Source organism: Mirounga angustirostris, unplaced genomic scaffold (genome assembly GCF_029215605.1).
Source record: "Mirounga angustirostris isolate CCGP_5_RB_7025 unplaced genomic scaffold, mMirAng1.0.hap1 SCAF_4, whole genome shotgun sequence".
Taxonomy (NCBI): Eukaryota; Metazoa; Chordata; class Mammalia; order Carnivora; family Phocidae; genus Mirounga; species Mirounga angustirostris.
The window spans coordinates 86,875,435-86,934,325 of NW_026991712.1; the positions used below are offsets into that span (position 1 = coordinate 86,875,435).

Consider the following 58,891-nt stretch of genomic DNA (forward strand, 5'->3'; position numbering starts at 1 on the left):
AAGGCCCACCATAAACGACAAAAGCCAAAATCTTAATAAAGAGTGGAGCCATGACGTGTCCTTTCCAATGTTCACTTATTTTTGAAGGGCTTCTTTCCCGATTTCTCGCTGCCCTTAGTTAGTGGCCATGGATGAATGAAGATGGCAATCAATTGTTTGGTATGTAAAATGTGTAAGTGGATTTGCAAACTCATGCTGTATCCCCTTTCAAGCCTCTAAAAAGAAATGAATCCATTATCTGGTCCACGGTTCCGGGGTCCTTACATTCACGCTGTAAACTGGAAATACAACCGTCAGGGCACCAGAGTTTAATTCGAGCGCAAAGCCGGGGACGTCCCAACAGTTTCACCCGAGGTAGAGACGGGGAAACAAGGTTTTCCCGTCAACCTTAAAGCCGGCCCCCAGACAAGCTACCAAAACGGCGCAGGACCCACGCCGACTCTAGCTTCTCCTCGACACATCCCCTAAGTTCTCGGCGCCGAAAGCGTCGGGTCCGTCCCCTACCGGAACTATAGGACACGTGAGACGCGCAATCAACAATCCCCCGCCTCGTAAAATAGTCCCGTCTGGTTTATCTCGGATACACACTTTTCCACCACAAAAAGCCTTCGATGGAAAGAAAATGAGCTTCGGAGGTGCATTGCTCTTCTGTTCGAATGTAAATGTGGGTTTTCTGATCATTTTCTCCTTATAGATCCCTCCGCCAAAATGTGTATTAGCTCAGGCTTCACTTCCGGGTCCGCCATTTTGTTGCCTCCATTTCTCCACGAGGGGGGGTTAAAGGCCCCCAAAATATGCATATATGAAAAAGCCAAAAAGTAACCGTCAGTGATAGGGAGTCTTAACTAGAGAAAGAAACGGAACCAAACTGGGGGGCTCGATGAAAGCGCGGCCGGCAGCGTCCCGGACGAGGAGGTGAGGGGGAAGAAGATGTGTGGACTCTGGGGGGGCGTCGGGGCTGGAAGGGAGACTGCCGTGAGAAGTTGTACCGCAGCCCAGCCCAGCCCCGGACTTCTGGGTGCAGACGGAGCGGCGCCCCTCCACTGGCGGGGGCAGCTCGGGGAGGGGGATGAAGAGGAAGGGGATGCTGCCGGGAGGAAGGGGAGGGGACTGGGAGGTGAAGAAGGGGGTGGGTGTAAGACCTGGGGCTGGGGAGCTGGACCCAGGGAAGCGAGGGCCACGGAGGTGACCGCCAGGGGGCAGTCCGGAACCCGGCCGGGGGCTGCCTCCCTGGGCTGAGGCCTTGGCTCCTTGTCCCATTGCCCCCATTGCCTGTTCTTCCAGAAAGACAACGTTGCTTTTTGGAACTGGAGGATTTGTGATGGAGGAGAAAACGGGGACTCTCAATTCTCTGACCTCAGTAATAGCCTAAAGATTTTGAGTGAGCTCAGTAATCGGAGCAGGAGCAGCAAGGGCTCCGCCCCCAGTTGTTGCACAGTTGTTTGTACAGCTGGCGGCCCGGTGGAGACGTGTGCAATAGAAAAAGAAAAAAAAAGGTTGTCAGACATGGACTCTTCAATTCCATTTCTCCTCGTTAGCTTTCACCTGTTCTCACAGATTTCCTTGAGCCAGCAGGGATTATCCCGTTCTTCTCTCTCTTCCCAGAAGTACTTCTTTCTCTCTTAAACATCTGTAGAAAAGGACATTCTATGGCTTACCTCCAACAATTTAACATTTTTGGCCGTCTGGGACCATATTTTCATCGTGCCATTTGACCCACCCAGTCCCATAGAGATGTTCTTAAGCATCTGTGTTCGTACACGCATTGAAACAGTGAAACAGAACTGCTCCACCCATATTCTTGTATCAACAAATGTAATTACTCTGTGATAATAGAGTACTTTGTTGTCAAGAGCTCAAGCCCTTCATCACTTATTAAAACACACTTATTCAGAGTTCTTGTATGTTTGTTTGGGGAGTGGGTGCTTTGTTACTTTATCCATCTCCAAAATCCTAAGAGACAAGTTAGATCAGATTTTGTTTCTTCACTTCATATATAGAGAAAGTAGAGGTACATCCAGTAAGGAAGAATGTTTTCCCTGTGTTTTTAATAATCAGGGAGCTTGAAAGTGCCTAGACTGTCCTCTTGACTCTCGGCTACATCTCGTCCGGTGGGTATTGTCAGCGTTTAAGTAGGATATGGGAGAATGGCACATAATCCCCCCCAATGCTGTTATATTAAAAATACATTTTACTTCTACTTGGGAGAGATGCTTCAGGTTAACTCAGAAGAGTGGAGGATGGGGAGAAAAGAACCTTGAACACATTTCTAGGAGAACTTTTTATATCAGGTGATAAATGTAACACGCTACTTACATTCTAATCCTAAAGTTTAACTGTATCTTTGTATAGTAAGAAATAAGACTTTCCGGGGCGCCTGGGTGGCTCAGTCGCTGGGCGTCTGCCTTGGGCTCAGGTCATGATCCTGGGGTCCTGGGATCAAGCCCCGCATTGGGCTCCCTGCTCCGCTTCTCCCTCTCCCACTTCCCCTGCTTGTGTTCCCTCTCTCGCTGTGTCTCTCTCTGTCAAATAAATGAATAGGATCTTAAAAAAAAAAAAAAAAGAAAGAAATAAGACTTTTCATGGCCTATTTAAAGAATGGGATGACAAATCTGGGTCAGTTGCCATTTAATGGTTCTGATACATGGGCTCACAAATCTGATTAAAGAAAAGTGGGGGCGCCTGGGTGGCTCAGTGGGTTGAGCGTCAGACCCTTGATTTTTGTCTCAGGTCATGATCTTGGAGTCGTGGGATGAAGCCCAGTGTCAGGCCCTGCACTCAGCGCAGTCTACTCATCCCTCTTCCCCTCCCGCACCCCACACTGGCTCTCGCTCTCTCTCAAATAAATAAATAAAATCTTAAAAAAAAAGAAAAAGAAAAGCAGGGTTCCTGGGTGGCTCAGTTGGTTAAGCATCCAGCTCTTGATTTTGGCTTAAGTAATGATCTCAGGATTGTGAGATTGAGCCAGCCTCAATCTCTGCACTGAACACAAAGCCTGATTAAGATTCTTCTCTCTCCCTCTCTCTCTACCCCTTCCCTCCCCTGCTCGTGCACTCGTGCTCTCTCTAAAATAAATAAATTTTTAAAAATAAAAGAAAAGTGATACAATTAATGTGTGTTTGAAGGCCCACTATGGTGAAAAAAATTGACCTCAGAAATACTGGGCAAGAGTTCAGATGCTGAAGACAACAGTTGCAGTGGGATAAAATTAACTTATTTAAAGGATCTGTTTTCTAGATGTATCAGCTTCCCCAGAATGTGAAGCAAACCAGATTTCTCCTTACGCAGATACCTCAACCTTCAACTGAATATTTTTTTATGGTAGAGAGTAGCTGAAATGCTTTTTGCCAGCATTTCTGAACATCCCTGTGTAGGGAATTCTTTCCCTTTGTGATCAGTTATTATGGAAGTGTTTAAGACTTGGTGATATACCTTTTATATATAGTGTAATTTGAGAAAATGTGAGGGAGTCATTTATGACTAATGAACCATCTAAAAATTTGCTCTTGTTTTTAACTGCTAGCAATAAGAAAATTAAACTGAAAATTAAATTTGATATTCTAAAAGGAAGATAATTATGGAGAAATGCAAAGTGTCAGTTTTCTGTAATGCTTTGCTATCATTTTTTTTCTCTAGCATTTTCTTGAGTTGTGGAAACTGACATTATAGAGGTTCATACTATTAAAGTTCATCCTCTCCTCTTGAACATATTTATTCAGAGGTCTGGACTGGAGCCTGGGTATACTCATTTTGAACAAACTCCCTGGTGGTCTCCTGAACACCCATGTTTGAGGACAATGCTCTGTGATATAGATTGGAAAATTAAATCACATAGTGGCTGAATGATTTGCCTAAGCCAATGATTCTCAGATTTTCTGGTTTCAGAACTCATTTATATTCTTTTTTTTTTTTTAAAGATCTTATTTATTTATTTGACAGAGAGAGAGACACAACAAAAGAGGGAACACAAGCAGGGGCAGAGGGAGAGGGAGAAGCAGGCTTCCCGCAGAGCAGGGAGCCCGATGCGGGGCTCGATCCCAGGACCCCAGGATCATGACCCGGGCCGAAGGCAGACGCCTAACGACTGAGCCACTCAGGCGCCCCAAGAACTCATTTATATTCTTAAAAATTATTGAGGACTCCAGTATGTTATATCTATTGGGATTTACTGTTTTAGAAATTAATTTTTAAATGCTCATTAATTAAAATACAATTGTAAATCCTGTACATGTGAACATAAATAACACATTTTAATTAATTAATTAATTTAAAAAATATTTTTAAAAAGATTTTATTTATTTATTTGACAGAGAGAGGGAGAGAGAAGCACAAGCAGGTGGAGCGGCAGGCAGAGGGAGAAGCAGGCTTCCTGCTGAGCAGAGAGCCAGACGTGGGGCTCGATCCCAGGACCCTGGGATCATGACCTGAGCCAAAGGCAGACACTTAACTGACTAAGCCACCAAGGCATTCCTCAAACACATTTTTATGAAAAATATATCTTCCAAGTTAAATAATGAGAGGAATGGCATTTTTTTTTTTTTTTTTGCAAATCTCTTTAACTTTTGGCTTAATAGAAAACAGCTGCATTCTCATATTTACTATTGCATTTAATCTGTTGCAGTATTTACTTGGAGAAAAGGGGGGTGGTGCCTTAATAGCTTTTTCAGGTAATTGTGGGTGTTTTGTTTTTTATTTGGCAGAGACACAGTGAGAGAGGGAACACAAGCAGGGGGAGTGGGAGAGGGAGAACAGGCTTCCCGCGGAGCAGGGAGCCCGATGTGGGGCTCGATCCCAGGACCCTGGGATCATGACCTGGGCCGAAGGCAGATGCTTAACGACTGAGCCCCCAGGCGCCCTGTGGGTGTTCTTCTTTGATGCTACTACACAAACACTGGACAAAGTGGCAGTTTCTTAAAAGTTAGTTGCAGTGAGGAATCTGAAACCGTATCAATGAAATTATTATACTGTTACCTTAAAATGCACTGATCTTTCACTTTGATTGCTTTTACCCGTACATGATTTTATAACATGCATTGGTCATTTGAAAAATACTGGTTAAGCAAATTATGCAGGCCACCCAAATGTTGATGCATTTTATTATACAATGTTAAAAAATCACATTCATTAGTATTACCACTAATTTCATCAGAAAAGTCTGTAGTAAGCTATCAACCCATAGTTGTGGATTTAAGTTTCCCAAAATTCTAATTTTGCTTGAAAGCTCAAATTATAATTAATAATTGTCAGTAAACACTGTCAGTTGTTTTCCTTGAAGTGACAGGCTCACTTTGTTCATTTTTTAAAAAGTGTCTGCCATATACCTGAGTCTGAATAGCCTTGGTGTTTGTTCATCATTCTTTTGTGTGAGGTAACATTTCTACCCATAGTTCTTTCTAAGGAATGAAATGCTGTTTTATTGATTCCTTAAGTTAGAGAGGTGGTAATGTGTTGCACAGATTTCCAAAGTATTTTTCTGAAAATTGAACATTAAGGAACTATTGTTTAGGGCCTGAAACTTTCCCAAATATCTGATTGTGTTAGATGAGGTAGAAAGGAAGTGCCCTACTGGATAGTCAGCTTGAGAAGTATCTTACAATATTTAAGTACAAGAGGTCTTCTAAAAACATTTTATAGGCAGCTTTCCTTGTGTTTGAGTTATAGCTTCCTGAAAATATTTGTTCCTATGCATAAAGATGTCTTTGGTGGACTTGGGGAAGAGGTTGCTAGAAGCAGCAAGAAAAGGCCAAGATGATGAAGTGAGGACATTGATGGCAAATGGCGCTCCCTTCACCACAGACTGGGTAAGCTCTTTCAGTTATTCCCAACGTGTGCTGTTACCAATTTCTTACTTTTTTTTTTTTCCAAAGATTTTATTTTTAAGTAATCCCTCCACCCATTGTGGGGCTCAAACTCACAACCCCCGAGATCAAGAGTCACATGCTCTACTGACTGAGCCAACCAGGCGCCCCAGCATTGCCTAATTTTAACAATCCAATGAGCCAATGTCCTCTATCCTGGGGTGATTAATTCATAACTTTAGAGGCAAGCAGGTACTTAGCACTTCACAAAAAGGAAGAAAAGGAAACCTATGAGATTAGCATTTCTATTAATAGACCTGAAAAGAGCAATGTGAACTAAATCCACTCAGGCAAAGAGGCTGAACATATATGAAATGCAAAGAATAAACAGCATAGGCTTAAAGTAAAGGACCTAACACAAAGAAAGGAATAGTTCTCTGGCCAAAGTGGCCAAAGATAGATCACTCTTCCAGGATTTACTTTGAGATGATCCAGGCCGCTTATTGCTATTGACACGCCATTGCTAAAACTTTATTGCCTCTTCATCTCATCAGTCTTTTTACTTTGCATTACTTGGCAACAGACTTCTATTCCAGCCAGTTAAATTTGCACACCAAATCTCAGTATCTTTCTAGTTTCTGCCCTTTTCCTAAGAATTATATTGAACCCACCTATCCCTTTCCAATGCAGAATGTTCTTGTTCATCCTTTTTTTTTTTTACCTTCTTCTAAGCTTTGCTTAACATCATGTCATTTAGAGAATCTTTCCTGATAAATCCATCTGACTTAAATCCATTATACTTAGCACTTAATTAATTGGTGGTATATTTACTTTCCTGTTAGAATATTAATTTCTTAATTCTTTACTCCTCTCCTGTTGCACAACCAGATTCTCACTCCAAAGACAGGAACCATAGACTGTACCTCTTGTTCATTTGTGTCTCTCCATAATGATTTAGGACTCTGCACACAGTTGATATTCAATGAGTATTATTTTCCCACAGCTTGGAACATCACCCCTCCACCTTGCAGCCCAGTATGGTCATTATTCCACAGCAGAAGTGCTCCTTCGAGCAGGCGTTAGCAGGGATGCCCGGACCAAAGTGGACAGGACCCCTTTGCACATGGCTGCAGCTGATGGACATGCGCACATCGTGGAACTGCTTGTTAGGGTAATAGTGGCAGATCTGTATTGTAAAAAAGACACCCACCTCCCTGTTTTCTTACTTCAATGGGTAGTAGGAAACTAGGCTGGGAAAGATTAAGTTTAGGACAGTTCATAGCATAGATTTGTGTCTCTTTCAAGAGACATGGCAATGAGGATTTTGTTTTCTAATCTTTTACAGGCTAAGCAGACTTTATTGATTTTTCTTCATTTCCTTTCTGCAGGTGTTTTCTGTACTTAAGCCTATTTTTGTAGGCACTCAGCTCTCTGTTAATAAATGCAACAAAAATCTGTTCTTTTCCCCATCCTTTCCTATCTGTTACAATTTCCCAGTTGTCCTTAGAAGACCCACTCATTGAAGACAATATGACTGTCATCATTCAGGAAAATTTGAAGAATGTTTTTCCCTTTGATATTTCTGTGTGATCTAAATTTGAATATGTATAACCTCCATGGAAATTCTCTTTATATGGCTGATGGGATCTTGCATCTGTGCTACCATTACCAGTGTCTCTTTGAAAAAAATTACTGTTCTGTGACAGAATGGTGCAGATGTGAATGCCAAGGACATGCTGAAGATGACAGCTTTACATTGGGCTACAGAACACCACCATCGAGATGTTGTAGAGCTACTTATCAAATACGGAGCCGATGTCCATGCTTTCAGCAAGTTTGATAAATCTGCCTTTGACATAGCCCTGGAGAAAAAGAATGCTGAAATTCTGGTCATCCTTCAGGTCTGGTTCTTTTTATACCCCCAGAATATATTTTAATTGAAGTTAAGAATTTTTTTTAATAGGAGCTGAATCAAAACTGAATTTTCTCTATTTATCAAGGTACTACTTCTGATCTGTCTCAATCTTGTGATTCAGTGTCATTGGTATCTTTAAAAATATATATAACATTCTAGGGGTGCCGAGTGGCTCAGATGGTTGCGTGTATGCTTTCGGCTCAGGTCATGATCCCAGGGACCTGGGATCAAGTCCCTCATCGGGCTTCCTGCTCAGCGGGAAGCCTGCTTCTCCCTCTCCCACTCCCCCTGCTTGTGTTCCCTCTCTCGCTGTCTCTCTGTCAAATAAATAAATAAAATCTTAAAAAAAAAACAACAACAGCATTCTATAAAGCCCTGAATTATTCATGGTGATTGGAGAACAGTGTTGTGGCCAGTACAAAAACAAGATTTGTTTGGCTTTAGAATATTTTTTTTCTCCATGAAAATTTCCCTCTTTCTTTTTTTTTTCTGTTTCTAAGATTTTATTTACTTATTTGAGAGAGAGAGAGAGAGAGCACAGTGTGGAGGAGCAGAGGGGGAAAGAGAGGGACAGCAAGCAGGGCTTGATCCCATGATCCCACAACCGCAAGATCATGACCTTAGCTGAAGTCAAGTCTGACACTCAATTGACTGAGCCACCCAGGTGCCCTGAAAATTTCCCTTTCTAATTGAGCTTGACGTGGGACAATATTAAAAGCCTCACTGGGGTGGGACGCCTGGGTGGCTCAGTTGGTTAAGCCACTGCCTTCGGCTCAGATCATGATCCTGGAGTCCCGGGATCGAGTCCCACATCGGGCTCCCTGCTCGGCGGGGAGTCTGCTTCTCCCTCTGACCCTCCCCCCTCTCATGTGCTTTCTCTCTCTCATTCAATAAATAAATAAAATCTTAAAAAAATAAAATAAAATAGGGGCGCCTGGGTGGCTCAGTTGGTTAAGCAACTGCCTTCGGCTCAGGTCATGATCCTGGAGTCCCGGGATCGAGTCCCGCATTGGGCTCCCTGCTCGGCAGGGGGTCTGCTTCTCCCTCTGCCCTCTGCCCTCTTCCTTCTCGTGCTCTCTCTCATTCTCTCCCTCTCAAATAAATAAATAAAATCTTTAAAAAAAATAAAAATAAAAAAATAAAATAAAATAAAATAAAATAAATTAAATAAAAGCCTCACTGGGGTGTCTGACTGGCTCAGTTGGTAGAGCATGCAGCTCTTGATCTCGGGGTCATGGGTTCAAGCCCCACATTGGGCTTAGAGATTGCTTAAATTAGTAAACTTTTTTTTAAAAAGTCCCTTTATGTTTTCTGAATGTACATTAACCGATATGAGGCAGTACATACCTCTGACGCATATTGAGTCATAAGGAAGCCATCTCAGAGTTAAAAAGTAGCTGTGACAATTTCACCCATTAATTTCTTAAGCCAGCACTTGTACATCAGGGAATAACAGGATGAGGGATACAAAGATTAATAGGACATGGCCCTGCCCTTAGAGTGTTTACGGTGTGATGAAGGTAAAGACAAGAAATGAAACATTACAATACTACGTTGATAAATTTGATACTTATCATGTGTTATAGGATCGCAGAATGAATGATGCTTAAGGAAAAAATTAAAGTGTATGTAGAGGAGGGGCGCCTGGGTGGCTCAGTCGTTAAGCGTCTGCCTTCGGCTCAGGTCATGATCCCGGGGTCCTGGGATCGAGCCCCGCATCGGGCTCTCTGCTCAGAGGGGAGCCTGCTTCTCCCTCTCCCGCTCTGCCTGCTGTGTTCCCTCTTTCACTGTCTATCTCTGTCAAATAAATAAATAAAATCTTAAAAAAAAAAAAAAGTGTATGTAGAGGAGTGCCAGTGGGGAGCATGCAACTCTTTTTTTTTTTTTTTAAGATTTTATCTATTTTTTTTTTAAAGATTTTATTTATTTATTTGACAGAGAGAGACACAGGGAGAGAGAGAACACAAGGGGTGGGGGGGGAGTTGGAGAGGGAGAAGCAGGCTTCCTGCGGAGCAGGGAGCCCTATGCGGGGCTCGATCCCAGGACCCTTGGATCATGACCCGAGCCGAAGGCAGACGCTTAACGACTGAGCCACCCAGGCGCCCCAAGATTTTATCTGTTTTTTGATAGAGACAGAGACAGCGAGAGAGGGAATACAAGCAGTGGGAGTGGGAGAGGGAGAAGCAGGCCTCCCGTGGAGCAGGGAGCCCAATGCGAGGCTCGATCCCAGGACCCTGGGATCACGACCTGAGCCAAAGGCAGACGTCTAATGACTGAGCCACCCAGACGCCCCAGGAGCATGCAACTCTTGATCATGAGCTCAAGCCCACATTGGGTGTAGAGATTATTTTATTTTATTTATTTATTTTTTAAAATTTTTATTTATTTGACAGAGAGAGAGTGAGCACAAGCAGGGGGAGGGGCAGGCAGAGGGAGAGGGAGAAGCAGGCTCCCTGCTCAGCAGGGCAATGTGGGGCTCGATCCCAGGACCCTGGGATCATGACCTGAGCTGAAGGCAGATGCCCAACCGACTGAACCCACCCAGGCGCCCCTAGAGATTACTTAAGAAAAAAAAAGTATAGTAGAATCTTAACTGAATTTTGAAGAAGTAAGCAGAGAAGTAAGAAAATGATATTCTAAGCTAGAAAAAGAGCAAATCAGTGACATAGAGGTGTGAAAGGATATGGAATGTTCAGGAAAGAGTAAGTTCTATGACTAGAGATTGATCAGGGGAAGTGGAGTTTGGGAGTGACAGGAGCTAAGCCTTAATGATTAAGTCTGGGTTTTGAATGTAGGCATGTTACATGGCGTGCAAAGGAGTTTGGACTGTTTGGTGGGCAACGGGGATCCAATAGAAGCTTTTAAATACAAGATTGAGATGATTCTTTTTTTTAAGTAGACTTCATGCCCAACATGGGGCTTGAACTCATAACCTTGAGATTAAGAGTCCAATGCTCTACCGACTGAGCCAGCCAGGTGCCCCCCCCCCCTTTTTTTTGTTAAGATGATTGATTGGACTGTGGTATGCAGACTGGAGAGAAAAGACACTTAATGCTAAATCACCATATGGTGACTTTGACTAGGCCAGGCAAGAGCCAGTGAAGGCTTGAATTAAGGAAATAAATAGTGGAGGATAGAAGAAGGGGCTGATTCAAGAAGAATTTAACAGTAACCAGAAAATGGATAATCTGTTTCAACTGAAGCTCTTAGTCAAACGGATAATTATATGTAAAAAATAGGTAGCCAGGGCGCCTGAGTGGCTCGATGGTTAAGCGTCTGCCTTCGGCTCAGGTCATGATCCCAGGGTCCTGGGATCGAGTCCCGCATCGGGCTCCCTGCTAGGCGGGGAGCCTTTTTCTCCCTCTGCCTCTGCCTCTCTCTCTCTCTCTGACCCTCATGAATAAATAAATAAAACATTAAAAAAAAATAGGTAGCCATTTCTGCATTTTCAGGGGTTTGTTTATTCCTTTTTTTTGACTGATGGTTCTATATATAGACTGGTTGTCTTCTTTAGCCTTCAACTCCTTATTTAGAGCTCTTTTGTAATTGGACTTCTTAAGTAGATAACATGTTTGTAGAAGACTGCTTCTGAGGGGCACCTGGGTGGGTCAGTCATTAAGCGTCTGCCTTCGGCTCGGGTCATGATCCCAGAGTTCTGGGATCGAGCCCCGCATCGGGCTCCATGCTTCGCAGGAAGCCTGCTTCTCCCTCTCCCCCTGCTTGTGTTCCCTCTCTAGCTGTGTCTCTCTCTGTCAAATAAATAAATAAAAATCTTTTAATAAATAAATAAATAATCTGGCACTCATTTATTTGTTCGTTATATATTCTTTTAGGAATTTCTTCAGTGGCAAAATGGAACAAGTAGTTGGACAAAACTCTGGAGAATATTGTTCTCTGTAGATTTGCTGCAGAGATCTCCTGCTAGCACATTCACCTGTATATAATTGATCATAGAATGTTCATGCTGGAAATTACTTCTTAGGCCACTCCCTCATTTTCCAAATAGGAAAAAACAAGTTCCAGGGGCGCCTGGGTGGCTCAGTCGTTAAGCGTCTGCCTTGGGCTCAGGTCATGATCTCAGGGTCCTGGGATCGAGCCCCTCATCGGGCTCTCTGCTCAGTGGGAAGCCTGCTTCTCCCTCTCCCACTCCCCCTGCTTGTGTTCCCTCTCTCGCTGTGTCTCTCTGTTGAATAAATAAATAAAATCTTTAAAAAAAAAAAAAAAACTTGGGAAAGCAACCTAACATCTTTGTTGCCCTGGTCTGGAAAACAAACAAACAAAACAAAAAAGAAAAGCAGTAGTCTTACTGAGAACTCTGAGCTCCCTGGGACATGGTGTGCCACACCTTGTTCTGTTCCACAGAGCACTGGGGTGGGGTGGCTGTTCAAGAACTGTATAACTAAGGCTAACGAGTTCTGACTTTGAAATATGCTGCCTTGTTTTGTAGGAAGCAATGCAGAATCAGGTGAATGCTAATCCCGAGAGAGCCAACCCTGTGACTGTGGCTGCCCCATTCATCTTCACATCTGGAGAAGTTGTCAACCTTGCTAGCCTTGTTTCTTCAGCCAACACCAAAACAACCTCAGGTAATAATCTGATAACGTGGCATTTATTTTAGACTTAAAATGAACAGGACCCCAGTTTTTCCTGTGAGATGAATTCATACCCTGTCTGATACCCACTCATTTATTAAAATATTCTCCAAATAGAAGATTTATAATAGATTTTAAAGCCAATGCATTTATTCTTCCTGGGGGAAGGGGAGATCATACACAAGGATTACATATGAGTGCTTACGGTATTAAAAGTAAAATATTTTACAGATTAATCTGTATGTGACCGCAAAATGAAAACATAAGGGTGCTTCAATATGGTACCACTAAGGAAAATAGTTAAATGTTCATAGTCTAAAACAGTGACAAACCAGAATAAATGTAAATGGGTGTTGGAGTGCGGATACAAAAGAGGTACATGTGATTATTTGAATAAAGTGTAAGAGCTTTGATTTGTTCTTGGGAACATAAGTAACAACAAAATAGAGAAAAGCACATTTTGAGATCTGTATGTTTTTAACAAAAACATCTATTGCAAAAGGAGCAAATTGAGCTATTTTCAACATTTCTTTACAAGTATTTGTTTTACAATGAGGGAATCTGTGTCCTCATTTAAATAAATTTTCCAACTGACTCAATTTCTTTTTCTGACTTTCACTTAAAAATAAGACACTGTGGGGCGCCTGGGTGGCTCAGTCGTTAAGTGTCTGCCTTCTGCTCAGGTCATGATCCCAGGGTCCTGGGATCGAGCCCCGAATCCAGCTCCCTGCTCCGCAGGGAGCCTGCTTCTCCTTCTCCCACTCCCCCTGCTTGTGTTTCCTCTCTCGCTGTGTCTCTCTCTCAAGTAAATAAATAAAATCTTAAAAAAAAAAAAGACACTGTGTTCCTAGTTAAGTTTGTATAATATCAAAGAAAGATCTTGAGTGAAGTGTTATTATTGAGGGGCAGTGTGGCAAAATAGAGCAGATAAAATATACATAAAATTTTACATTCAGTACTGCATTCAAATACTGATTTATTAATTGACTACATGCTTGACCTTGGGAAAACTCTTACTTCTCTAAGCCTTCTTTACTTATTTACAAAATTGTGACATAACAATACCTACTTTATGAGGTTATGAGACTTTGTATTTCCATTTTCTAATAGGACTTCAGTAATAGCTAGTATTAAATGAAAATATAACTCCTCAATGAAAGTTTATTCTGTTATGCCCTCAAGGGGGCAGTAATGACCTTCATTTTATAGGCCATCAACTATCATTTAAAAATCACTGTGCTTTGCTTTCAGCTTGATAATTCAAAAAGTTTAGGTTAAATATACAATAATAAATACACGTAATCAGAACATTCACAGACTTTTGGATTTGTTGTGGTTCAGGCCACAGTGATTAGAACAAGTACCTTTATAATCCAAAAGTCTTTAGAAGCCAGTAAAGTTATATGTTCACAAACATGTAAAAGGAGCTGGAGTTGGTAATCTAACTATTCAAATTCTTCAGACCCTGATCTGAAATGATAAGCAAAGTTGAAGACATTTAGGATACAGCTTCTTAGCCTTGGTTCCCATGGGCCTATATCATGTTTGTCATGTTGCTTTTGGCAAACCTATTGTTTCTCTCTTCCGTATGTTGCCAACTACAAATTAAGATTGCCAAATCACCACATAATAGGGCTGATCTCTCCAGTGTCGTCTTACCCATGAAACTGTTCTACCTACCTCTCCCTTCAGGGGAGATAACCAGTGCAGATAAAAGAAAGGAGAAAAGTTATAAGACAAATTCAGGTTGTCTTATTTAACTGGGTTAAAGGATTTTCTTCTCCTGAACGGTGGGTGGGTGGCTGCTTTTTTCCCATTACCCAATTTTTTTTTTTTTTTAAGAGAGAGAATGTGTGCAGATGCATGTGCAAGGTGGGGAGAGGAGGGGCAGAGGGAGAGGGAGAGAGAAAATCCCAAGCAGGCTCCATGCCAAGTGTAGAGCCGGATGTGGGGCTTGATCTCAGCACCCTGACAACATGACCTGAGCCAAAATCAAGAGTCGGACGCTTAACTGACTAAGCCACCCCTCTTTTTCCCCCATCATCCAGTAATTTTTTAAAAAATGTTTTTTAAGATTTTACTTATTTATTTGACAGAGAGAGAGCGAAAGAGCCAAAGACCACAAGGAGGGGGAATGGCAGAGGGAGAGGGAGAAGCAGGCTCCCCGCTGAGCAGGGAGCCCAACACGGGGCTGGATCCCAGGCCCCTGGGATCATGACCTGAGCCAAAGGCAGACGCCAAACTATCTGAGCCACTGAGGCGCCCCCATCCAGTAATATTTTTTTAAAGATTTATTTATTTATTTATTTATTTGAGAGAGAGAGAATGAGAGAGAGAGAACACATGAGAGGGGATAGGGTCAGAGGACGAAGCAGACTCCCTGCCGAGCAGGGAGCCCGATGCGGGACTCCAGGATCATGACCTGAGCCGAAGGCAGTCGCTCAACCACTGAGCCACCCAGGTGCCCATCCATCCAGTAATATTTTTAAGAATTAACTGAAAGTATCCTAGGATTATCATTTTGATGGATATTTTTGATAACAAAATTCGTATTATAAAGTTTGCTTTCAGTTTTCCATTTGTGACTAAAGATATCACTGATCATCAGTGCTACCATCAAACTGCAGTGGTTCAGAAAGGCAGACTAAATTAAACATTAATCAGGGCAAAAAAGAGTTATGGAGATGAATTTCCTATTTCTGTAGGATCATAAGATGCGCTCCAAAGTCAAATATAAATAGCTTTGTATTGGTTCATAAAGAGTACAGGCTTTGTGGAATCTAATGAATTGAATTCTAATCTGGGCTCTGACATTTACTACCTGTGTGACCTGGGCAAGTTACTTAGTTTTTCACCAACTCACTGAGATTGCCTAGCCTGCCATAGCACACTCCCCTAAATCCTGGTATGAAGAGTTTAAGCCACATTCTGAATAGCTAGCAAGAGTCATCCCTGATAATGCCATTTTAAAACAACAGCATCCATGCGTATTTTACTTTATTTGGTGTTGGGTCTTATATTGAGGAGAAGGAAGCAATTAATATTGTTTAACAATAAAGTACCTAATTTTCCTAAAATTCACTGGGATAAGTCTAAAGAGGTAATTTGTATCATCTCTTTTCATTTTCAACTGTGTATGTCAGAATATTAAACCCAATTTTTCACAAATGTTCTTTTTTCATTTTGCTGTTACGGGGAAGTTGGGTGAGTCATTATATCTAAATCAAAGGGAGAATACCCTTAGCTTGGTATCATTATGTGCTAAAAAGTATACGATGCTTTCTTAAAAGGCAGTTTTACCTAGCTATTCTACTTTAACTGAGTGACCTACCTGATGTTTGGCCTACTTGAACTTTAATTATAACAGCCCTGTTGTGTATGTTTGTGTGTGTGTATGTGTGTGTGTGTGTGTTTTAACTGTGGTAAAATAATAACAATCTTGTTTTTTGATTGCTAGTGAGTTATTGTCATATATATTCCAACCTACTTGAGTGATCTATATAAAAATATATATAAAAATTGCTTGTTCCTTTTTTGTTTCATTTGTGAGTTCTTATGTCAGTGTTGATATGCTAAGTGATGGGATGATAAGCTAAGTGATGGGAAAAGCATGAATTTAGTAGAAACGGGGAATAGGCTATAGCTGGATCTTGCTCCTCATGAAGTCATTGGATAGACATAGATTTATTTCTAGAGGTCAGGCACTGTGTTCCACTCAGACTGTTTGGTTCCCTGAGTATTTTATGAGAAAATTAGAATAAAACAGAGTTATCATCACTATCTCCACTGTAATCCCCCACTGCCACTATCATCCAGAAGCTGGATTAAGATCATTTGTAGTTGGGGCACCTGGCTGGCTCAGACTGTAGAGCATACAACTTTTGATTTCAGGGTTGTGAGTTCACACCCCACATTGGGTGTAGAGATTACTGAAAAAATAATAATAAACTTAAAAGAAGATAGTTTGTAGCTATTAGGAGTACTATACAAGTAATCTACTTTTTGAAATTTAAATTTATAAACCAGTTAAATTACCTACATTAATCATATCAGAAAAGAATTCTTTGCTCTTTGGATGGATTTATTATAAGAAGTGTTAAAAGGAATTTCCTTAAGTATTTTTAAGTATTTTACAGATAACTGGCTTTTTGATAGACAAAAGGCTGCAAAGAATCTTTAAGCATAGTTAGTGGGAAAACAAAAATTGAGAGTACATTGGGGCACCTACCTGGCTTAGTCAGTAAAGCATGCAACTCTTGATCTTGGGGTTGTAAGTTCAAGCCCCACATAGGGTGTAGAGATTAAAATATAATCTTAAAAATATATCTTAAATATAAAAACCTTAAAAATAAAATCTTTAAAAAAATTAAGGGGCACCTGGGCGGCTCAATCGGTTAAGCATCCGGCTCCTGGTTTTGGCTCAGGTCATGATCTCATGGATTGTGGGATCAAGCCCCACATCAGGCTCGTGCTCAGTGTGGAGTCTGCTTGAGATTCTCTTTCTCCCTCTGTCCCTCACATGCGCACATGCTCTCTCTCTCAAATAAATAAGTAAATCTTTAAAAAAAATTAAGAGGGGCGCCTGGCTGGCTCAGTCAGTGAAGCGTGCAACTCTCGATATTCGGGTTGTGAGTTTGAGCCCCACATTAGGTGTAGGGCTTTCTTAAAAAAATAGAATCTTAAAAAAAAAATTAAGAGTACATTTAAAAAGAAGGTAAGTGTATCACTCAGAGTCCAGTCCGGAGACAAAACTACATGGTGATTTGTATAATTTTATTATAATATATAATATGTATAATTTCTAAGATACCTAAACATACATGTATAATTTATAAAAAAATTATTAGTAATAGTAGATTAAGAGGTGAGGAGAACCCTAAAGAATACAGGAATAACCGGGCGCCTGGGTGGCTCAGATGGTTAAGCCTCTGCCTTCAGCTCAGGTCATGATCCCAGGGTCCTGGGATCGAGTCCCGCATCGGGCTCCCTGCTCAGCGGAGAGCCTGCTTCTCCCTCTGCCTCTGCACCTCCTCCTGCTCATGCTCTCTCTCTCTTTCTGTATCTCTCTGTCTCGAATTAAAAAAAAAAAAAAGAATACAGAAATAACCAATATAGGGAGCAGCCACTACTTCTGTATGACAAAACTTAATTTCATGCTATCAAGAAATATTGATAGGGTCCAGCTTCAGTGTGACAAGGCAAGGCAAAGAAGAGTAGATTTGGAGCTGAGAGGCAATAAATTCACAACTGGCACAAAAGTATCTTTGAAATTATAATGAAAGACATAGGGAAATGCAATTCATTTTATAAAAGTTAAATTTATGCAAAACTGTCAAGTAATACTTTTGGTTCATAAAGTTAGGCATGCCTGTTGCCAGATCTAATGTACTTTCCTCCTGGAACTTAGCTGTAAGAATAGCACACAGATACAAGAAGAAAAGGTTATAAAAAAGCACATCATGACAAAACTAAAGTAGGTAATTATTTTTAGCATGAATCAGTTGTACTACTCTTTGATGTTCAATAAACTAAATGTCTGGTTTTTAACTGTTCTTGCATTAGAGGTCATTCCGAGTCTTCCCACCTGTCTAGCTGATGGGTAGATGCAGTACGGTTACGTAGAGCCTGCGGGGTCTCTTCCCTCAGCACCACCTTGTTTAGGGTAAAGCATGCTTTGTGTGCTTACCGCCTGCTGCCAGGGAGAGCTCTGTACAGCCAGCCTAGGGAGTAGGCGGCACTCTTGGTCTGTTAGCTCCTAATGCTCAGCACTGTCAGTGCCGAAAAAATGAGCAACTGTGGGGAATATAGTGGCTCTATACTAAGCATATTTCCTTAATCCACTTTTTTTTTTTAAAGATTTTATTTATTTATTTGAGAGAGAGAGAATGAGAGAGAACACATGAGAGGGGATAGGGTCAGAGGGCAAAGCAGGCTCCTCGCTGAGCAGGGAGCCCGATGCGGGACTCGATCCCGGGACTCCAGGATCATGACCTGAGCCGAAGGCAGTCGCTTAACCAACTGAGTCACCCAGGCGCCCCACCTTAATCCACTTTAAAGGAAAACCTTTCTAAACCAAGAGTGTTAACACCATGATCATTGGTTTATACCAGTTTGTATTGGAGAGGAAGAGGAAGGACATTAGAATGAAAAGCTGAGGTGTTGATTTAATAAAAGCCATTTTTAGTTCATCTCCATTTATTCTGTCTGCCAGACCTCATTTACCTTTTTTACCAAAATAGGTGACCCCCATGCCTCCTCAGCACCACACTTGTCAAATTCCACCACCTCAGTGCTGGCCACCCTTGCAGCTCTTGCTGAGGCATCAGCCCCCTCGTCCAACTCCCACAGAGCCGCAGGTGGGTAAGGGATATCTGCTGGGTGAATCGCCATTTCTTCTTTTGTTTTTACATTTCCAGCAGATTTAATTTGCATGAAATATTAAAAAATTATGGTTAATTAGAGACATCTAGGAAAGAGGAATGTAGAGTCATTGAGCATCAGAAAGAAAAATCACTAAGCAATATAATCAGATGGCTGAATAATATCAGAGAATGGCTTAGTCATTTCTTCGTATTTTTGCGGTTTCAAATTTGTTTGCCCTGACTCCAGTTGCTTCAGATTGAAATGTTTAGTCTTCTACTAGCAGATTATTTGGGAAATACTCTATGTTATGTTTTGACTGATGTTATCATAGACTGATTCAAAATAGCAGCTTAGATGTGTTGTATTTAAAGCATCAAAATACGTGGGACTGCTATGTCTCTCGTTGTCATATTATGTGTACTTCAGGGTGGCTTGCTTTTACTTTCACTGGAGATGATATTTTGGCATTTCCAATGGAGTTGGGCAGATATATGCTATATAGTGGCCTTCTGATATGCAGAACAAAAAAGGTTCAAGTCACTTAGCCAGAGCTGGTAGCCTGTGGGGAGAAGGCTCAGGGCTTCATATAAGTAGGGGCAGATAGTCATAGGTAGGGCTAAATTGTCATCTAGGAATCTTTCTGGAGCCTTCTGACAGTCTGCTCCATCATAAATGAAAGCAGATTGTTCTGATTTCTTTCTGCCATTGACATTTGGGTGATGAGAACATTCCTCCAATTCTGTTTTTCCGACTGGCAGTAATCATAAAGATCTCTACTCAAACATGTATGAGTGAGCAGCATGGCAGAGGGAAAAGCAATATATTAAACTCGTGCTTGTTACTTTGATTTGCTTTTTGATTTTGGATAAATTACTTAACTTCTCTGGGTCTCAGTCTCTTCACCTCTGGCTGAGGTTGCATGGTTGGATCAGATTATCTTTTGAGGTCTTTTCAGCTATAACATTTAACTCTTCTTTGTTTTTAAGAGATGTGAATGCTCTATTTCCATTAAACCACCTGAATGTGTCTCATGTGGATAGTCCATATCCCACTTAGTACAGAGTTCTACCTGTGACTCTTTAGATAGAGAAATTCTGTAGTGGAATAGTAGGAACTCTTTCCCTAATAATTGTTGGGGATATTGACTAACCAAACTGAAAATCTTTTTTTTTTAAGTTTTATTTATTTAAGTAATATCTACACCCAATGTGGGGCTTGAATCACGACCCCACGATCAAGAGTCACATGCTCTTCTGACTGAGCCAGCCAGGCGCCTCCTCCCCCTTTTTTGATTACCAAACTGAAAATTTTGATTCAACATAATATATATAAAGCTCTTAGAAGGGTACCTGGTTACATTGTAAGTAGTCAGTGTTAGTTGCTGTTAATATTATTGTTTGTCAGATGGGAGAAGCCACTTGCCATTTGTGTCTGCCATTGTGCCATTTGACTTCATCAATGCTTTGTCTACTTGACATGTTATTTTGTTAATTCGCTATTAAATACCTCCATTTTCTTATAGAAATAGATCTATTCTGCAATTATTTTTCTAAGCTCCATAGATTTAGTCTTTCAAGATGCTTCTTGAAAAAAGAATTCCAAGATCAACTATGCTGGGGAAGCTCAGCATATCTTATGCCCTATTGGAGAATCACAGTGCTCATTAGTCTGTTGGGGTTTCTGATACTTCTTACAAAACAAACAAACAAACAATTTAAACATATATAAACTGGCATTTTGAAAGTGTAGTTGTGCATAGAACCCACTCTTAGTGAAAGCTGTTAACATCTCAGTGAAGACATTTTAGAAAATACTGTTCTATTGCATTCACTATTTTCTTTTCTCTTCCGACTTAGCATTGTTCACTAGAGCTTGCTTTAGAAATTTAAACTAACTTCTTTTTTCAAGTTTTCCTGTCCCTGATATAATCAATTTCAAGGAGGCTGAAATTGTTATACTCCTATTTTTTAAAACGCTGAAATTTCGGGGCGCCTGGGTGGCTCCGTTGGTTAAGCGACTGCCTTCAGCTCAGGTCATGATCCTGGAGTCCCAGGATCGAGTCCCGCATCGGGCTCCCTGCTCAGCAAGGAGTCTGCTTCTCCCTCTCCCACTCCCCGTTTGTGTTCCCTCTCTCGCTGTGTCTTTCTCTGTCAAATAAATAAATAAAATCTTTAAAAAAAATAAAAAAATAATAAAAAATAAAACGCTGAAATTTCAAATTCATTTTTGTCATCTCTAGCTAATTCAGAGGAAATCATAGAGGGAAATTCTGTTGACTCATCAATCCAGCAAGTGGTGGGGAGCGGAGGCCAGAGGGTCATCACCATAGTGACTGATGGAGTCCCTCTGGGTAATATCCAAACTGCAATCCCTACTGGAAGCATTGGCCAGCCATTTATTGTAACTATGCAAGATGGACAGCAAGGTGAGTTATCCCATTCAGAGAAGTGTTTATGAAAAGATATGTTAGAGGGCGCCTGGGTGGCTCAGTTGGTTAAGTGACTGCCTTCAGCTCAGGTCATGATCCTGGAGTGCGAGGATCGAATCCCACATCGGGCTCCCCACTCAGTGGAGAGTCTGCTTCTCCCTCTGACCCTCTCCCCTCTCATGCTCTCTCTCACTCTTTCTCTCTCAAATAAATAAATAAAATCTTAAAAAAAAAAAAGAAAAGATATGTTAGACACTCCATATTCCTCTAAAAATGAGGCATTGAAGTAACTAGTGGGACTAAAAGAATGACAGATGCCAGATTGGCTCCAAGAAAAAAAGAAACGGATACTAGGCTGGCAAAGCCTAATTTCCCTAATATATTTAAATTTGTGAGTAAAAGCCAAAAGTCTGGTAGAAAAAAGAGGAAATTGTATGAACCAGTAGTTTACAGAAAATACTGATGGATCTTAAAAATATGGAAATATATTCAACCTACTTCATACATAGCAAGAGAAATGCAAGTCAGTTCTGCACCGAGATACCATTATAACACTGTGTTGTCAAAGGTGTGGGGAAATAGGCACTCATAAATCACCGGCTGGCTCAGTCAGTAGAGCTTGTGATTCTTGATCTCAGAGTTGTAAGTTCCAGCCCCACATTGGGCGTAGAGAATATTTAAAAATAAAATCTAAAAAAAAAAAATCACTGCTGAGAGTATAAATTCATGTACCCTCTAAAGAACTGATTGCAATATCTATCAGTATTTTTTTAAGATTTTATTTATGAGAGAGAGAGAGAGAGCACGTGCTCTCAAGCAGGGAGGAGGGGCAGAGGAAGAAGCAGGCTCCCCAGTGAGCAGGGAAACTAATGTAACATTGTGGATCAACTATACTCCAATAAAAAGTGAAAAATAAAAAGAACCTAAGTTTATGTCAGTAGGGAACTTGGATAAAGAAATGGTACACCCATACATTGGAATACTACACAGCTATTGAAAACAATGAGGAAATGCCTTATATACTAGCATGGTCTCATCCCCAAACCATATTGTTAAGTGATAAGAGTAAGATGCAGAACAGTGTGTAGAATATGCTACATTTGTATTTTTTTTTTAAAGATTTTATTTATTTATTTGACAGAGAGAGACACAGGGAGAGAGGGAAAACAAGCAGAGGGAGCAGGAGAGGGAGAAGCAGCCTTACCACAGAGCAGGGAGCCCGATGTGGGGCTCGATTCCAGGACCCTGGATCATGACCTGAGCCAAAGGTAGACGCTTAACGACTGACCCACCCAGGTGCCCCTACATTTGTATTTTTTAAAAAGGGGGAAATATATGTATATTTGCTAATATAGTCATAGACTTAAACCATCTCTGAAGGAACATTCAAGAATAACATTGATAACATTGGTTGCCTCCTTGCTTGTGCTCTCTCTCTCTGTCAAATAAATAAATGAAATCTTTTTTAAAAAAGTGTGGGGGGTGGGCGCCTGGGGGGCTCAGTTGGTTAAGCAACTGCCTTCGGCTCAGGTCATGATCCTGGAGTCCCTGTATCGAGTCCCGCATCGGGCTCCCTGCTCGGCGAGGAGCCTACTTCTCCCTCTGACCCTGCCCCCTCTCATGTACTCTCTCTCATTCTCGCTCTCTCAAATGAATAAATAAATCTTAAAAAAAAAAAAAAAAGTGGGGGGGTACCTGGGTGGCTTAGTCAGCTAAGTGTCTGCCTTCGGCTCAGGTCATGATCCCAGGGTCCTGGGATCAAGTCCCACATCAGGCTCCCTGCTCAGTGGGAAGCCTCCTTCTCCCTCTCCCGCTCCCTCTGCTTGTGCTCTCTCTCTCTTCCTCTCTCTCTGTCTCTGTAAAATAAATAAAATCTTTAAAACAAAAACAAAACAACATTGGTTGCCTCTTGAGAAGGCACCTGGGTAGCTGGGGATGGACGGGAGACTTTTCACTACATATGCTTTTGTAACTTTTAATATATTTTTAAAGATTTTATTTATGTATTTGAGAGAGAGAGAGAGACAGAGCATGAGCAGGGGGAGGAGGCAGAGGGAAAGGGAGAAACAGACCCCACTCTGAGCAGGGAGCCTGACTCGGGGCTTTATTCTGGGACCATAAGATCATGATCTGAGCCAAAGGCAGACGCTCAACTGACAGAGCCACTCAGGTGTCCCATAACTTCTAATTTTTGAACCACATGAATGTATTACTTATTCAAGAAATATATCAGTAATTTTTTTTTTTAAGAGAAACTAATCATTACAACCTCATTCCTTAAAAATACTGTGGTTTGGGGGCCCCTGGGTGGCTCAGTTGGTTAAGTGACTCGTGATTTTGGCTCAGGTCATGATCTTAGGTTGGTGAGATTGAGCCCCTCCTTGAGCTCCATGCTGGGCATGGAGCCTGCTTAAGTTTCTCTCTCCTGCTCCCTCTGCCCCCCTCCTACTTTGCTTGCACTCTCTTTCTCTCTGTCTAAAAAAAAAATTTTATATATATATATATATATATAGGAGTTTGAAAGAGGAGGGTTGGTTTATTGCATTTGAATCACCAAAATTTTGATTGGCCTGAATAATGATGGGGATTTTATAATTTTCAAACTATTTAAATTGGTGGATCTTTGTAGCATAGAAAGAAAAAGTAGGCATTAAACCTGTATAATTGGGGCACCTGGGTGTCTCAGTCCGTTAAGCTTCTGCCTTCGGCTCAGGTCATGATCCCAGGGTCCTGGGATTGAGCCCCATATTGAGCTCCCTACTCAGTGGGGAGCCTGCTTCTTCCCTCTCCCACTCTCCCTGCTCATGCTCTTGTGCTCTCGCTCTCTCTCTCTCTGTCAAATAAATAAAACATTAAAAAAAAAAACCTATATAATCCAAGTTTTGGTATCATAAAATCTTACTAGTTTTATTTGGAAATAACTATTGATGTTTTTGTTAATATGGTTTAAAGTTTTGGGGCTTCGTTGGGTAGGTGAGAAACTCTGTTAATAATGGAGTTAAATAAATGAGAATGGAGTTGTTTTGAGGGGAAAAATATTTGAGGTTTTACACTACTTTTTAGAAATGTATTTAACCAGGCACAAAGAAGGAAAGCTGAGATTTTGTGAATTATCTGCAGGAAGTTTTAAAATCCTGACTAAACTGCCTTTTCCATTTAGCAGGTATCTAAGCTGTTTTCTATTGCCATCAATTGATGAGTACCCAAGGAATACAAGTTAATTTTTAAATCAACCAAACCAAATAACTATGTAAATTTTCTGTTTTAAACAAAAATCGTAATGTACCCTAAAACCTAAATAGAATTTTAAACTTTTTTATTTTGTGGTCATTATAGCTATGTGTATAGTTTGTTTTTTTAAGTAGGCTCCATGTCCAGCGTGGAGCCCAGTGCGGGGCTTGAACTCACGACCTGAGATCAAGACCTGAGCTGAGATTAAGAGTCAGACACTTAACTGACTGAGCCACCCAGGTGCCCCAGTGTGTACAGTTGTGAGAAATAATACAGAGAGATCCAGTGTACCTATCACCCAGTTTCCCCCATTGGTAACATTTTGCAGTAATACAATATCACAGACAGGAAATTGACATTGATACAATTCACCAACCTTATTGAGAATGAGATGCATTCATTTATGTGTTTGTGTGTGCACTTAGTTCTATGCAGTGTAATACAAGTGTAGATTTGTGTGAGCACTACCACAGTCAAGACAAAGAACAGTTCCAGGGCACCTGGGTGGCTCAATTGGTTAAGTATCCAACTCTTGGATTCAGTTCAAGTTATGATATTAGGATGGTGAAATCAAGCCCCATGTGGGCTCCATAGAGTGTGGAGTCTGCTTGAGATTCTCTCCCTCTCTGGTGCACTTGCCTCCCCGCCTACCCCCTGCTCGCACGTGCTCATGCTCTCTGTCGCTCACTCTCTCTCTAAAAAAAGAGAGAGAACAGTTCCATCACAAGGATCCCTTATGCCACTTTTATATCCACAGCTACCTCCTTTCCCACCCCATTCCTGGCCCCTGGCAACCACTAACTTATTTGTTTTCTACCTCTATACTTTTGTCATTTCAAGAATATTATATAAATGGAATCATGTAAATGGAACCTTTTGAGCTTGGCTTTTCTTCTCTTGCATAATTCCCTTAAAATCTGAGTTTTTGTTTTTATCAATAGTTCATTCCTTTTTATTGCTGAATAGTATCCATGGTATGGATTACCACAGTTTGTTTAACCATTCCTTGAAGGACATTTAAGTTGTTTCTCGTTTTTGGCTATCTATGAATGAAGCTGTTATGACCAATAATGTACATGTTTTGTGGGAACATAAATTTTCAGTTCTCTGGGATAAATGCCCCAAGGTGCAATTGCTGGGTTGCATGCTAAGTACATGTTTAGTTTTGTAAACATGTCTAATTTTGTAAATAGTTTGGCAGAGCACCTGCCAAACTATTTCCTAGAGTGACTGTACCATTTTACATTCCCACTAGCAATTTATGAATAATCCAGTTTTGCCACGTCCATGTCAGCATCTGGTGTTATCACTATTTTTTTTTTAATTTTAGCCATTCTGATAGATGTGCAGTGCATTGATGTGTTTGTTGACCCTTTTCTTATTTGTCTACAAAAGAGAAATAATTAAATTGGATATAGTGAATGGCAAACTGCTTTCATGGGAAGTTTCTCTAAAATCTTATGTAAAGTGCTTGCTTTGGCAGCACATATACTAAAAAAATAATCTTATGTAAAGACATTAGGCCTTCATTAGACAAGTTACCCCCAAGGAATTGTAAGCTTATTGGCCATAGCTTTTAACCTAGAGTTAGATTTCTTTATTTTAGAGAGAGAAAGAGAGAGTGAGCGTGTGTGCAAGTGGGGGTGGGGGTGGGCAGAGGGAGAGGGAGAAACTTAAGCAACCTCCACACTTAGTGAGGAACCCAGTGCAGGGCTGGATCTCACCACCCTAAGATCATGACCTGAGCTGAAATCAAGAGTTGGGCGCTTAACCAACTGCGCTACCCAGGTGCCCCTAGAGTTAGACATCTTTTTTTTTTTTTTAAAGATTTTATTTATTTGAGAGAGTGAGAGAGCACAAGCAGGGGGAGTGGCAGAGAGAGAGGGAGAAGCAGACTCCCCGCTGAGCAGGGAGCCCAATATGGGGCTCAATCCTAGGACCCTGGGATCATGACCTGAGCCAAAGGCAGACAGTTAACCGACTAAGCCACCCAGGTGCCCTCCGAGTTAGTCATTTGTATATAAGAGCCTCAGACCTGTGTGTTAACTGCATGCCTTCCAAATCTGATACTCTAATCTTTTCTGTTTCTCTCTGTAGGGCCATGCTTTACCTGTTGATTCTAAAATCCAAAGAGATTATGAATAATAAGATTTCAGCTAATGTATTTCAGTTTATTTTGTAATTTAAAGTAAGCAGGGGTACCTGGCTGGCTCAGTCGGTAGAGCTTGTGATTCTTGATCTGGGAGTAGTAAGTTCGAGCTCCACATTGGGTGTAGAGGTTACATAAAAATAAAATCTTAAAAAAAAAATAATAAAGCAGACAAAACCTCTTTGTTTTACTATGTATTCATCACCTCCAATTGGTGTCCTTTGGCTTGTAGTTCTAACTGTACCTGCTGGTCAGGTTGCAGAGGAAACTGTAATTGAAGAAGAGGAAGAAGCAGAGAAGTTGCCTCTGACTAAAAAACCAAGAATAGAAGAGATGACAAACAGTATGGAGGAGAGCAAGGTAATGTTTTTAGAGCAGTAGAGAGAAGAGAAAGAATCAAAAGCCAAAACTTTTAAGGTCTGAACCCTTCTTTATGTTTTTGTCTGCTCTCTGGAGAATCTGGGATGAGGAATTCTTACCTGGTGGTGACATGGTTTACCTTTACAGGAGGGCACTGAAAGAGAGCTGCTCCAGCAGCAGCTCCAGGAGGCCAATCGAAGAGCTCAGGAATACCGACACCAGCTCCTAAAGAAAGAACAGGAGGCAGAACAGTACCGCCTCAAGCTAGAGGCCATGGCCCGACAACAGCCCAATGGAGTTGATTTCACCATGGTTGAAGAGGTGGCGGAGGTAGATGCTGTAGTAGTTACAGAGGGGGAGATGGAAGAGAGAGACACAGAAGTGACTGGGGCAGGAGGGACCATGGAGCCTCATCCTGGAGTTTCCTTGGAAACTGTTTCATCTTAATGTGCAAGGGCCACAACTTGTACTGTGTCCATCTTTTTCCTCTTTTTAAAAGAAAATACAGAGGACAGGACATTGTATAAAAATTAAGAATGTCCTTAAGAAGAAAACTATAGCAGGGTACAGTGCTTGGGCTCAGGAAGGCTTGCTATGCAACTGGAAAATTCAAAGCCAAATTTAGGGAATACTTCTTTTGAGGGACCAAAAGAACAAGGACCAAATTTCTTAGCTCACATCATTGCTTTAAGCTTAGAGGTAAAAGAATGCTGGATATTGTGGGTTGATTGTGTTTTAAATAACTGACTTTGTATCAGAAGATTTTAAGATAACACTCCTAGTAGAGACACACAGAGCCTTTAATAAGTGTACCGTCAAGTGACCTTAAAATTTGCCTTAGATTTATGACGTGTACCTGGTAGAGAAGAAAACTAACTGGGAGGTGGATTAGAAGCAAGCTTTTGGGAAGAGAAAGAAATACATTCCACTTGCAAAGGAGCAGGCATTCCCCTCTATCCTGAATTAATTTCACTGAAAAGAAATTGATAGTTGCCTAACTCTGCATCCATTATGTGTCCATAAGTCAGATGCCAGTTTAAGAAACTGAAGTGGAATATTTAAAAACTGGAAAGGAAAGAAAACTTGTTTATGTGGGAGAAGTGTATGTAAATTCAAAATCCTCCAGGCTGTGCTTCCACAATGCTGGAAAGTGGCCAGAAAGAGGCTTGTGAGGTTATGAAACAATCTGGTCTCGAGATACAAACTTTGCTCTGGCTGGATTTTATAAAATTGAAATCAGGAGGATAGTCTGTTGCTAGAACAACTTGCTTCCAAACATTTATTTCTATAATATCGAGCTTTAATAACAACTTTTTAATTTTATAAAATTTTGTTGAGTTTTCTAAGTGTGCCTTTCTGTGGAGCTTACATGGTACCCTCTTCATTGCAAAAAAAGAAGTCGGGGGAGGGGTGAGTCCTGAGGGTGTTGGTGGAGTTTTGTTTCCATTTGACTTGGGATGAGCAAATGGTTCTGTTTCCTTAAGGTTGGGTTTTGTGCAGAGCTTTTGTGCTCAGTGTGTGTTGGCAAAGGGAGTGAAAAACTAGAAGTGCCATAAAGTAAGGAACCAAAAATTCTGGCTCAGTGACTTCATCTGCTTGACTTCCTTCCCTACCACTATGCCTGCTCCCTTTGCCTAGACACTTCTGGAAAGTGTTTTGTTGCTGGGTTTTCTTTGTGCACCAGTTTGGAGTTTTTTTAAAAGAAAGGGGATATGGATGGAGAGAGAGAGGTTGTGGAGAGGTTACATTACAGAAGTTACTGTCTTTGAAATTGGGCCCCCATCTTTCTAGACCTGCTTGCTTGCTTTATTGTAAATTAGAAGAAGAAACCAGAGGATGTGCCAAGTAAACATTTGAATGACTGTTTAGAATACGGTTTTCTTAATTAGCGATCATGGGGAAAACATACATTTTTAATTTGGAATAAAACTTAACATGGTTCTATTTACCTTGATTAGTGAAGTAATTTGCTGCAGTTTTCCAGAGGTGCAGAATCATGTGGGGCTCAAAATAGACCTAAAACAACTCGCCAAACCAAATTTGACAAACAAATTTGTTATTAGAGGCTTACAAGCAAAAATACCAGTTTGAAATTAATCTTGGCTGTTGGCCACCTTAACTAGGTTTTCTCCATAGACTTGAGAGATTACTCTTGGTTTGGGGGGATGACGAGAAGCCTAGGTAAGGTCTAGGGTGAAATTGTGCCATCTGCTGTCAAATTGTCCTTTTTCAGCTTGCAATGTTTTTCTTTTTTCTGAGTCCCTTTGTGAACCAGGTGCTAACAATAAGCTGCTATTGTGTGCCATTTCAGAGCCTTAGCTTAACTATAGAGATAGAGGGACCAAGTGTCATTTTAGATATGTTTGGTTTATGTTCTTTGTGTATATATTGACTTTAATTCCTTTTTTTTCCCCCCTTGCCTGTTAAGGGGGTGGAGGTTAACTCTGCAGAGGATATCCAGGCCCAGCCACCTCTCTCTCTGGGGTAGCTTCTGACTAGGGGCAGGAGTTGCCATCCAGCACTCCCTGCTGAGCATACAGAGTCCCTACTGTTTTGGGGAACTGTTCAGAAATTATTATCATTCTCTTTCTGTAGGAGGCTGTCATTCTCACCTAGAAAAATCTCTAATACAGTCCAAGTCATTTTTGATGATGGAGTCTCTGAGATAGGGAGTTGGGTTAGGGAAAGAGAAAAGAGAAATGTCTGGAAAGGGAAGAGTAGCAAAAAGGTATTTGTTGTTATTTACTTGAAATACCTTTTAGCATCCCAGAGAAGGGAAATAGGATTTGATCCCCAGTTGTTTTTTTATTTTTAAAAAATTTTTTTATTTTTTAATTTTTTGACAGAGAGAGACAGCGAGAGAGGGAACACAAGCAGGGGCAGTGGGAGAGGGAGAAGCAGGCTTCCCGCCGAGCAGGGAGCCCGATGAGGGGCTCGATCCCAGGACCCTGGGATCGTGACCCGAGCCAAAGGCAGACGCCTAACAACTGAGCCACCCAGGCGCCCCTGAACCCCAGTTGTATTGCCATGGAGAAAATGGCAGGTCAGGATTCCTTGAAGTAGTCAGAAATATTAAATGCATTAATGGCAATACCATTTTATGATTTTGCATCTTTCAGGATCAGCAATGGAAGTTGGGAAAATGTTGCTAGATCTTCTGGGTTGATGGATCCCAACTGGTTTATTGGCGAGATTGAATTACAGAGAATCAAATAACAGACAGGTGGTTCAGAATTGGTACTTAAACAGGAGAAACCTGGAACCTAGGATGATTGCCTACTTTAAAATAAAGCTGCTTTAACAATATCAGTATTAATTTATGAATTTTAGGTCTTAAGCCTTCCCCGAAAAAAGAGAAAGAAAGAAGTCCTAGTATTTCTGTTCTTGTTCTTAGCTTCAGGGAAATTACTTATAAATATAAAATGTACAGTTCCCTTCCTATCACTACCTCTATGGGATCTTTTAATTGTAATGGCAGAGTTGAGGTTTTTTAATGGAGATATGGGAGAACTTGACTTTAGGTTTTCTGTTTTGAACTCAGTGCCTTAAAAGATGTTCTTTTTCTCTGTCAGATCCATGTGTATTTTTGGCTTTGGCTTTCCCCCTTCTTCAGCCTTACCATTGCATTATTAAAATTTTTGTGTCTGCTCAGTAATGTTAGAAATCTATGGCATACAAAAGTACTTTCTTTCTTTATATTGATGTAAAAGAAATGAATTTACCAGAAGGCTCTACAGTCAAAGTTCGGTATTGCATGACCAGGGCACTTCTAATAGCCATTTGCTGGGTGCATATTGGTGTGTACATTTATAAATACATACGGATTTTCCCACTTTTTGTTTATTTAAGGTTCAGCTCTAAAGTACCTGGTATCGCTTCTCGGCCTTTTGGCTAAGATCAAGTGTAGTAAAGTACCTGGCATAACCTGGAAATATTTTCATTTCATTTAACACGTTAAAGAGGGCTTCTGTGGCTTCACTAAAGGGGCTGAGGAAGAAAAAGCTTTATTTTGGCCCTTCTCTGAGAGGTGTGCTCTAACTGGTGTAAACCCCAGGGAGAACCAGTATGTGGCTTTACAGAGATTTGTTTAGCATGTGGCGTGATGACACCATGGGAGCTAAATGGTTCAGAGCAGTGTCAGGGGTAAAGCTGGAGCTGCCTTTCTCAGAGCACGCCTCCTATGCACTCCTCTAGGCAGCGGTTTTCTCTTACACCTCAGAACAGGAAAGAAACCTTAGATAAAGGGATCACGGCACAAGGAGCAGGCATTCTGTACATCTGTTTTCCCAGGTTAGAAATCTCACCTTTTTGAGAAATGATCGTTTTGAGAAAGTTTGTGTGGCTCTCTGCTAACAAACATCATTATGGACCTCCAGAGCTAGAAAATTTCAGGCATATAGTGAACTCTTCCCAAAAGTTGGGTATTGAGTAGAAATCGGTTTTTATCCAGATTTACTGGAGAATGGCCTCCTTGTGCAGACATCTCTGTATGGCCAGAAAAGGAGCTTTAGAATGGAATATGTGAGCACCACCTATATACTGTTCAGGGCTCTTACCTATCTCCATTTTATGTGATGAATATTTTCAGAGTTGGTACTCTGTTTCCTATGCCAATATATTTAATAAGAGAGCAGAAGTAAGAAGGATGAATTTGAATTAAGTAGCTTTGAGCCTCTGTTGCTGCCTTTTTTTTTTTTTTTTTTTTTTTGGAGCCTCTCTAGGATTAGTGGGTGGGGTGACATTCCTAGACTCTACAGTAGCAATTTGGCTGGTTAATGGCAGGAAATTGTGATTCCCTATCTCTCCCCGCGCCCCCCCCCCCCCGCCCTTTCCCCTCTAAACTACTTCTGCTTCTGTGACCCCATTGTTTTTATCTCACTGAGTCTTTCCCAGGCACTAGAACTTAATTAGTTGGTCATTTCTAATCTATGGGCCTTGTCTTTCCTCTTTCCACTCCCCTCCTTCCCTATTACATGCATTTTCTGTTTATTCTGAAGTGGTTTGTTTCTGAGAATTAATCTAGGTCATACCCTATATCCTGTGCTTCCTAGTTGGTTTCAGGCATCTTGCTTGACTAAAAATAATGACTGCAGCTCCCTTCTCTGGCTTTGTCCTGTGGCCTGTCCTCCTGACAAGGCCATTTATGTTGGAGGAGGAGAGAAAGAGGGTGGGTGGGGTCCCTAGATTCTTCTCAAAATGTCCTCAGTTTTTCAGGTTTTCTGACAGCTTTATGTACAGTGTGTTTTAAGAAAACTTAAATATACTTCTCTTTTTTTATTTAGGATTTTAATAGGATTTGATTTTGATGAGGAAGGGTGTGTGTGTGGGGGGGTGATCATTTGTGTGTATATACACTTATACAGATCTATATTATATATATAATTTTTGTACTATCATTTAAAATAAAGATGTTTCTTAATAAAATGTCAAAGTCTTACCATTTCAGAGTGTCATTGAAAGTTTTTTCCATCTCCTGGGCAAAAATTGTACCTAGTCCCTGATCACAGATAAATCTCAATAGGAAGTTTTCTCTGTCTAGCTGAGCTAATGAGGATGGAGCCAGGGGGAGGGTGTGTTTGTGTGTGAGGGGTCTTCCTTCCCCTGTTGTGGTCTCTTCTAACCTATTCACACCCTCTGCATTTTCCTTACCCTAGTTCCTACTGGTTATTTGAAATAGGCAGAGCAAGTGGAGGTAAGGACTGAAGTGAGAATGGAGAGAGCTTAAGACTGGTTTGTTAGATTTACATCTTCCTCCCTTCTGTCATTCCCCACTCCCTTCCCAAAAGCAAACAACCAGGAGAAGAGCCAAGTAGCTGAAGGAAATGACTCTGTGCCTTGTGTGGGAGTAAAATCAATGCTAAGAAAGGTTTGGCGGGGAAAGGATGGGCCATCAGGTTCAGGGAGGCTTGGAAATAGATTTGCTCTGCTGGCTCCTCAGCTATTCTTAGTTAATAAGGTGCTTGTTGCTATCTCAGTCCAATTCAGCATACGTTTATTAAGTACATACGAGTAGCAGTGTGGTTGTAGCACAAACCCCACTGATATCCAGGGCTGAAGAGACTCATCTGGCTGACTAGATGGGGTCCTCATCCTCATCCAGGGTATAGTGTTCTCAAAAGCTGCTCCATTGGCAATAAGGATGCCTTTCTTCAATAAAGGAGGGGAATACCAAAGTCAAAGACATGTAAGCATCTGTGTTCAACAACTAGAATCTCCAAGTCAGTATTTAGGAAATTGAACATTTACCATGTACTAGGCTACATATAGATAATTGCTTTTTGGTAAATACATATAGTCAAAAAATCCAGTACACATTAATTAATAAGGTACAACTGGCAGAGTACCTCATAAATGCGTGTACAGTCTTTGTTCTGTTGAGAGGAAAAGAGCAGGCAAAGAAAACAGAACAAGAGCAGGGACTTGAGGCTTGAGAAACAAAGAACTAAAAGTCTTATTGAATTAAAATCCTAGTGAGAGAAATCATCAGGAATGTGGGAAAGTTGGAAGGGAACTGGGGAGATAGGAACCTAGAGTTCTCTGAAGGGTAATATTCTTTTTGTTTGTTTGTTTAATGTTTTATTTATTCATGAGAGTCAGAGAGAGAGGCAGAGGCAGAGGAAGAAGCATACTCCCCCCTGAGCAGGGAGCCCGATGCAGGACTCGATCCCGGGACCCTGGGATCATGACCTGAGCCGAAGGCAGACGCTTAACCATCTGAGCCACCCAGGCGCCCGAAGGGTAATATTCTTAAAGGATGGGAAAGAAACATGAATGAAGGCAACTTTCCCAAGATTTCCTCTGTGAAAATGAGCGCTTTACTCCAAGATAAGTAGGTAGAAAATACAAGAGAAGGGTGAAGTGGGAGCAACTTCATGATAACCACACACCTGCATAGGGTTTGTGCAAGATATCTGATAGGTAATAGAGTAAGTTTGTTAAGACTATAGGGGATACCTTAAAAAAAAATGGAAATGGGTAACTGGGAAATTAATAGTAATGCCCAGTAGACAATTTAAGTATACGTGTTATAAAAATGTTTTTGGGGGGCACCTGGGTGGCTCATTCGGTTAAGTGTCAGCCTTCGAATCAGGTCATGATCCCAGGGTCCTGGGATTGAGCCCCATGTTGGGCTCTCTGCTCAGCAGTGAGTCTGCTTCTCCATCTCCCTCTGTGATCTCGCTCACTTTCACTCTCTCTCAAATAAATAGTTTTTTAAAAAAATGTTTTCTTAAGAAAAAGACTGTAGGGGCGCCTGTGTGGCTCAGTCGTTAGGCGTCTGCCTTTGGCTTGGGTCATGATCCCAGGGTCCTGGGATCAAGCCCTGCATTGGGCTCCCTGCTCAGTGGGAAGCCTGCTTCTCCCTCTCCCACTCCCCCTGCTTGTGTTCCCTCTCTTGCTGTGTCTTTCTCTATCAAATAAATAAATAAAATCTTTTAAAAAGAGAAAAGAAAAGCAAAAGACTGTAAAGGACCCCTGAGCAAGGTGTGGGGCTGCACTCTGCTTCCATAACCAGTCCTAAAGTTTAAGGAAGTTCTTACTGTAAAGGAAAGTGGTATTTGAGGAGCCAATATTATAAATAATAACAGTAGCTTCTATGCCTAAGTTTTTTTTTTTTTTAAGATTTTATTTATTTGACAGAGAGAGACACAGCAAGAGAGGGAACACAAGCAGGGGCAGTGGGAGAGGGAGAAGCAGGCTTCCCACCGAGCAGGGAGCCCGATGCGGGGCTCGATCCCAGGACTCTGGGATCATGACCTGAGCCTAAGGCAGACGCTTAACGACTGAGCCACCCAGGCGCCCCAAGAGTTTTTATTTTTTTTTAATTTTATTTTATTTTTAAAGATTTTTATTTATTTATTTGACAGAGAGAGAGACAGCGAGAGCAGGAACACAAGCAGGGGGAGTGGGAGAGGGAGAAGCAGACTTCCTGCCCAGCAGGGAGCCTGATGCGGGGCTCGATCCCAGGACCCTGGGATCATGACCTGAGCCGAAGGCAGACACTTAACGACTGAGCCACCCAGGCGCCCAAGAGTTTTTTTTTTTTTAATATTTTATTTATTTATTTGAGAGAAAGATCACGAGAAGGGGGGAGGGGTAGAGGGAGAAGCAGACTCCCCGCTGAGCGGAGAGATCGAGCCAATGTGGGGCTCGATCCCAGGACCCTGAGATCATGACCTGAGCCGAAGGCAGACAGACGTTCAACCAACTGAGCCACCCAGGCGTCCCTTGTTTTTTTTTAAGTAAGCTCTTCACCTAATGTGGGATTTGAACTCATGACCCAAGATCAAGAGTCACATGCTCTACTGACTGAGCCAGCCAGGTGCCCCTCTATGCATTAAAGTTTTGTTATATGTCTGGCATTGAGCTCATCATTTTACATACACACAAACGTACCTATCTTGCAAGGTATGTATTATCTTCAGACTATAGATTAAACACACGCACACACACACACACACACAGTTTGTGACTGCCCAGAGTCCCTCAGCTTAAAAAAAAAAAAAATTGTTCTTTCTAAAACTACAATTTCTACACAGTTTTTGGTGTTCTTTCTGCTGTAGTTTGTCTTTTAATCAGAATATGATCTTACTTGACTTTGGGCAGGTAGTTAAGAAACTGGGGTGACATAACTTCAAGCAGCTTTTTTGCAAACTCCTCAAAGTCAGTTTTGCTCCAAAACTAATTCAGGAGGCATCTCCACAAAGTTGCTGGCCAGCAGTACTTGAGGAAGGAGAGTCAAAGATAACCTCTCGCAGAGAATGGATGCAGTCTTCACCTCTAGGTATTCTGGATAGCTTCTGTCTTCCCTTCCAGATTATTCTCCTCCCTCTAAATCTTTTTCTCTATCCTGGGAGCTAACCTGCATGAATTTCATCAATGGGCTCCCTGCACTTTGGGCTTCCACTTTGATTCAGCCAATAGGGGGCTCTGGCAGGAGACTGGAGGGAGATCTGAAAAAACTGAAATCAGTATATGGATTTCCCAGGTTCCATTCCTTGGAGTCCCCAGGGCCTAGCTGTATCCTTTGATTAAAGGTCACTGCTCCTCTTAATGCAGCCTCTCCTTCCAGTTCCAAATAACCCATTATCTCCCTTTGTCTTTTCAGGCCTAAGGCTCTTACTCGCCTCCAGTTACTGACCTATCCTTTGCCCACACTTTTTAAAATCAGCCCTTCATTATTTTGAGCATGTTGTCTATTTCCTATTGGGACCCTAATACATGTGTGGTAAAGGTAGGCAATCTTTCGGATTCATAGGCTTCATATTTTATCCATGTACTTCAACCTTACTCTCATCTGTGTAACCTTAAATTCTTATAAGTCAACGTATCTGAAGGTCAACTGCTGGATTAAGTAGCAGAAAGTGACTCATACCTGTATGGTTCCCAAGTGTGGGGTGGGCATCAAGGAGACAGAAATCTGAGAGACAATAATAGCTCAGGCTCCTATGACTTAGCTCCTAAAGAACCCAAGGCGCTGAACAGCTTTTCAAGCTTTGTGACTGTGGAACCTTCTGTGTTTCAGATCCCCAAAGCCTTACACAAGCTGAGGGACTCTGCCTACTGGGGCCATGGTTTCTCCATAACCTCCCAGGATGCCTCTGAGAAATCAGCTTAGAAATCCCTCAGGGTGAGGATTTTATCCTCTTGCTGGCACATGCTGGTGTTTCTAAAGACAAAGTTTGAACTAATAATTTTAAAAAAGTATCAACAGTATCCTTAAGTATTTAAGTATCCTTAAATTAAGGGGTCATGTTTATCCCTCTGTTGTCAGGGACAGTAATTTCTTTGAATTCATTCCCTTAGTTTATTATTCACCACTCTCTACCAGGATAAAGTATTTCATGAGTATTATTGAATTGCAGACTTCATAGTAGTCTACTTTATTTGGGGCAAATAACCTTTTCCTACAAAGCACTTAATTTAAACCTATATATTTATATGCTGCTTTATAACCTCCTATTGGCATATATCCTTTACATGCTTTACAAAAGAAATTGAGGCACAGAGAGGTTAGTCACGCACAAAACTATTAAGTGGCAGAGTCCAAGGACTGTTGCTGTCACTGCAACACAACTGCTTTCACTAGACCTGATAAGGTTCTGAGAGTCCAGCTTAGGCTCTCTTGGCTAGAGAAGTCGCCATACTTTGTAAATGAACACCCTTCTTGATTAAAATGAAACCAGGACTTTAACCTGTAAATTGCTGTTGTCTGCACAGAGTCACAAGATTAACTTCTTTTGAGTCTGTATTTAAACCTAAAGATCATTTACCCCTTTGTCGTGACCACCTTCAGGGCAAGAACGGAAGTATTTGTGAGACTTGTCCTTCAGAAGGCTGAGAAACGCTGCAGCCCTAACATTTTTCCTTTTTTTGTTTTGTTTTGTTTTGTTTTAAAGATTTTATCCATTTATTTGACAGAGACACAGCGAGAGAGGGAACACAAGCAGGGGGAGTGGGAGAGGGAGAAGCAGGCTTCCCGCCGAGCAGGGAGCCCGATGTGGGGCTCGATCCCAGGACCCTGGGATCACGACCTGAGCTGAAGGCAGACGCTTAACAACTGAGCCACCCAGGCGCTCCCCTAACATTTTTCTTTGTCCTGGCTTTAACACCTTGGTTTGAAGAGGATAATGAAGTCAGGTGATTAGAAAGTTGCTCTCTCTATTCCTTCCTTGCTCTTCTTCACTATCTAGAAAACTAGCAATGGTTTTAAAGCATCTTGGTTTAATGGGGCACCTGGGTGGCTCGGTCGTTAAGCGTCTGCCTTCGGCTCAGGTCATGATCCCTGGGTCCTGGGATCGAGCCCCGCATCGGGCTCCCTGCTCGGCGGGAAGCCTGCTTCTCTCCCACTCCCCCTGCTTGTGTTCCCTCTCTTACTGTGTGTCTCTCTGTCAAATAAATAAATAAAATCTTGAAAAAAAAAAAGCATCTTGGTTTAAGTAAGACATCTGAAGAGGGGAAAACTAAAACCTAAAGGATCTCTCCAACCTGGGGAAACAAGCTCCAAGCAGAGGGTAGCCTGGGGAACAAATTTGGCAGAACAAGGTGTGAGGAAAGTTCGGAGAGCGACTTTAAAAAAACCTTGAGGGTAAAATCTATAAATGAAGATTGTAAGGATACAAAAGGAAACAGATTGCTTGGTAGATCGCAAAGTTAGGACACCTAAGCATGGGTTTGGAGGAATCGACATCTCACAAGGTACCATGCTTTCTCCTTTAAAAGCATTTTAACATATAATTACTTGAGCCTCTCAAACAACCCCATTTTTCAGATGAGGAAATTGAGACTTAGGGCAAAGTTCTGACTTGTCAGGATTACAGGTAATAAGGGCGGAGCTAGACACATTCACGGTTCTTCACCAAATTGTTCTCAGCAGTTTCCCGCTCAAGGCAGTCCGGTGGCGAACCGGGAAAGGGACTGCCAAGGCTTCCTTAGCTGCAGGGCTTGGGCCGGCCTCCAGGCGGCACCAGTGGAACGGCGGCCTAGGGCTCCCAACTGAGCGGATACTCCGGCCACGCGCCGGTAAAGACCCGGACTTGTAAATCCCAAAAGCACCCACCGCCCGCGCGAAGCTTTAAGTGTCCTTAAACTCGAGGTAGTGGGCGGGGCAGAAGGTCCTGTCCGCCCCTCCCATTGGTCCCCGGGATAACAGACAGGTATCTTCAGCCAGCTCCGGCCGGAGGAACGACGGCACAGGCACCAGCTAGCTGATCCTCGGAGCGCGGGGCTGGAGCGCGGCCCGAGACTCCGAGACAAGAGGTTACGCATGCGTGCGAGGAAACACGCGCTCCTACACCCCCTCCCGCTCTGAGAAAGGGAATTAACTGCTCCTTAGGGAACTGGCAAGGGTAGCCCCTACCACCAATAGGGCTGAATCCTTTGCTGTTCTTTGCAGCCTACCCATCGTGCGACCCACACTCTCCAAATTCTTTAGGACAAGATTTCCTGTTGTGAAACTTAAATCACTTGCGCTGCAGCTTCATTTTATTTCTCAAAAAATACCCTCCCCCCACCCCCACGGAACAGGCTATGAAAACATCCTCGATCCAGAAACGAGCTCCGGTGCCCTCCCCACCCCACCTAAGTTCTGCCGTGGGTCTCCCGGGCCCTGGTTCATCTCCACACACCCATTTCTTCGCTTGCCTCCTTCAGGAAACCTTTCCTGATTAACCCCGGTGGGACCGCAGCCATCCCAATTACTCGGGAGAGAGTGCAAGGCCAAGCGAAGGCAGAGAGATTCGGGGGCAGAGGCGCCTCGCGAGCGGACCGGTTCCCGCCCCGCCCCCTCCGCTAGGAAAGTCAGGCACGGCTCGGGGACACAGCTGTATTGGGAAGCGGAGGCTCCTACACAGTAGGAGGAGGCACGTCCCGGGAGGCCCGAGGACTCTGTACACAACGCGCGCGCGGCCCCAGCCCCGTCGGTCTGTCCGTCCGCCCTGCGGCCCGCCCGCGGCCCAGTCTATGGAGGAAGCCCGGAGGGGCGAGTTAAGGCAGCTTGGCTGAGGGAGGGGGGGGGGGGTGGGAGTGCGCCAGTTCCCCCCCGAAAAGCTGGCTCACTGAGGGGGCGAGCTTCTCACCTCCCACTCCTCTCTCGAGGACAGGGGGAAAAGACAGTCAATAAATAAACCCGAGGCGGGCTGGGACCCCGGGAGACTCTCAGAGTCCAGGAAGGCTGGAGGTGTGGAACACGGAGAGAGGGAGGGGATCTGTCCTTGGAGATGCGTCCATGCTCTTGGCCTTTGAGGGCACGGGCCTCAAGGGCGCCATTGGAGGACGTGGCGCAGCTCCTTTTAAAAGTTAAAATGGCTGCCGTTGGGGAGAGCCGGCTGGGAGGAGGGTGAGACGAGAGGCTTCGGGGGCAGCTGGGGCTTCTCGACGTCCACCCTCTTCAGAGCGCGGCCCCGATACCCCTCCGGCCGGCCCAGGTACAGGAGATGTCTCCCGGGACCCCCGCAGTACCTGGAAGGGCCCCCTGAGGGGACCCGAGTGAGCAGGGCGGGGGGTGCACGGTGCGTGGTTAAGGGCATCCTCCGGCTGCTCCCGACCCCTAGCCGGGGAGCCGGGTCGGAGAGCGCGGGCCGGATGGAGGGCGCCGCGCACTTCCCCTCGGGGGGCACGTCCAGCCTCAGCGGCGGACCACACTCCCGGGGGAGGAGGCTGGAGCCCGCAAAGAGGGTGGGGGTGGGGATCGGCTCCGGCGGGAGCGCCCGCGAGGTAAAGGCCGCCACGGCCGGGGGCTCGGCCCCCTTCCTGGGCGGCTGCGGGCCGTGCAGGTAGCGCAGCAGTTCCTCCAAGGTGGTGACTTCCACGGCCTGCCCGGGACAGCCCGGCGGCGGCGGCCTCACCAGCACGCGCGGCGCGGGGCCGCCCGCTGCGTTTCCGCCCCGCGCGCGGCCGGGGCCCTCCTTGGCGTTGTTCCGGTTCTCGTTCCACTCCCAGGGGCCCCCAGCGTGGCGTAGGTGCTTGACCGGCAGCTCGGGCGTGGACTCCGGCGTGGGCAGGCAGGCCAGCTCCGGCGGGGCTACGCCCTCGGGGGGAGGCAGGAAGGTGGTGTAGAGCTGGGGCGGCTGCGCCCCGTCTCCATCCTTGCACGGCGGCAGCTCTGGGCCCGCACCGTGCAGCCGGGCCAAGCTGCGAAGGGAGAGAGGGCGCGGGAGCCCCGGCGTCTCGACGTCCTTGCTCCGACGTCTGTGGGCTCGGCGACAAGCGCAGGAGACCAGGAGGCCGGAGACTGAGGCGCCCAGGGCGAAGGCTGCAGCAGCACAGGCCAGGAGGAGTGTGATGGGGACGGAGAGGGAGGCTGAGGCTGGGGGGAGGTCCCGGCGCACGCCTGCTGACCGAGAGGGAGGAGGGAGGCTCAGCCAGGTAGGTGGGCATGGGAGGGCAAGTTCGAGTTTCTCCTCTCTGCTGCTCAGCTTCACCCCAGCACAGGCTGACCGTCCTCAGAATGGCCTCCCCTGCCCTCAACACACACAGTCAGCCCAGCCCAGCACACTAGACCTCACACACAGCCCCCAGCCCAGCTCTGGCCCCTGTAGCCATGCCAAGAGCGAGTGCCAAACTCTGCCCGTGCAGAAGGCCGTGGGTCCGAGATGCCCAGCTCTGGGGAGGGGAGGCTCCAAACAGGCATTAGTGAGCGCCAAACACGTCAGGGAGGGGCTTAGAATTCTTCCAGACTCAGCAGCCCCACACTTCACTCCTATCCCTCCCCGCCAGCCCCCTTACCCTGAGTGTGAGCTCCAAGAGTGGAAGACTGGGGCCGGGGGTGGGCATCACTGGGGGGGCTGGGGGTCTCAGGGGAAGGGCCAGGACCCAGAAGCACTGGTGACAGAGACCAGGTCAGAGCCAGTGAGGCTCGTGTCTTCCTTCCACCGCTGACACCCGCTCGGTAGGTCCTCCCCACCCCGCCCCCACTTTGGAACCCAAAGGCCCAGAACTCCAGCCGCTACTTTCCTCTGGAGGGTGGGGGGAGGCTCACCATGCCGGACATTCTTTCATGTTTTGTTTTGTTTTTTCAAACACTATTTATTAAGCACCCTACTGTGTGCCAAGCACTGGCTGTATGCGGGCTATCTGGAGGATGCTGACCCTCTTCTGAGACGCAGCGCGTGCAGTGTCTGCTGCTGCCGCGGGGCCCAGACTTGGGTGAGCGTGGGCCGAGCAAGGGAAGATGGCGTTGGGATAGGCAGACTCACCATAAGCAGAATCGCCTGTGCCAGACTGACTCCCAGTGGCTCCATCTATGAAGAAGGGGGACAGAGGGTGACGATGGAGGCAGGGGGAGCTTCAGGAAGAGCCGAAGGGGGCGACTGTGCCACAGAAGTACGGACAGCCACACCTGGGATGGTAGCTGCTGGCCGTCAGAGGGGCGTGCAGCTGCGGCCACGGCTGCCCCTTCCCCTCCGTTTACCTTGGCAGTCGCTGTGCTCCGTGGGTTCCTGGTTCCCAGCTGGATCCACATCAGTCCTAGGGCAGGGGTGGAGGTGGCTTAGTGCAGTCATACATCTTGCCCCCAGCCCCCACCCCGGCCCTCAGCTTCCTCTGCTAGCGGTGCGGACCGAGCTTTCTCCTCAGGAGATCTGGGGGCCCCTCACTTACCCACCAGGTCCCCTGATATCCACACAGCCTCTGGAGCTGTGCCATCCACAGTATGGGTCCTGAGAAGCCAGACAGCTCCTGCGGAAAACGGAGTCATGTGAGGCTCTCCACTCTAATCACATCCCGTGGCCCTGCCCTTCCAGCTCTCACCCTGGCCTGCAGGAGGCCCCTAGCCCCATAGTGCCATCCTGTGCTATCCCAATTCCTATTCTAGGCCCTGGTCACTGCCCACCTGCAGAGTGCTTGGGGCAGCCCTCCCTCCCGCCAGCCCCTGCATTTCCCGGCCGCCCCCCACGCCTGTGTTCTTGTGCTCCTGCTGGCCCAGGCAGGTCTGCCCTCGGCCCGTCTCACCTCCGACAGGCCCCGTGCCGGGCACACCGGCTGAGAGGGAGGTAGATGATGCAGCCAGAAAAAGCCACAAAGAGCCTGTGACCTTCAGTGTCCAGCTCCAGCCCTATGACCCGCCGTGCTGTCTGGGCGGCCCGCTTCCCACGGCACCTAGGGTGAGGCCAGAAGGACTCAGGGATGGGGCAGGGGAGGCTTCTTTCTCCCTGGCTCAGTTAAAGAACAGAAGGTGGGGAGGCACCCGAGCACTGACTACAGCTCATAAGGCTGCCCTAGCACACTAGTCTAGCTTCTTGCCAAACCCCTCTACCCTACAGCTTCGGCCATCAGAAGCCAGTGGAGTTCCCACCCCATCCTCACATCCCCACCTACCACCTCACTTCCCATTCCTGCTCTGCAGGTGGTTGCGGGGGCGGTGACTGCCAGACCAAGGCCTCACCTGGAGGGGCTGTAGGCATTGATTTCTTCCAACAGGATGGGCTCACGTCTGCCAGATGGCCCCCCTGGGGGCAGCACCTTCAGCACGGTCCCATCGTTGGAGCCCAGGAACAGGACTGTGGTGTTACTGTAGGGACCAGCCCTACCATCCACAGCTAACTGGGTCAGTAGCGCCCTGGAGGAATAGGCCTCAGTCAGGGCCACCTGACTGGTGGAAGCTGGAGTGTCTCAAGGATAGCCGATGTATCCTGGCTCCCACTCCTGGGTCCTTCCCCCCAGCCCAGAGTTTCCTTCTTACCTCTCTCCCTCCACGTTCATAGGTCCTTCCTCCCAATATGACTTACCTTGTGAGGTCAGAGAAGGAGAGTGGCTGGGGCGTGGGGCGTGGGGCGTGGGGCGTGGGCAGTAGTTGTCTTTTTAGTAGCATACCTGCTGGTGAGGGTGAGCAGAGGTTGATGGGTGGCAGGTGGCACAGCGGGGTCCAGCAGTGGGTGAGCCTTGATGAAGGTCAGGACGTCATCGGGGAGGTCTCGAGAAGAGGGGAACAAGGCAGCCACACCTACTCCTGCACAGGATCCTGGCCTGGTAGGTGCATGGGAAGGGACAGTGTTAGGACAGGGAGCCAGGGCTTAGTTAGGCTCCGTGCCCCCCACTAACTGCTCTCAAACACGATTGGTAACCCTTGCCCTCCCCCTTCACACAGACGTTCACACTACCGCTTGCCCCTTCTCTACAGCTCACCAGTCCCACGCCAACCCACTGAGCCCCCTCCCCATAATCCCATAGACCCTCTCTTCATAATCCCATGTGGGAACACACCGCTTGCTTCTGTCCCCCCGCCCAAAACCCACTCCCATCCGGGGTACCTGGGGGATGGAACCCTGTCCTCAGACACAGGTGTCCAGGCCCCATCCAGACTCCTCTGCTCCTTGAACTTGCCCTCAAACCCACGCTCGATATCATCCAGGTAGAAGGCACAGACCGCAGAGCCAGGGATGCTGAAGGAGCCAGAGAAAGATGTGCGCTAGGTATTGGAAGGGATAGCACAGCTCCTCCCAGGTGAGACATGGCAGCCACCCTTAAGTACCATATTAGGGGGTGGAGCCCAAGAGGGCGAGGCAGCCCCTGGGGGCCATGCTGGGAGAAGAAAGAGCAGAACAGCAAACTGGCTTTGAAGGGAGTTTCCCCTCACTATAGGGGCTTTGAGAGGGGAGCTTGGACGCTGGGGGATAAGGGACAGATTGGAGTATACTGGTTAGTCTAGTACTAACCTATTGGTCTGGGTGGAGAAGACCCCAAAGAGAGCAGAGCGGCCATACAAGTCCACAGGCCCAGTCAAGGCCTGTAAGACGTCAAAATAGAAGGTAGAGTCCCCAGGGACAGAGCAGTTGAGCCTCAGCTTCAGGAAGGATGTCCAGTGGCGGTCCAAGGCCCGAGGCGAGCCACCCATGTCACGCTTACACACACGGGCCACTCGGGAGAACTGTACCTGGGGGAGGGGGGGGGTGCGGAGAACAGTGAGGCCCTCAGGGCAAGCGGAGCATGGTGGGGGAGGTGGGGAGGGAGGGACTCTGGAGTGCTGGAGCACCAAGGGACAAACGCCAGGGCCACAGCAAAGGAAGGGTATAGTGTGGTAGATCGGACTGGGTCAAGGATGAGGGACGCAGCAGGATGGATGTGGGGGCAGAGGGTTGGGGGCTACTCCCAAGTTGGGGCTCAGAGTCCAGGGGATTGCGTGGTGGACATTAGGGCCACGAGCTCTCCCCTGACTCTGACTGGTTCCTCAGGATCAAGCAGAACCCTCTAGCTGCCCACCTTACCCTTCCCAGCCGGGCATCCTCCACAGAGACCTCTCGGAAGAAGAAGTAGACATGGTCTCCATGCTCCAAGGCGTGGACAAAGTGTGGCTCTGAAAGGGGAGAGACAGGAAATGGTACGCTCAGAAACTCCCGGCCCCACCCAGCCTCTTGCCTTTGCATACATGCACAGTACCACCGCCATCTGCCTGCTCCCTGCTACAGTCCTCCCCCTGCACCTCCTCCCCAAGAGCAGCCTCCCTCCCCCAGGCCCGCCCTGACCTCTGAGCCACTTGGAGTCGTACTTGGCAGAGCGGAGTGGGGGCTGAGGCCCAAGGCTTCTGTAGACCACAGCATCACTGGCCTGGAAATCCGCGGCTGTGGCTGAGTAAAGGCTGCCCTCTGGAGTGGGGGCGGGGGGGGGTCAGGGGAGGGCCCAAGGATCTGGCTCTTCCCGGGCCTCCTAGCCCCTGCCTCCCTCAGCCTGGCCCCGCCCCCTACCTCAACCCTCCACTCAGAAGCGTGGGCAAAGACCGAAGGCTAAGGTGCGAGCCCCCTTCCGCCACAGGCCTGCTCCTCACACACCTGCAAAGACAGCCACGTTGGACTGGGCGGCATCAAAGGGGCATCGGGCCTGCCCACTCAGCTCTTCACCCTCCTGCTGCAGCGACGTTACCTGGAGGCAGAGGGAGCAGGGTCTTGGGGTCCTTGGAGTCTTGGAGCCTGGCTCCATAGCCCACTCCCTCGCGTCCCCTTGCCTCTTTCCCCCACCCCTTCTGGACCCTTGCACTCGGCACTCCCGTTCCTCCACCCCGGCTGGCCCGTCCCCACCAAACTGGTTGCCCATCTTGGGTTCTCCTCCCACTCCCATCCTGACCCTGCCGACACCCGCCTCTGCCTTCGTACCCCGTAGCTGCGGCACACGGGGCTGAATGAGTTTGTTCCACAGGCAAGGAGTGTCTGGGAGTCCCAGGGAACGAGAACACGAATGTAGTTGTGGCACTCGTCCTAGAGAATCCAAAATTCTAGGTCAGCGACAGGAGTCCCTACGAGTGGGACAGGGGCACGGGGAGTAAGGCTCCCTCCTTGGAGCCAGTCAGAGCAATGTGGGGTGAAGTCCCAAGTAAGCTATTCACTGCCCTGCAACCTCGGGCAAATTCTTTGGCCTGTTGGGAGTCTCACTTTTCCGTGAAGGCAAGTGAAAATTATTCATCCCCTTTCCTGCACATTCCTCCTGTGGTCTGAGATGGAAGTGGGTGGGAAAGTGGGCACAGTGGAGGACCGCTTGGACAGAGCCTGGAGGCGGGAAATTCTCCCCTCGAAATTCTCATCCCACTCCTCACCGTCAGCTTCCCCCGCACAGCACAGTTCTCCATGTCTTGACTCCGCCATGTTAGATACTGAAGGGAGAAGTAGAGGAGGGAACATCATGGGCAACCTGGATGCCTCCTCACTTTATGGCTCCTTTTGGATTCCTCTTCCCACCCACTTGACCCCCACCAGACCTTTCCCAGCCTCATCTCCATGCCTGCACCTCCTCCCACACGCCCCTCACCTTGTTGGGCACCAGCCCCTCCCCTTCTTCCTGGGCTTGAAGATCGAAGGAGAAAACGTGATCCCTGAAGGGACAGGTAAGGAGGGATCAGAGCCAAGCAAGCCAAGGCACCCCACCTGAGCTCCTTAGCGCCCACCCTGCTCAGGTTCAGCAGCTCAGAGACAAACAGTGCAGACCTCCTGCCCTCTATCATCCCCCTTACTCCATGCCTTGGCATTTGTGCTCTGGGTCCAAGCATGTCCATGTCCCATGGCTTATACACCTGCATGTGTCCCCTGCAAGATGCTGCAGTGGCCATGTAGGTCCCATGTCTGCCCAGGAGCATGCATGTCGGCCCCACAACTGTGCCACGGTCAGTTTACCGGGCAGCCACTAGCAAGGTCCGGTTCAAGGTCAGGAATCTCTGAAAGTCCAGCCCAAGTTCTGCAACCACAGCATCCTCCTCCAGGCCCCGGAACCAGGATAATGGGGAAGTACCTAGAAGACACAGAGAGGCGGGTGCTGCGGGCCAGCCAAACACCACACACTCCCTCAATACCCTTTCCAACCAGATGAAGCCCCGCAGTGGACATCGTGGATGAGCGAGATGAGTTGAGGTATTAGCAAAGCTGTTGATACAACTATGAATAAAATAACGTCTGGGCACTTAACTTCTGCCAACCACTGTGTTCGCACTTGAGAAGCATCGCCGCGTTTGATGCAGCCCAACGCAGCCCTACGAGGGAAGTACTACGTGGCCCCGTTTTACAGATGAGGAGCCTGTGGCTTCGAGCCATTAAAGCATTTGCATAGCTCAGCGAGCTTGGAAGGGGCCGGCACCGGGATTGCGATCCAGGTCTGTCTGACTGCAGAGCTGAACTCAGTCCCCTTCTCGGCAGCGTGGTGGGGCAAGTGCTCCCCTTTCGTTCCCACATCGTACGCTGTCCTGTCTGGAACACTTTCTCCAATTGCTCCCAGCCCTCGAGGTTCTCCGGAGGCCACCTCAGCCCTCCCCGCTTCCCGCCGCCTCTGACCGACTCCGGCGTCCACTGGCCCGACTGTGGCAGCCACAATCGCCAGCACTCCGAGGGAGCTCAGAGCTCAGGACAGGTGTTCCAACGTTCAGACGGGGGCTTGGGCCGGCGTTCGGCACGTGTCAGTGCGATTCTTTTTTTTTTTTTTTTTTTTTTTAAGATTTTATTTATTTGACAGTGAGAGACACAGCGAGAGAGGGAACACGAGCAGGGGGAGTGGGAGAAGGAGAAGCAGGCTTCCCGCGGAGCAGGGAGCCCGATGCGGGGCTCGATCCCAGGACCCCGGGACACCGGGACCATGACCTGAGCCGAAGGCAGACGCTTAACGACTGAGCCACCCAGGCGCCCCAGTAAGTGCGATTCTTACCCCCCAACACTTACTCCCAGTGACCCAAGTGCAGTTCTTTCATCCTTAGAATATTCTAAATCCTACCTTAACAACAGGAACCTGCAAACAGATGAAGTTCTTTTCTTCTCAGAAGAAAAGTGGGTCTATGGTGTCCCTCACAGTGGGACCTCGGCTTAGTTGTGGTGCAAATGGTGGAGAGGGAGGTAAGAGGTGTGGGGCACCACTGAACCGCCCGAGCCTTCGTGGTGTAACTAATAATAATAGCGAACACACAGAAAACACTGACTGTGGGCCAGACAGTGTTCTCGGCACTTTCCGTGGGTGACCTCACTTAATCCCTACAGAACTCTAATGAGGTAGAATGCTCTTTGTTATCCTCATTTTGCAGATGAGGAGACTGAGGCGAAGAAAGGTGAACCGACTGAACCGAGGTCCTGCAGCTCCCAAGCAGCTTGGCCAGGATTCAAGCCGGCTAAGGTGTGGTCTGGCCGCGTCTGCCTCAGAGTGAAGAAAGCGGGCCCAGCAGGGAGGCGCCACCCGCACCTCACCTCCCGTGCCTCCCGAGCTCACACAATGGGGGGTGGGGGTGGGGGTGGGCGGGGCACTCACCTTGCAGGTCAGAGGTCAGCAGAGGGAGGGGGTCCTGGGGAAAGGCAGCCCGTGTGTGGGCGAGTGACAGCAACAGCAGGAGCAGCAAGGGCATGAAGTGGGGGGCACGGGGCATCCTGTGCGGGGCAGCTCAGGCCCCAGGGGGTGCCCCCTCACCCATATGCCGGCCCTGAAAGGAGACAGAGAAAAGTCGGGGACGGGGCCCAATCCTGCACCCTCAGCGCCGGCAGGCTGCTCCCCTGATCTATCCCCAGAAGACCCTGCGGGCTGGGGGAAACAACGCTCTCTCTGGCACTGCCTCGGTGCCCCCAGCTGTCGCCGTCGCTCAGGGCCTTTCCCCCTCCAGCTGGCCCAAACTGGCTGACCCCAGGTAAGGACAGGACACACCCGCTCCCCTGCCAAGCCTTCTCACTTGGCCTCTTCTCTCCTGACTGGGCCTGGGACATTCGGTAGCTGACACCGCCTGGCCCCCTCTTGCTAACCCCTTCTCAGTTATAATTAGACACCGAAGCCTTAAAATTATAAATAGTGACCCCCCTGGCACTGGGAGCAGGAAGAGGGCACCATGTCTGCCTCCCCCTCCCGCACAGACCCCCGCGGCACCCTGGGAGCCGTGCAGGCGCTGTGCCCGGGCAGAGGCAGCTGCGAGGAAGCATCACCCCCTCTAGGGGTGAGGAAGCCCAGAGTGGGGGGAGGAAGCCTAGGGGTCGTTGTCCTGGTCTAAGTTCATGCTTCAAGGGACCTTGCCATTGCTAGGGAGAAACTGGGTAGGGAGGGGAGTGGGGGGGGGGGCGCTGCCTTAGCCAAAAATGAATCTGCATCAAAGCCAGATCAGAGGCTAAATTTAGCTCTGGCTGCAGCTGTCTGCCCGACCACTGTGCCCCCTCCCAGCCTCTCTAGCCCCCTGTTCCCTCCGTGGCTCCGAAGAACCTGTGCATGTACTTGATGAGGAAGAGCAGAACCACCCCTATGAGGAGCCAGGGATGGAACTGGCTATACTGGTGAGGAGAAATGGCTGAACACGTATATCCCTCTTTCCCTTCCTTCCCTCTATGGGCTGCCTCAAAATGGAAATATAAATAATTCAACGACAGGCAGGCAACGGTAGCCCAAAGTCCAGGAAAAGATGGATATGGTGGAAGGGATGTGAGACAGCCTTCCTTCCCACCAATCAGCACCACCACCCACCCCCAGCTGACCCTGGGTGGAACCCCAGTAGGAGGTGGACACCAGCTTCCTGCCCTCCTTCCCCTCAAATTGAGGTGAGGGGCTGAAGAGCTCCCGAAATCAGGGCACGAAGGGTGAGAATCCTTCCTTTCTGTGAACAGACAGCTATTCTTCACCAATCCTTACGTGCTCTTTCCACCACGTCCCCTAAGGAAGTGACCCTGGGCTTCCAGGCCCAGCCCATTCCATCTCCCCAATTCCACTCTTGGAGCCAGGACCCAAGTGTACCCCACCCCCAACCCAGCGTCACTGGTGGGGAGGCTGACGTCAGATGGGGTCCCGAGAGGGCTGGAGGAGGGGAAGGGGTAGGAACACCTAATGATGACCCCCTCCCCAGGGGCAGAGCAGTCAGCTAACTAACGACCCCCTGGTGCTGAAAGGCCAAGCCTCCCTCACACCGCTCCTCCCCCCGCCCCCCCCCCAGTTTCCGGATGCTGTTGCTCCCAAGGGAAGAGAAAGGGACACAGCCGGTCTCCTATCCTCCCCCTCCAAGTTGCCCTGGGCAACTGGTATCTTCACCCAGGAAACAACTTTGGTCTCTGGCAAGTGGGGAGAACAGCCAGACCCTCTTCCTGCTCCCAGTCCATGCCAGCTTCCATCTCCTGCCCTCAGGAGCTGCTGCCCTTTCCTTACCTGGGGTGGTGACTCCTGTGGGGGCTTGAGGGGGGTAGGAGACCTCGGACCTGATGGAAGAAGGGACAGGAGGGAAGAGGCTTCGTTACACCTCCTTACCACATCCCTTAAAAGTAAATGTGAAAATTCAGGAGAAGTCTACTGAGGCTAGGGAAGGGGACATGCTGCCCTGAAAGAGGGTGTGTGTGTGTGTGTGTGTGTGTGTGTGTGTGTGTGTGTGTGGCGGAGCGGAGGGGGGGGTTGACATTGAGCTTGATTACAAAGGTGCTGGCCGCTTCATGCCTAAAGATGTGAGGACAGGGGCTGGGGCTGGCCCCTAGCCAGAAACTCCTGGAACTGCAGGACCAGTCTTGAGGAAAATGTTGACTGGGAGAGTTTGTGGGGGCATGATGACCACTCCCACATTAAAACCCTGAGAATCCAGCAGGCTTCTTAGCAAAAGCGCCCTAGCTGGGGACAATAGAGGCTAATTTGCATCTCATTTACATGCTCTTCATTTCTAGGCAAAATGCTCTGATAGCAAGCACCCCAGCCCCTTCCTTCTTCCCTGAGAGAGCAGGTCCTGCCTCCCTCTGACCCAATGTCTCTGCACCCCACCCCCCAACTTAGACTGGATTAGTCCAGCCTCTGAAAACACTTGGTTGGCCTTTGCATTGGCCCCCTAGACTTAAGTATGATATATCTTTAAGAGGGCTTCCCGTATCTGTTTTTGGAGGAGCAGCATCTAAGCAGTCCCCATCCCACCCCCGGGCCTGGGGAAAGGCTTACTCTGCTGGGGCCAATCCCAGCTGCATAATTCCCCCCATCTGAAGCAAATGGGAGGCCTGGTCGTCTCTCTCTCCCCCTCCAAGGTCCTCCCTTTGCTGGGAGAGGAAACAGCCCTTCTCCTCCGCCTGGCCCTTGCAGCCACCTCTGGGGAGTGGCCAGGTCATAGCCAGAGTCATAACCAGAGTCTAGGGGGGCTGGGGAAGGGATGGAGAAGGGGAGACTGGACTGGGGACAATAGCAGGAAGCTCTCAGGCTGGTTGGCCGCCCCAGTCCACCTTCCTCTGGGGGAGCAGAGGAGAGGTAGAGGGGGTGAGGGGCGCGCCGAGAATCCTCGAGGAACAGGCTGAAGGCGCATTCCCTTCTCCAAGACATTTCCCCCACCCTCAGCCCCTGGCTCCTAACCTACCCTCCCTCCCACCCAGCCCCCAACGAGGATAATCCAGGTGTCTAGACCCTGGCATAAGGTGGGCCCAGGGCCAGGGGCTCGACGTGTCTCCCCTTCACTGGATCTGGGGCTCCGAGAGGGGCGGGTAGCAGAGTCTGGGCCGGGACCGGGTCCCAGAGCCACGTTAGCGGGAGGAGGGGCTGGAGGGGCCTGCAGGCGCAGGCAGAATGGGGATGGGAGCGCGGGTTGGGGAGCGGAGGCGGGTCTCCGAGGCCAGAGAAGCAGGGCCAGAGGCTGGGAACCGACGAGGGCAGGCCTGGGGCCGGTGCTGAGCGGGGTCCGCGGGCTCAAGGTGCAGTCGCCAGACAGGCTCTCGCCCTTCGGAGACCCCGGTCTAACAAAGCCCCGGGGCGAGTGGGGTGAAGGAAGGAGAAGGGCACGGGGGCTGTTGTTTCTCTGGGGCCCCCCTTCCCCGACTCTCTGCCCAAGCCAACCCCCTGAGAGGTGCTCAGACTCCCGTTTGCACAAGGACAGAGGCGCAGCCGTCACACCATAGTCAGGAACGACGCGTCCCCTTTCCCATCCCTGCAGGGACATCGAGAGGGTCCAGTTCTCCGCGGGTCTCACAGCCTTAGTTTCCCTGCTGGGGAGTCAAGGGACCAGGTTTTCCACCTTCTGTACGGCGCGTGCCTCAAATAATCGCCTTTCGCGCTCCCCAACCCAGAGGACGCGACTCGGAGAAACCCGGTGGGAAGAGGCGCCCGGACCCTGCGCCCAACAGTGCATTGATGGGGTTCGGCCACGGTCCCCTCCTCCCTCCGTGCACCCCAACTCCGCTGACCCTCTCCGTCAGGCAGGCACACAGCGCGCTGGCACCCTCCCGGGTCCCTCTCGCACTTCGGAAGGTTGTCCCCAGCCTGCGGCGCCCCCGCTATTCCTCGCCTCCCTGCAACCCCATCCCCGCTCCGGGGTACTTGCTCGGAGATCCGGGTCGGCGGGACCGAGATCGCAGCGGGCGGGCAGCGGCCCGGCACCGCGCCGAGTTCGCAATCCGTGATTGGGGCTCTGGCGAGACGTGACGAGCGTCCGAATGGGATGGAGCTCGGATCCGACCTCCGGGGCGCAGTCGGGTCGGGCGAGCCCTGGGTCCCAGTCGCAGCCCCCACTCCCGCCGCGGCTCCGCGCAGGAAAACAATGCGACCGCCCGGGGCTCTGGGCCGGGCCCCAGCCGCCCCGCCCGCCTCCCGGCTGGCCCCGCCTCCAGCCCGCCTCTGGGTCGCCGCAACCAATCCGGCTCTCGAAAGCTGGCTGGACACCGCCTTCTCGACACCTCTTCACCAATAGTCCTTCTTGGGGGCGGGGCGCCGGGAGCACCGCCCACCGAGAGGGCCAGGCCGGGAGGCTGAGCCTAAGACCAAAGCCAGGCGCGAGATGGAGAGACCCTCGGACAGTAGCTGAGACTCGGACAGAGGGGATCACATGCTTTAAAATGGAGAGGTCCTGGGGAGAAATCTCACACGAGAGGAAGGAAGAGAAGCTGGAAGGAGAGACAGACGGGAAACCCGGGGACCTCGGTTGGGCTGGGCTGTCAGAGCCGCGCGACTCTCCCTCCCTCCGTTCTCCCCAGGGGCTTTGGCTATCCTGCTTCCGCTTCCAGAGTCTCCCCCTTCAACCTCTACTCTGCCCCAACCCTCTGTCCCTCCTCTCTACTGTTTTTACCTCAACCTCCTTATTTCTCCCCACGTGCCTCCACCCCATGTTCATCATGACCCCAATAAGGGAGGCCTAGCATGCACTTGAGGGCTTGAGGCCTGGGAAAGGAAAGGAAGATGTCACCAGGAGGTTTTTCTTGTCCCCGTCATCTCCTCCCCTCCCACCTCTGTCAGAGCAGGATGGGCATGGGCCACTAGGCCAAGAACTAGGGAGCCAGGAAGCCAGGGTGGCTGGCAGTCAGGCTGTTGGTTGATGGAAGAGGACAGGTGAGTGGGGCTCAAGCCAAAAGAGAGACGTGGAGATTGGGACAAACTGCCTCAGAGAATCACACAGAAAGAGGAGCAACATGGAGAATCCAAAGAGGGAAAGTGACCAGCTGTCCCAACCCCACATAGCCTTACTGGCCCCAAGACACAGGATTAGTGTTGTTCCACCTTTCTTTCTTTCTTTTTCTTTCTTTCCTTTCTTTCTTTTTTTTTTTTAAAGATTTATTTATTTGAGAGAGAGAATGAGACAGAGAGCATGAGAGGGGGGAGGGTCAGAGAGAGAGGCAGACTCCCTGCTGAGCAGGGAGCCCGACGTGGGACTCGATCCCGGGACTCCAGGATCATGACCTGAGCCGAAGGCAGTCGCTTAACCAACTGAGCCACCCAGGCGCCCTCTTTCTTTCTTTCTTTCCTTTCTTTTTTTTTAGATTTTATTTATTTATTTGACAGAGAGAGAGAGAGCGAGAGCAGTAACACAAGCAGAGGGAGTGGGAGAGGGAGAAGCAGGCCTCCCGCTGAGCAGGGAGCCCGATGCAGGGGTCATGCAATCATGACCTGAGCCGAAGGCAGATGCTTAACGACTGAGCCATCCAGGCACCCTATTCCATCTTTCTTCAGAGGGCCCTGGACATTCCTTCAGACAGCAAAACTTCTCCTTCTCCATCTCCACCCTCCATAAAGACCCTTTGATTCTGGGAAGGTCAGCGGGGAGGAAGAATGAGACTACTTTAGACAGCACTGCTTGGCTCCCACCTTGGTATTGCCTGCTGAGATTTTTTCCCTGCATGGGGGCTAGGACAAAAGACGTTCTCAAAATTCCCAGGATAGTGGGTGGCCTGGGAGACACTGGCATTCTTGGATAGTTTTATCTGAGTGGGCACCTCCTTTCCCCTACTCCCACATACTAGTTTCTGGGCTGGAGGAAAGGAGGAGCAGGGGTTTGCTACTTATGGCCAGTCTTTACTGAACTGAGATCAAGATGGGTAGCATCACTGACTGGGCTAAGCCTCACAACGAGAAAGCAAGAAATATAAACACACACACACACACACACACACAGATGAAAGGCCAGTTGAACCAGTGAGACTAATCAGAAACAATAGAACAATACTTACACAAGGCTAATTACAGGGGGTCTTGGGTCCAAGGCAATTCGGTGTTTTAAAGGCTGTAAAGAGGTTTTGGGGAGAAAGACACCTCAAAATATAAAGGCACTCAGAGGTCGAAAGAAATCTCCCCAGCTGTTAGCAAAGGACTCAGGTAATCAAATATGTGCTCATTAAATAGATTAGTGAATGGAGACTGAGGTATAATTTATTTAAAAAAATTTTTTTTAAGATTTTATTTATTTATTTGACAGAGAGAGACAGCGAGAGAGGGAACACAAGCAGTGGGAGTGGGAGAGGGAGACACAGGCTCTCCGCGGAGCAGGGAGCCCAATGCGGGGCTCGATGCGGGGCTCGATCCCAGGACCCTGGGATCATGACCTGAGCCGAAGGCAGATGCTTAACAACTGAGCCACCCTGGTGCCCCAATTTATTTAAAATTTTAGGGCCCACCTAAAATATCAGTTCTATACAATAAGTATTAAGCATTTACTTCAGGTACAATCCACTGTAGGATGTGGTCCCAGTCTTTAAAAACATGACCATCTACCATCCCACCAGGGCAGTCCCAGGAAGGAGAGCCCCGAGACCACCAGCCCATGACAGCCAAAACTCCAGCCAGCCAGCAAGTCACCAGGCACACAGTCTACACAAGTGATGACCATACATAAGACAATCCCTTTAAGTTTAAGAGAAGTAGCTATTCCACTAACTCATAGAAATAAACACAGAAAGGGCGCCTGGGTGGCTCAGTCTGTTAAGTGTTTGACTTTAGCTCAGGTCATGATCTTGGGGTCCTGGGATGGAGCCCACATCATCAGGCTCCCTGCTCAGTGGGGAGCCCGCTTCTCCCTCTCCCCCTGCTTGTCCTTACTCTCTCAAATAAATAAAATATTTAAAAATAAAACAAAATCTTGGGGCACCTGGGTGGCTCAGTTGGTTAAGCGACGGCCTTCGGCTCAGGTCATGATCCTGGAGTCCCGGGATCGAGTCCCGCATCGGGCTCCCTGCTCGGCAGGGAGTCTGCTTCTCCCTCTGACCCTCCCCCCTCTCATGTGCTTGCTCTCTCTCATTCTCTCTGTCTCAAATAAATAAATAAAATCTTAAAAAAATAAAAATAAATAAAAATAAAACAAAATCTTGAAAGAAAGATAAAAAGAAAAAATAAAATGGTCATTGGGGCGCTTGGCTGGCTCACTAGGTAGAACATGTGACTCTTGATCTTGCAGTTGTGGGTTCGAGCCCCATGTTGGGTTTAGAGATTACTTAAAAATAAAATCTTTTGGGGCACCTGGGTGGCTCAGTCGGTTAAGTGTCTGCCTTTGGCTCAGGTCATGATCCCAGGGTCCTGGGATCGAGCCCCACATCGGGCTCCCTGCTCCACAGGAAGCCTGCTTCTCCCTCTCTCACTCCCCCTGCTTGTGTTCCTGCTCTCGCTATCTCTGTCTGGCAAATAAATAAAATCTTAAAAAAATAAAAAAATAAATAAAATGCAATACCAAGTCTCAAAAGAAAGAAAGAAAGAAAGGAAAGAAAGAGTGAGCTACATTGAGTGTAATTCCTAAATGAAAGAAAAGACAATGTTTTTCATGATGACTGCAGGGAAAGATGTTGGATACATTTTATCATGGTGAATAGGAGAATTTTGGTGGGAGTTGGCTTGGTGTTAGAGAAAGGAGAAAATGTTCCAAAGAGTAACATAGCTTAAACAAAAGTTTGTACTTGGTAAGCATTGAGCCTGAAGCATGGATAGCAAAAGGCCAGGTATGACTAACATACTAACAGAAAGACAGTAGTTACAAGTAGAGGAAAGGGAAAAGGGAGACAAATTATGGAAGGCCTGGAATTCTTAAGTGAGTAGGTTAAAATAATCTGACAGGAATAGGATGTTATTTTACGTTCTCAAATAATGTTGTTATTTGTCAAAATGCTTTATTTTAGCAAGAAGACAAGGAAACCTACTAGCAAGAAAATAAGGGGTTCAAAGATGAGGGGAAAGAGGCAGTCAGGTAAGGATGGTGGCACTGGGTATGGAAAGAAATGGATGAACTCCTTCAAAGGACAAATCCTACTCCTCAGCGTCTTGTGGAGAAAATCCCACAGTCCCACAGATTGGAGACTAATAAATTCAGGATCTCCAAGCATGGAAAATCACCCTCTCCCAATCCTTAAAAGTAGCTATTTCAGACTTCCACCTCATTCCTCAAGTTTCTCTCCTCACTACTTCCTTGCATATCTCAGCAGAACCCACATGCATCGTCAGAGAAAACAGTAGTAATGTGAGAATTCCACCAACTTCTTGGGCCCTCTCCAGATGTACTTCGCTGCATCCTCACATCTCTGTCATCCCAGTAGATGAGGCACCCATATTGCCTGTCCAGGTTTCACCTTCCCACGTTACCATAAGCTCCATGCACACAGGGCCTAGCTAGGCTGTCTTGCTTGTCTCTGTATACTTTGCACTTAGCACAGTGCCTGGCACATAGCAGCAGTTAACTGTTAACACACTGGTTGCCTAAATCTGTCCCATCTCTTACTTAGGGGCCTTATTCCACATGTCTTCAAATCCTTTCTCCTTCATTTTTAGAAAAGATTTTTATTTACTTTTTTTTTATAATAACAGTTTTGTAGCATTATTTTCTTTTTCTTTTTTTAAAGATTTATTTATTTATTTGAGAGAGCGAGAATGAGAGAGAGAGAGAGAGAGTACATGAGCGGGGGAGGGTTAGAGGGAGAAGCAGGCTCCTCACTGAGCAGGGAGCCCGATGCGGGGACTCGATCCAGGGACTCGATCCAGGGACTCCAAGATCATCACCTGAGGCAAAGGCAGTTGCTTAACCAACTGAGCCACCCAGGCGCCCCTTTTATTTACTTATTTGAGAGAGAGAGAGCACGCTCAGGGGGAGGAGCAGAGGGAGAGGGACAAGTAGACCCCATCCTGAGCCCAACTCAGGGCTCAATCTCAGGACCCTGAGATCATGACCTGAGCTGAAACAAAAGTCAGATGCTTAACCGACTGAGCCACCCAGGCGCCCCTTTCTCCTTCATTTTTAACCTTTCCTTTTTCTACTGACATTTTCCCCTCAGTATCTACACATGCTCAAGGATTTCATGTGATTAAAAAAAAAAAAAATTCTCAACTTTCCCTTGATCCTTGTCTGTATTTAGCTATCACTCAGTTTCTTCCCTTCACAGCTAAACTGTAGAGCCACCTATACTCACGCATTTCCTTATTCTCATTCACTTCTCAATCATCTTATTTTTTACCCCCATTAATCCACTGAGATTGTTCCCATCAAGGCCCTTAATGACCTCCGTGTCACATTCAGTGAACAGCTCTTCAGTCTTTATCCTTTTGCCCTCTTTATGGCATTTGACCCTCTTAACCCCTCCTTCCTTGAAGTGCTCTCCTTTTGGCTCCTGGGTACTTTCTCTTGACAGAAACTAGGGGCTTAATAAATATATTTTTTAATTAAAAAAATTTTTTTAAGGATTTATTTACTCACGGGGCGCCTGGGTGGCTCAGTTGGTTAAGCGACTGCCTTCGGCTCAGGTCATGATCCTGGAGTCCCAGGATCGAGTCCCGCATCGGGCTCCCTGCTCAGCAAGGAGTCTGCTTCTCCCTCTGACCCTCCCCCGTCTCATGTGCTCTCTCTCATTCTCTCTCTCGCAAATAAATAAATAAAATCTTTTTTTTAAAAAAAGATTTATTTACTCACTTTAGAGAGTGAGAGCACAAGCGGGAGGGGTGGGGGGGGCAGAGAATCTCAAGCAGACTGTGCTGAGCAGAGCCTGAGGCGGGGCTCAATGGCACGACCCTGAGATCATGACCTGAGTGGAAATCAAGAGTCAGATGCTTAACCAACTGCACCACCCAGGTGCCCCAATATATATTATTTAAAAGAATGAATGACTTCACTTCTATTACTATGACCTCTCTTTCTCAGCCTTCTCTGACCTCTCCTTAAATGTTGCTGTTCCCGGGCACCTGGGTGGCTCAGTTGGTTAAGCGACTGCCTTCGGCTCAGGTCATGATCCTGGAGTCCTGGGATCGAGTCCCGCATCGGGCTCCCTGCTCGGCAGGGAGTCTGCTTCGTCCTCTGACCCTATCCCCTCTCATGTGTTCTCTCTCAAATAAAAAAAAAAAAAAAAAAAAAATGTTGCTGTTCCCTAGAGTCGTGTCCTTAGTCACCTCTTCTTGCTCTACACATTCTCATTGGTCAAGATAACCCACACCAAACGTTACAATAATGACTTATGTGGGGCACCTGGGTGGCTCAGTCAGTTAAGTATCAGACTCTTGGTTTCAGCTCAGGTCATGATGTCAGGATCGTGAGATCGAACCACATGATGGGCTCTGTGCTTAGCATGTAGTCTGCTGAAGATTCTCTCCCTCCCTCTCCTTTTGCCCTTCTCCCTGCTCACACTTTTTCTCTGAAATAAATAAATAAAATCTTTAAAAAAATAATGACTTACGTGCTGTTCCTCATAAAATCTAGCTATTCAACCTGGGTCTTTCTCCTAAGCTCTAAACTCACTTTTACAACCGCTTATTGGATATTTCCATTTGGATTTTCCATAGGTTTTTACCACTCAGTGTAAAGACAGGAAGCTTGTCTTTTATCTTTGTATTTCCAGCACTTAGTCATAATGCCTGGCATTTGGTGAGTGGAGGAAGAAAAAAATGCATCAAAGATGTGAACTACTTCCAGCTATGTCAGGCTGAAGTCTTGCTTGACTGCTTCAAATGACACTG

The 58,891-nt window shown here is 46.8% G+C and overlaps 2 protein-coding genes and 1 pseudogene across 14 annotated transcripts; 2 read left to right on the forward strand and 1 right to left on the reverse strand.

Annotated features, from left to right (window-relative positions):
* Positions 1-578: 578 nt before the first annotated feature.
* GABPB2 (GA binding protein transcription factor subunit beta 2) lies at positions 579-32,278 on the forward strand. Of its 7 annotated transcripts, none has more exons than XM_045896678.3 (9): positions 583-915; positions 5,662-5,801; positions 6,802-6,969; positions 7,505-7,699; positions 12,161-12,299; positions 18,545-18,661; positions 20,908-21,093; positions 26,709-26,836; positions 26,984-32,278. In XM_045896678.3, the coding sequence occupies exons 2-9, from the start codon at positions 5,694-5,696 to the stop codon at positions 27,281-27,283; spliced, it is 1,341 nt and encodes a 446-aa protein (XP_045752634.1). In that variant the 5' UTR covers positions 583-915; positions 5,662-5,693; the 3' UTR covers positions 27,284-32,278. The 7 variants fall into 7 exon arrangements, with proteins under 7 accessions (XP_064444576.1, XP_064444575.1, XP_045752634.1 ...); XM_045896677.3 differs by having other exon boundaries at positions 584-915; positions 5,694-5,801; XM_064588505.1 differs by lacking the exon at positions 6,802-6,969 and having other exon boundaries at positions 580-915; positions 5,694-5,801.
* Positions 30,708-30,792, forward strand: LOC123860768 (U2 spliceosomal RNA; annotated as a pseudogene).
* Positions 32,279-39,144: 6,866 nt separating the features above from the next.
* SEMA6C (semaphorin 6C) lies at positions 39,145-52,267 on the reverse strand. Of its 7 annotated transcripts, XM_045896670.3 has the most exons (20): positions 52,029-52,265; positions 49,898-49,947; positions 48,038-48,206; positions 46,429-46,543; positions 46,067-46,130; positions 45,855-45,911; positions 45,418-45,519; positions 45,097-45,187; positions 44,794-44,913; positions 44,536-44,624; positions 43,987-44,204; positions 43,582-43,713; positions 43,145-43,297; positions 42,717-42,890; positions 42,284-42,430; positions 41,933-42,010; positions 41,745-41,800; positions 41,530-41,574; positions 41,060-41,155; positions 39,145-40,664 (listed from the first exon to the last, which is right to left on the reverse strand). In XM_045896670.3, exons 3-20 carry the CDS (start codon positions 48,150-48,152, stop codon positions 39,625-39,627), a joined length of 2,892 nt encoding a protein of 963 aa, XP_045752626.1. In that variant the 5' UTR covers positions 48,153-48,206; positions 49,898-49,947; positions 52,029-52,265; the 3' UTR covers positions 39,145-39,624. The 7 variants fall into 7 exon arrangements, with proteins under 7 accessions (XP_045752626.1, XP_064444579.1, XP_045752629.1 ...); XM_064588509.1 differs by lacking the exon at positions 44,794-44,913 and having other exon boundaries at positions 52,029-52,267; XM_045896673.3 differs by lacking the exon at positions 41,060-41,155.
* Positions 52,268-58,891: the final 6,624 nt, after the last annotated feature.

Bases quoted from the DNA above. Each gene is read 5' to 3' on its own strand.
- SEMA6C (XM_045896670.3), bottom strand. From the start codon at position 48,152: ATGCCCCGTGCCCCCCACTTCATGCCCTTGCTGCTCCTGCTGTTGCTG. The intron at 46,131-46,428 runs GTAAACTGACCG...CTGTCCCTTCAG, and splicing joins ACCTTGCTAGTGGCTGCCCG to GGATCACGTTTTCTCCTTCG. The intron at 45,520-45,854 runs GTGAGGAGTGGG...TGGATTCTCTAG, and splicing joins CTGTGCGGGGGAAGCTGACG to GACGAGTGCCACAACTACAT.
- GABPB2 (XM_045896678.3), top strand. From the start codon at position 5,694: ATGTCTTTGGTGGACTTGGGGAAGAGGTTGCTAGAAGCAGCAAGAAAA. The intron at 5,802-6,801 runs GTAAGCTCTTTC...ATTTTCCCACAG, and splicing joins CTCCCTTCACCACAGACTGG to CTTGGAACATCACCCCTCCA. The intron at 21,094-26,708 runs GTGAGTTATCCC...TTTGGCTTGTAG, and splicing joins TATGCAAGATGGACAGCAAG to TTCTAACTGTACCTGCTGGT.